The 71,373-nt window shown below is 39.5% G+C and overlaps 3 protein-coding genes across 3 annotated transcripts in view; all 3 read right to left on the bottom strand.

Moving 5' to 3' along the window:
- Window positions 1-381, bottom strand: part of LOC107544524 (myosin-4) — a 24,207-nt gene extending 23,826 nt beyond the window's left edge. The window contains exons 1-2 of the mRNA XM_016222422.2: window positions 178-381; window positions 1-90 (exon numbers count right to left, since the gene is read on the bottom strand). The exon at window positions 1-90 is cut by the window's left edge and continues 54 nt beyond it. Coding sequence (XP_016077908.2) covers window positions 1-90; window positions 178-381 — 294 coding nt within the window. The remainder of the gene's footprint in view (window positions 91-177) is intronic.
- Window positions 382-14,646: 14,265 nt separating this feature from the next.
- Window positions 14,647-39,527, bottom strand: LOC107544521 (myosin-1). The gene is made up of 38 exons (XM_016222417.2): window positions 39,324-39,527; window positions 39,087-39,230; window positions 38,818-38,974; window positions 37,710-37,737; window positions 36,825-36,936; window positions 36,641-36,733; window positions 36,443-36,506; window positions 35,683-35,781; window positions 35,488-35,591; window positions 35,197-35,335; window positions 34,873-34,991; window positions 34,633-34,782; window positions 32,604-32,774; window positions 31,509-31,821; window positions 31,336-31,412; window positions 30,009-30,096; window positions 29,809-29,926; window positions 28,847-28,970; window positions 28,622-28,758; window positions 28,268-28,523; window positions 25,928-26,170; window positions 25,662-25,838; window positions 24,739-24,884; window positions 24,568-24,658; window positions 24,095-24,484; window positions 23,283-23,409; window positions 21,633-21,751; window positions 21,299-21,495; window positions 19,876-20,059; window positions 19,213-19,378; window positions 19,000-19,124; window positions 18,308-18,616; window positions 18,018-18,221; window positions 17,568-17,693; window positions 17,307-17,477; window positions 16,931-17,035; window positions 16,713-16,808; window positions 14,647-14,799 (listed from the first exon to the last, which is right to left on the bottom strand). The coding sequence occupies exons 1-38, from the start codon at window positions 39,525-39,527 to the stop codon at window positions 14,647-14,649; spliced, it is 5,826 nt and encodes a 1,941-aa protein (XP_016077903.1).
- A 4,591-nt stretch (window positions 39,528-44,118) lies between these two features.
- Window positions 44,119-68,656, bottom strand: LOC107544522 (myosin-2). Its single transcript, XM_016222419.2, has 38 exons — window positions 68,459-68,656; window positions 68,227-68,370; window positions 65,372-65,528; window positions 64,222-64,249; window positions 64,027-64,138; window positions 63,843-63,935; window positions 63,645-63,708; window positions 62,885-62,983; window positions 62,690-62,793; window positions 62,399-62,537; window positions 62,075-62,193; window positions 61,837-61,986; window positions 60,288-60,458; window positions 59,853-60,162; window positions 59,169-59,245; window positions 58,238-58,325; window positions 58,032-58,149; window positions 56,816-56,939; window positions 56,591-56,727; window positions 54,947-55,202; window positions 52,792-53,034; window positions 52,475-52,651; window positions 52,252-52,397; window positions 52,078-52,168; window positions 51,605-51,994; window positions 50,824-50,950; window positions 50,026-50,144; window positions 49,688-49,884; window positions 48,774-48,957; window positions 48,531-48,696; window positions 48,304-48,428; window positions 47,836-48,144; window positions 47,546-47,749; window positions 46,888-47,013; window positions 46,627-46,797; window positions 46,443-46,547; window positions 46,226-46,321; window positions 44,119-44,271 (listed from the first exon to the last, which is right to left on the bottom strand). The coding sequence occupies exons 1-38, from the start codon at window positions 68,642-68,644 to the stop codon at window positions 44,119-44,121; spliced, it is 5,805 nt and encodes a 1,934-aa protein (XP_016077905.2). The 5' UTR covers window positions 68,645-68,656.
- Between the last annotated feature and the right edge of the window lie 2,717 nt (window positions 68,657-71,373).

Genomic DNA, 71,373 nt, shown 5'->3' with positions numbered 1-71,373 from the left:
ATGCAGGTGAGTCATCATGGCCATGTCCTCAATCTTGTCATATTTGGGAGGGTTCATAGAGAAGACTTGATCATCCTTAACTGTGACAGTCTGTTAAGAAAAGAAGGAGCCAGTGTGTATCAACTGAGTAGTAGAAAAGGATCATTTATGCCTCTCCCTCTTTTCTTTTTAACTCACAGCTCCAGCTTCAGTCTTAGCTGTCACTTTCCCCGCTTCCCTGCTCTGCACTGTTGCTTTCACATAGGCCTCCTTAGGATCCACCACAAAGACAGAATTCTTGGCATCAAAGGGCTTGTTCTGGGCTTCAATTCGCTCCTTTTCAGGTTTTCGGAGATAAGGAGCAGCCTCCCCAAAAATTGCCATCTCAGCGTCGGAACTCATGGCTGCGGGTTATTGATGGCAGCACAGCACAGCACCAGGAGTACCTAGAGGGAAGAAGCAGAGTTGGACTATGACCCAGGGTGTGAGTGGGCATTGTCCTGTCACTCTCAACGTTTGGTTAGTGGGCTTCACTGGCCATGCTTATTTCCTCACTCTTGCTTTTAGGGATCACTCCTGTGTACTATGTAAAGGTTCTGAAAGATTATATCATTGATTTGAAAGTCTTATACTGGTAGCTTAATTTTTGTGACATTTTTAGCCTCCATTTTATCTTATGTATCAATTGAGAAATGTGGAGGAATTGACATTTAATCAGCAACATTTGTAATGCCCCAAGTGTGTTCAGAATCTTTTCCTGCTTGCTTTTCTTTTCTTTCCTTTTTCCACACTCCCCCATTTTTTGACATTGTGATGACACAAAGAAATAGAAAATAACTGTTAAGAGTGGCTTTACAATATAAATGAACTTATTTAAAAACACTCAATTATTTAAGCATATTTTCTTGCCTCAAATTATTAAAGTTGCATGTATAAACTGTGTAAAAAGATATTAAAGTTGGATGTATGAAAGGTACATTTGTTCTTTGAGGACATAGCCCAGGTCGAAAGCACCTAATAAACACAAATAAAGACCTAGTTAGCTCACAATTATTAGGCAATTAAAGGGGAAAGTAAGTACAACAAAAGCTGAAAATCCAACAAATGATTTTATCCTAAGTCAAAATTATATTTTATTCTTAAATTGTGTAAAAGTCAGAAATAGTGTCTAAACAAAGGATAACTAAAAATTTCTTGGAGAAAGACATCTGAAGTTGTAATAAAATGTTTGTAGCGATTGTATACTTTTAGCCTATACTTCTCATTGTTTTTAGCTGGATTTTAGCATACAGATTCTTTTTATCTGATTCTTATTATTTTAGGTCTCTTTCTCTCAGTCCCTCCTCTTATTTAAAAAATACCAATCCTCTAAGTATCTCTTCTGAAATAGATAGCCAGTATAAAGGGTCAAGCCAAAATAAACTTAAATTTTTCCCACTGACAAATTAATTGTGAGAAAATAGATCCTCTGCCCTGATGGCAAGGACAGGATGAGTGACCAGAGTTAAAGAAGGTCACCTTTGTGGAGCAGAAGAGGGACTGGTTTGTGGAAAGGAGTGCCTTGGTTGTCAACAACAAGAATAGCATCAACCTTTTGTAAGCTTTCCAGAAGGAGTCTTGATCAAAACTTCCCTCAACTTGCAATGTTAGATATGGAATTTGCTACAAACTATATCTCTAAAATCAATGTAGTTCATACTTGTGAAAGTTTCTTGATGAGGCAGTGAAATTTAGATATTATCAGGGGACAAATACTGGAACAGTTAATGTTAGGGTTTTTTTCTTCGAAGAAGAAATGTCGCTCTGTCACATTATTTTTTTTTGTTTCTGTGTTTGTTTTTACACCAGACAATTTTGAGTTAACTACCATGTAGAGATGACTATATACAGTGTATCCACAAAACACAGAAAGGATGTTACCCACCCTATCTCATGCCTGAAATCAGTCATTTCCCAGTCTGTGGGTCACAAGCCCCCAAGGATCCTCAGGCTTGTTGCAACAAGTCCTTGAATTCACCTGCACGGTGATAATTGCCTCAAGTCCAACAAGCAACATTCCCACACAGACAGTGTTTTCTGTTCTTTTCTAAATGAATATAGCTGCTGTATTAAATATAGACTCATAAGATAATTATTGAATATATAGTAGGTTTTCATCATTATGTATATTCCTAACATGATTCAAAAAGTACAGATCCCAACACATAGAGTTGGGGGAGGTCCATTAAATGTTTCTGGTTCAGTGGGAGGAGACCTTGGAAACCACTGACTTAGATCATAGATGGCAAGAGCTGGAGGGACCTTAGCAGTCACCTAGAACCCAGCCTCCTCATTTTACTGATGAGGGAACAGGCTCAGAAAGATGAAGGGTCATTCAGTGACACAGAGGTGTAAATGGTGGTGCTTGGACATGAGTCCTGTTCTCCTAAGTCCACATTAGGACTTACTAGTGCTAATTCCATGGCAACACCCTATTCAGGATACATAAATACCAACAGGGTGGACCAGGCAACTAGAGTCAGTGAAAAGCCTGGACTGGTACCTAGAAATTTGGACTTTCAGATCAACCCATTGTTCGTTGATATTACCATTCTATCTCTCTGATAAATCCTTACAGTTCAAGCTGTAGTAGTAATTCCCATTACATGTTACATGTGATCGTTGCATCTTTCAGAAGTTCTAACAACATGTAAAAGAGAAGAGTCATTGAAATTGTGTGGTTAAATGGTCTGAACAGTCACAATTTTATGAGAAGCCATTTTTAAAGAGCAGGTGCTCCTTGTGCCCTCTTCCCAGTACTAAGAACTAAGATGTAAATGGTAGCTCTCAGAACGCAGCCTAGAGATCCCTTGTTCTTTAGGGAGTAATAATAAGTTAGTCTTACCTCTCGTGTTACCAGATGGAGAAGGTGGCAGGCTCGAAGCAGACAACTACTGTTGAAAGAAAAACAAGAGAATGGGGATTCTATTACTTTTTCCATTTAATCACAAAATACTCTCAATTACTGTGCACAATGAATGTAATCTTTAGGAATGTCGGAAAGAAAAACTAAAATTTGGGAAACAATAGCCATCTCCCTTAAGTGAACAATAATAACCAGGAATGTAAAACCAGCCAAGTGCTCTTCCACATACACATACCTTAAAGAATTTTGAGGAGGGACAGGACAGAGGCATCTCGGTTCCACTTTTATAGAGGCTGTTCTGCAAACACAGCAGCCACCTCAGCTGTCCTAGCTGGGAACCTACTTGGCAAAATCTTTTTTTTGGCAATCTCTTTGCACAATATTCACTGACTGTAGCTGTGAATAGATATAATTAGAAATATTTGTTGTCACCCATAAATAATTTGACAGAGGATGATCTAGGGTTTTTTTTTAATAGGCATTTGATAGGGGTCGGGGATTCAAGGCTTCTGAGGCTGTTTCTCCAGCTTTGCTGGCACATCATTCATCACAGAATTCAAAGCCAGGTTCCCACTTACTGTCCTGCGCATAAAATTAGTCTGGCAGAATGAGCCTGATGTGAGGAGTTTAGGACTGATTGATTTGTTAGCACTTAGAGCTATTGAGAAGCTGGGATGAATTTTAGATCTGATGCTATGACTGGAAGCAGTGAGTGGTGGATATTAAAGCACAATTCCTAGTGCAGGTCCAGATCTTAGAAACACGAGTGATAGATTCTTTTGAAGTCTGAAAGTCTAAACATGAAGGAGAAACTGAATTCTTCGATTAGGGTGGGGATGGAGCCATAAGGGAGCTAAATAGATATAAACACTTCTGTTCCTTTTCTGGAGGACTTGCCATGGATATCTCCAGCTCCTATGCTTTCACTGAGGGGACAACAGAGTGCCGATGGATGTTCCATGAATGTTTCCACTGCGTAATGGAAGGAGACACAAACATGCATTCCTACCTAGTTCACGGGCAAATCCTCATGACTAGCTGTAGCTCTGATGAGGTGGGTACTACATATCTTTATTTAAGGTGGGAGGAGAGATGTGGTATCCACAATGCTTACTGTGCATTGAGAAGATGAGTGGACCATCACATATGAGCATACTTGTAAATTGGTGGGTTTTCCACATACACAGCTGTTGCTGAGTATGACAGGAAATCTGTCTGCTTTCAGTGTGTCCCTAAGATCTGGTGTTATATTTTCAACTGTCATCTGCTAGTTTAAATTACTGATGAATGCGATCACAGAATTTCTCTTTAACACATAACAGATTGAATCTTTTCTACTTATTTCTTTTGATACAATACTGTGGAATAGTTTGTCAGACTTTTTTTTTTTTAAATCTCCATGGAAATGATTCACAGAAATCTAGTGACTTACCCAACGTATTAGGCTTTGAACCAGAAAGAAGAAACACTTTCTGATTTTTCTGTAATTTAAGATTTTAATGACTCACTTATTTTTACTTCCTTTGCAAGTTAATATATAAATTATAGACATAAATGTTATCAAACACATGTACTACTTTTGGAACTGAAAGATAAAATAAGAAACTGAATGAGACCAAGATGCATAGGCTGAGTTATTACAGCTCTGGCTAATGGGGATGCCGCCCAATCGCAGGCAGAATGATCATTCAGGTCTTCAGTGGTATAAAACAAGACAGTGATACAGTAGTTGAGACTGATGTTGACCACCAGGAATGGCTCAGAGAACCCTGCAGAGCTTGGGTAAGGGAGAAGAGAACCAACACTGAATGAGGGAGGAGACATTTCTCTTACACTTGCTTTTCTAACAACTGCCTAAATTGGAAACAGGAAATTAACATGAAGACTTCTTGTATTTGTGTGGTTCTTTATGAGTAGGTATGGGTGGGAAGGGGAGTGATTTTGGATACCATATTTAAGCAGTCTGGATAAAAGCTTCTCTCTAGCATTTCTCCCCCATTATCCTCAAGATTTGGAAATATTGAATTCTTATGTGTTCTTTATCAATTAAAAACATAAATCTGGTGAAAACCTAATATTCACTTCACCTTATAGAATTGTATGAATTAAATTAGATTACATAAGTAATTTTTCATATAGTTTACCTATATAAGTAATATATGTATGATAGATTATTTTACTATATGGTAAATGGAAATTATACCTAATTTATATATAACCTAATTTAATTTATATACACACACAAACACACATATGTAAAATGCTTAGAATAGTGTCCACCAGGGGCTGCTGAAGCAGACATTTCTTAATTAGAGGTAGAGGTCACAATGGCATGCTGATATTTCTCCCAAATATACCCAGGGAGTCAAAGTGGGTAGTAAAGGGCTGAGGACAGATCGTGGTTAGGAAATGTCAAAGAACAAGATTATTTTTGTTGTTGTTATATTTTTCTTACATAAATTGTGTTAAAAAAATACAGTTGGGAACTAAGTTATAGAAATGCTTTATGTGGTGTCCAGCATGACAATACGACTTTTCAGTAGTTTTATTGAGGTCATACTGTCATGCTGGACACCTTATTTGTCGTCTTTTAAATTTCTCTGGGATTCCATTGAGTCATCACTACTAAAAAGAAGCTGTATATTTATTTTTAAGTCAACTGCTTGCTACACTTTCTAGTTCTCATTCTAACATGTGGGTATAGTCATTCACTCATTTGCCTACTCAACACATATATCTTGAATGTCCACTATGTGTTGGCCCTGTCCTAGCACTGGGTGTTGCTACAAAAATTGGCAAAGCCCATAACTTCATGAAAATGTTAATGAATGGGGGTGGACATAATAAAAAGTCAATATGCAGTTTAGTGGTAAGTGCTAAAAACAAAAATAAAGCAGAGTAAAGGGGAAATGGAGTATTGTATCAAGTGGGTGATCCAGGAAGGCTTCTACAATGTGATGACATTTGGGTGGATGTTTAAAGGAACTGAAAAAGCAAGCAGTATGAACTTCTAGAAAAAGAGTATTTCAGACAAAACAGAAGTGCGAAGCCCATGAGGCAGGAGTACACCTGTTCAAGGAGCAGCAAGGAAAATGGGAGCAAAATGGGCAAGGGGGAGAGTGGCAAGAGGTGAGACAGGGAGGGTCAGATAATATAGGATCTTGTGGGGACTTTGGCTTTTAATCTGATTGAGATAAACCAGGGAAGAAATTTAGGAAGTAGAACAATGTAATCTGACTGAAGATTTAAAAGAACCACTCAGGTTTCTATATTGAATGTAGATTATAGGCAACAAGAGGAGGCCAAGGGGAGGCAGCAGGCCATTGCCACTGTAGATGGAATATAATGGTGGTTTAGACCAAGTTCCAGTTATAGTAGCTGCATAACAAATTGCCCCAAACATAAGGACTTAAAACAACCTTTTTATTACACTCACGAATTCTATGGTTCAGGAAGTTGGAATGTGGAAGGGACACAGCAGCCTCTGTTCTACAATATCTGGAGCCTCTGAGAATCCCAAGCTTGGGAGTGATTCTACAGCTAGGGCCAGGTATTATGTCTCAGAATAAAGGTTAGAGGGAAAAAAAGGGTTGTTGAGAAGAGTAGCTAATAAAAGAAGTGGTATTTGGAGGTAGACTTGGGGCCAAGGGAAGCTTTGTTAAAAGACAGGAGAGACCAAGCATATTTGTGTTGATGAGAAGGGACCTATAGAGTTAGACAAACTGATGACGTAGGAGAGGGAAAAAGAATAATTGTGGAACACAGGCAAGAGGGGCTGGAGTTCAGAGGCCAGGTGGAAGGGTTGGACTCTGATGGAAGCAGGGGCACCTCATATCAGGCAAGACGACAGAGAACGAGGGCAGGATGCAGTCACCCTCTTAAAGGACCAAAGCACAAAATTTTCGAGTGTAGCCACTCACTTTGGGATCTAGCAGAGGGAGGGCAGAGTGGACTCTTGCTGTGTGAGGAGAATCCAGGGTTGGGGCCCTGGGGATAAAGCTTGGATTCCTGTGCTTAGTCATTCCCCTATACTGCAGCAGAAATCTTTCTCAGGCAGACCTTTACCGTCCAGGCAGCTTTTGCTTGGGGAGGGGAGCAATTACCCCACTCTGTTGGAAAACCTATTATCCCACCCTGTGGAGTTTATGTCTTGCTGCAATTTATAGCCTGAGGCTCATTAAGAGACTAACAATCAACCTGCCGGCAAAGGTGGATCTCTGCATGCTTTGAGTCTTTGCCTGATCTGCTTCTGGACCCAGAGCTGGGAAAAGCAGACCTTGGTGTGCATCTTGGTCCTTCCCAAATGCACCCAACCCCAGGAAAGGGATCACAAGGTATGGATCACTGAGACCTCCAAACTGGGTACTCATGGCCAATCACAAACAGTGTATGATATTGACCTGCACCAAAGACCATCCAAAAAGACTGGGAGTCCTAGCAGATCTACCTAATACATAAAAATAAACCCAAACAAGTGTCAAAATGGGGAGACAGAAAAACAAAAACAAAAGAAACCCCAAAATGAAAGAAGAGAATTCTCCAGAAGAAGAAAGAAATGAAATGGAGATAAGCAATCTATCAGATAGATTCAGAATAATGATTTTAGGGATGCTAAACAGCATGAGAAAAGATATGGAAGCTATGAAGGAAATTAAGAATGACATAGCAGAAATAAAGAATACATTGGAAGGATAAACAGCAGATTACAGGAAGCTGAGGATCAGATCAAATTAGAAGACAGGGTGAAAAAAAAACACAATCAGATTAAAGATGGTGGTGGACTGAGTGGAAGCTGTACTGACACTCTCCTAGGACCAAACAGGAACTACAATTAAAATATAGAAAAACCATCCTGAATAATCAACTGCAACTGAAGATGAGTTGGAGAACACCCTCATAACCAAGGAGGAAAAGTGGAGACAGCATAGAGACTTGTAGGAAGTGCAGAGGTGTGGGAGGGCTGGCTGGGCTCCAACAGGCAGCTGCTGAAGGTCCAGAGGGATATCTGTGGGGGGTTCCCACTGAGGACTCTGGGGCCTAAACCCCATGCTGGGCTTCCTAGCCCAGAGCACCAGGACTGAGAAAGGCACCCACATAACATCTGGAAGTGAAAAGCAGCCAGGTTCCTATCTGCCAGGCAGAGACTGCTGGAAATGCAGGCACCCTCTTAAAGAGCCATCCCACAGTTTTATGTGTAGCCAGTCACCTTGGGTTCCAGCAGAGGGAGGGCAGAGTGTACTGGAGCTGTGTGAGGGGAATCTAGGGTTATGGGCTCTAGAGATAGAGTTCAAAAAGGCACCCCTCTGGATTCCTGTGCCGAGTCATTCACACATACTGCGGGGGACATCTTTCACAGGCAGACATTGACCTTCTGAGCAGCTTTTCCCTGATGTGGAAGCAATTGCCCCACCCTGCTGGAAAACCTCTCACCTTACCCTGTGGAGTTTTTACAGCCTGAAGCTCATTAAGAGACAGATAGCAATCAGCCACCTCACCCTGTGGAGTTTCTACAGTCTGAGGCTCATTAGGAGAATTAGATTAATCAGCCTGCAGGCAAAAGCAGGCCTCAGAATGCTTTGAGTCTTTGCCTGATCTGCTTCTGGACCTAGGGCTTGGAAAAGCAGAGTTTTGTGTGCATCTTGGTCCTGTTCAAACGTACCCAGCCCCAACAGAGGGGAACTCAGGCCATGGGTTATTGATAGTTCCAAACAAAGTACTCAAAGCCAGTCACAAAGAGTGTCTGACACTGGCCTGCACCAAATGTCAGAAAAGACTGAGAATCCTAGCAGGCCTACCTAATACACAGAAACAAACCCAAATAGGCAGCAAAAATGGGGAGACAAAAAAATAAGCCCAAATGAAAAAAGAGAAGCCTCCAGAAAAAGAGCTAAATGAAATAGAGATAAGCAATCTATCAGAGACAGAGTTCAGAATAATGATTGTAAAGGATACTCAACAGCATAAAAAAAGATATGGAAACTATGAAAAATGATCAGTCAAAATGAAGAATGACTTAGCAGAAATAAAGAATACATTGGAAGGAATAAATAGCAGAGTAGAGGAAGCTGAGGATCAGACCAATGAATTAGAAGACCAGGTAGAAAAAAATCACTCAATCAGAGATCCAAAAAGAAAAAACAATTAAAAAACAGGAGAACAGTCTAAGGGAGCTGTGGGACAACATGAAACGTAACAATATTCACATTATAGTAGTGCCAGAAGAGGTCGAACATAAGCAGGGGTTGGAGAACCTTTTTGAAGAAATAATGAAAAAAAAATTCCCTAATCTGGTGAAGGAAAAAGTCACACCAATTCAAGAGGCACAGAGAGTCCCAAGCAAGAAGAACCCAAAGAGGCCCATGCCCAGACACATCATAATTACAAGGCCAAGAATTCAAGACAAAGAGAATCTTAAAGGCAGTAAGAGAAAAGCAATCTGTCCCTTACAAAGGAGCTCCCATAAGGCTTTCAGCTTATTTCTCATCAGAAACTCTAGAGGCCAAAAGGGAATGGCATGAAGTATTTAAGGTAATGCAAAACAAGGATCTGAAACCAAGACTACTCTATCCAGCAAGGCTACCATTCAAAACAGATGGTGAAATAAAGAGCTTCCCAGACAAAAAAAACAGCTAAAGGAGAGTTTATCACCACCAAACCAGCATTGCAGGAAATGTTAAAGGGACTGCTGTAATAAGAAGAAAATAGAGAGAGAAATATAGGCATAAAGTGGCAATAAATAAGGACCTATCAGTAATAACTTTATGGACTTTAAGGAAGAGATCAACAGCCATACAGTCATAGTCATGGACTTTAACACCCCATTGACTTCACTGGATAGATCTTCCAGACAAAAAGTCAACACAGAAACAGTGACTCTAAATGGCACACTAGATCAAATGGATTTAATTGACATTTACAGAACATTTCACCCCAAAGCTGCAGAATATACATTCCTCTCAAGTGCACATGGGTCATTCTCAAAGATAAACCACATGTAAGGAAACAGAACAAGTCTCTACAAGTTCAAGAAGATTGAAATCATATCAAGTATCTCAGATCACAGTGGCATGAAATCAGAAATCAACTACAGTAAAAACACTCAAAAACATTCAAACACATGGAGGCTAAATAGCATGTTATTAAACAATGAATGGGTTACCAATAAGATCAAGAAATAAATCAAAAACTCCCTGGAAACAAATGAACACACAACAACCCCAAATCTATGAGACACAGCGAAAGCAGTCTTAAGAGGGAAGTTCATAGCACTACAGGCCTACCTCATAAAGCAGGAAAAATTTTTAGTAGACTATCTAACCCTACAACTTAAAGAATTAGAAAGCTCCCCTGTGAAGCTGTCTGGACCAGGACTTTTGTTTGCTGGGAGTTTTTTTTATTGCTGCTTCAATTTCACCAGTTGTTATTAGTCTCTTCAGGTTTTCTGATTCTTCCTGATTCAGTTTTACATGATCTCACTCATATGTGGAATCTAGTAAACAAAACAGACTGAGGAACAAAATAGATCCAGAGACACAGAAGCATGGAACAGGCTGAGGAATCTCAGTGGGAAGGTGGGGGTGGGGGAGTGGGTGGGGAGAGATTAATCAGAACTTATATGCATTATGCATAACCCATGGACACAGACAATAGTGTGGAAAAGGCCTGGGGGGTTGCAGATGTGGCGTGGAGGGGATCAGTGGGGGAGAAAGAGGCCATCTGTAATAGTTTCAATAATAAAGATAAATATTTTTTAAAAAGAACCTTTTCAAGTGAGTGATTTTAATACTAGACCATGAAAGATAGACTTGGATAAGGAAGAAAATGATAATATAAGGGGACATATCAGAACAATGAAAAAGTGGTATGGGCCAATAAATAGACAGTCTTGGTGGCGTCAAAGAATTTCAAGGATGGAATATCTGGAGTAGGTGAGCTGGTAGAAGAGATATTGGATAGAGATCGAATGGAATAAATCTCTCTTGGTTGTGGTGTGTAATGCTTTTTATATACTGTCGGATTCAGTTTTCTAATATTTTGTTGGGGATTTTTGCATCTATGTTCATGATATATATTGGTCTGTAGTTTTTCTGTCTTGTAATGTCTTTATCTGGTTTTGTTATTAGGGTCATGCTGGTCTCACAGAATGAGTTAGAAAATGTTCCCTTTGTTTTTATTTTCTTGAAGATATTGTGGTGAATTGGTATCATTTCTCCTAAATGCTTGATAGAATTCACTAATAAAAGCATGTGGCCTGGTGTTTCTTTTTGGAAAGCTTATTAATTATTGATTAAATTTCTTTAATAGATACATGCCTTTCAGATTATCTCTTTCTCCTTGAATGCTTTGGTAATTTGTTCAGAGACTGAACGGGATGCTTGAAATTGCAATTTTTTGTGAAGGTACAGATATTGAAAATGACAAAGTCAGTGATGACTATATGATTTATAACTCTAAAATTTGAACTTCCTTTGAGTAACAGGAGAAATAAGACAGATGCAGTAACTGAAGAGGAGAGATAAGGCAGGGTGCCTTAACTGACTAAGAGACATAAGACAGGATGGAATAACCAAACAGAAGAGATAAAACAGATACAGTAACTGGAGAGGTAGAGATAAGAAAGGATGCAATAAATGAGAGGGAGGGAGGGAGAAAGAAAATGAGAGAGAACAAGCTGTAATAACTGAAGAGGAAAGATAAGGCAGGATGGAATACCTGAAAAGGAGAGATAAGAAAGGATGTGGGTTCGATCCTAGGTCAGGGTGGTCAGGGTGCATGTGGGAGGCAACCAATCAGTGTTTCTCATATTGATGTTTCTCTCTCTCCCTCACCCTTTTTCTCTCTCTAAAATCAATAAAAACTGTACTCAGGTGAAGATTTAAAGAAAAAATTTTTAAAAAGACCAGATGCATAATATGCAATTGGGAGGTCAATTTAATTAAGGATTGAGAATTGTTCATTTGATTTAAAAACGAAGTCACAAGATCATAGTGAAATCCATTTAGGTAGAGTGGGGAGAGCAAAAGCCAGATTGCAGTGAGTAGGTGGGGGATGAGGAAATGGAGACAGTATATCCACAACTCTTGAGAAATTTTGTTATAAAGGAAAGTATGGAAATTAGACAATAACTAGAGAAAAAATAATAGGATCAAAGGAGAGCTTACAAAAGGGTCCAGTAGAGTGGGAGAGATTGGAATAAAAGTGAAAGAAAAGGGTGGTCCATTTTATAAATATTCTAAGAAAGAGGGAAGGGATGAGATTCAGAGCCAGGCATTCGAGGTTGCCCTCAGTTGGAGGAGAGATCTCCACAGTGGAAGGAAGAAGATGCTTGGCAGTAGAAATGTAAGGCCATTTTCATCCAGTGGCATCTACTTTTTCTTTTAAGCAGGATGTAAGATTATTTTCTAGAATCAAAGGGACAAATGGAAATTTGAGGAAAGTGGGGAAGATTTCAAAAAAGAAAGAGTGACTGAGCAAGTTGACAATGTTAACTCCAGCACTGAAGGCCCAGTGCAATTAGTGGTTGGGAATTTATAGTGGTACCATTTTCTCTGAAGTGTCGAGTAGAAAATTATCAGATTCATTCAGGTGTATTTTTACACTCAGTATAATAGAGGGATAGGAGAAAGCAAGGAATTTTACAGTGCTGTCAAGAGAGTAGACAAAAAGAAAGATGATGAATTTTTGCTCAGAAGGGAGAGAAATAAAGGTAAAACGGGGGCTGATGAAAATGAGAAAAGTAAAAGGCCAGATTAGTGGAAATGTTAGGAAAAGTCCAACAAGCAAGCTGGAAATCAGGAAGGAGATGCTTAGTTTGGTGACTGAAGATTGGGCATTTTCTGGAGTGAGGCTGTGGAAGAGGCAGGTGGAAGAGAAGGCAGTGGAGGGTGGGAGTCAATGTTTTGGATGAATGATTCATGTGGACATTGAAGTCTCCCAGAAATGTGATAAGAACTGTGAAGAGAGAAGAGGTGCTAAAATCTTGAATGAATGAAAAGTCAGTTGATGATAGTGAGAGGTATGTGGAATAGCCGAATAGCATGAATCTCGAAGAAGGAAGAGCTTCCTACCTCAACATAAGCAGCAATGGGGACCGAAGGTGAGGGGTGACTGTGTCTAGCTCAGGACTAAGGAGTTCTTAAAGCATGAGAGATAGCAGTTGCCTCTTAAGAGAGTTTCCAGGGAAGCTTTGTTTTCAGGGTGGGACAGATTTCAATTTAAGCCAAGCAATGGGGGGGAATGTTCCAAGGGACATAAGAAATCTCATGTTTTTCCAGGATGGTTCAGTGTTAGGTGAGGGCACAACTAAGATTGGCTACTGTTATCCGACTCTGCCTTCTTTTCCTGCCTGTTTGCTTAGCATTGTCTGTTTCTCTATCCATTCCCTCATTAAGTGAATAATGAGATGAAACGGCAGTGTGGAATTGGACTGAAGGTGGTAACTTTTAGCAGAAAATTGGATGATATATTAAGGACTGTTAGCTGTTTTATAAATTACTTTAAAGTCAGCTCAAGATGTAGTGTTAGAGTAATCAATCCAATGATCAATACAAAATAGGTGAAGGTGCATCACAATCCAGAGGGAAACTTCCCAGGAGCTAAAGTCCAGATGTGTGCAGCTGAATAATTTAACCCACTGGGTAACAAAATTAAAACATTTCATTTTATATTGTTTCTCTTAAACAGGTTGTATATTGTCCTTGTAAGATCTTTGTTATAGTCCTAATGAACAAGATATTTGCTTGCTCCCTGTCTGCTAAAATATGAGATAAATAGAAGGCCCCTGCTACCCTCAGCATATGTAAATCTGTAGTAGTAATACTACAGATTATACCTTATAATTATACATGTAATGTAGATTATACATTATAATCATGATGATAATTGTCACAGCACCTTAGAAAGGCACAACGTAGCAACCTAAAGATAAAATAATGAGAGTAGGAAACTGACTTTTAAAAAATATTAATTGGCCTTCTTTTGCTATCAGAAGTTCTGTGAGGAAGCCTTATAAAAGAAGCAGCAGTTTTCAAAAAGAATGAATACTTAAAATATGTTCATTCTTAACTCCTGTTTACATTCTGTTGTAACAATAAGGGAGGAGGCTCAGTAAAACAAACATCTTAACATCTGTAGGTAACAAAACACTAAAAATCTTATATTTAAAAAGGACCAGAAAATCTATAGAACATATTTCCCCCTCAAGGGATCCTAATGCCAACTTAATAGTTCATATCATTATGGGGGAGTTTGCATTTTAAATGTTTTAAAGTGTCTAATCTAAATTTTTTACTTTCTCTTTTATTTTATGTTGGTAATTAGTGTTTTATTGTATTTTTACTCAGCTTTGGGATCAAGACTGTTAACTTCATTAACAGAAATCAGAGTTCTGATAACTAGCTGACCTCACCTTTGCCAGGTGAAGTTTAACAAATACTCTGTGTTCTGTATGCCTAAGGTCTGTCTGCCTTGAGGTTTCACCTGCTCCCAACGGGCATGTATGGGTTAGAGCTCACACTAACCAGGATGGACTTGGCGACTCCTGTCACCTTTTACTTTTGGTGACTAAATCCTCCTCCATTAGATACAAGCAAAATGTTTCTTTATTTGATGCATAAAAAGGAAAATTTGACATGGGGGGGGAAAGAGACACAAGTTCTTTGCAAATAAATTTTTTATTTGCAAAAACTGTAAGTACAAAACAGAGTGACAAAGATTTTCACATTTTGTGCATGTCTTTGGTCACTTTTCAGCGCTAGAATGAATTACTCTTCACTTATGATTTTCGTGTGAACCTCGCGGCTCTTCACCCGCAGCTTGTTGACCTGGGACTCGGCGATGTCAGCCCGTTCCTCGGCCTCCTCCAGCTCGTGCTGGAGCTTGCGGAACTTGGAGAGGTTGACGTTGGATTGTTCCTCCTGAGAATGAATGAAAATGTATTCAGGAGTGAATAGAGTTCAGAATTTCTAGTTTGTTAAGTCAGTGGGTCTTGAATTTCCTTTTACTTAAAAACGATTCACTCTGGCAAACCTTTTCAAAAACCTAGAGAAATGCTCTTGAACTTTTTTTTTGGTATTATCAGCTCTCATGCATCTTGAACTCATGGATAATAAGGAGGGACAGGTGACATTCGACTCCAAGATGTTCTCAAAGTTCTCCTTTTAGAACTTGTGAACATCTTAGAACTACTCCTAAAATGCCAGCTTTCTGGCCTCTTCTTTTTTCAGAACCCTGAGAATGGAACCAGACCTTTAAAAATGCATGGCCGGCCGGTGTGGCTCAGTGGTTGAACATCGACCTATGATCTAGGAGATTGCGGTTCAATTCCTGGTCAGGGCACATGCCTGGGTTTCAGGCTGGGTCCCCAGTGTGGGGCTTGCAGGAGGCAGCCAATCAATGAGTCTCTCATCATTGATGTTTCTCTCTCTCTCTCCCCCTCTCCCTTCCTCTCTCTGAAATCAATAAAGAGACATATATTTAAAAAATGCAGATATACAATCTATATTATACCAAACCAGTAGACTTGAGTATAAATTATTGCCATTTAAGGCCTTTTCGAAATTAAACAAGAAGTTAATCATTTCCTAAAATAGCCTGAGTGGTCTCTGATAATGTTCAGATATATAGCAGTAAATTTGAGAAGCCCAGTCCTGGTTTAGTCTCTAGTAATCATTCTTTTTTAAAAGGCTTATGAAGAACCATCCAAATTATGGCATTCAAATTTAGAACATTAATAAAACTTAAATAAATAATAGAGTTTGAAAAAAAATCCTCAGATCTTCCTCTTACAGATAAAGTAGGAGTTAGAGAAAGGTTTACTAGTCTCTCTCTCTCCCTCTGACCTTAGAGGTTTAGAGGTCAGGGGGGAAAAACCTATATATAAACAGAAGAACTCATTTATGACATGTAGGCCTGTATAGCCATACTTTTATACTTAGGAAATTGATGTTACTTGATCATTATTTCCAGTGAATCACAGGCTGGGGAAATGAGATCAAGTGGAATGCTAAGAATTCATGGTTTGAACATAACTGAGACCTTCTGAGCTCCAGACTTAATATTTAACTGCTTACTTGACACCTTCATTTGTGTGTGTAATGGTATTTCAAGCCATGTTTCCAATACAGAACTCCTGTTTTCTTGTTGTCCTGCAAATCTGTTCTTCCCTTATTTTTCATTTTAGTAAGTAATGTGCCATCCGCCTGGTTACTCAAACCATAACTTAACAAATTATCTTTGATTTCCTTTCACTTACCTCCCAAGTGCAACCTATTAGCATATCTTGTAGTTTCTACCTCTAAAATATCTCCACTTCTCTCTGTATGCTCCACTGCTATCTTAATCCAAGCCATGGGACCACCTGAAAAGCCTCCTAAAATGTTTTGCTGTACCTCCCTATGTTACTCGACAGTCATTCTCCACATAGCCAGAATACTCTTTTAAAACAATACAAACCAGGGCATGACTGACTCAATGTAAAATTATCCTGTGGCTTCCCAGTGTCCCATTGTGCTTAGGAAAAAAGCCAGACTTTTTATCATGGCCTAGAAGACCCTGTGATCCTCCTCCTGCCTAGTTCTTCAGCTCCATCTCTACGGAACCAGACTCTTTTTACTCAAAAGCTTTGCATTTGCTCTTCCCCATCCCTAGAACATTTTTCCCTGGCTCATCCGGTGGTTGGTTTCTTCTCATTCTTTAGACCTTCACTGAACCATTTCCCTTTAACCTTTCCTCATTTTACCCTGTTTTCTTTCGTCCCTTTAACCAAATTAGCTTGGACTTATCTGAGAGCTGGAGGCTTCCCAATCATCCCAAGGGATTCTGAACTCACCGCTTCCTCAGCTTGTCTCTTGTAAGCTTTCACCTTTGCTTGCAGTTTATCCACCAGATCCTGGAGCCTTAGTACATTCTTGCGGTCTTCCTCAGTCTGAAATTATATTTTAAAGAGTGAGCTTCTTGGAAGTACAAATACCATTATATTTTGTTGTATATTTGGTTTTCGATCCTGTGTAAACTGGGGTGAAAACCTCGACAGGCCACTTTTCTTACTTGGTAAGAGAGTTCCTTTACTCTTCTTTCATGTTTGCGTAGACTCTTAACAGTTTCAACATTGCGCTTCTGTTCACTTTCAACTTCTGCTTCAAGTTCACGTACCTGCAAGAAGATGGGCATTTTAAAGACATTTATTATGATGCATTCACTTAATGGATTCCTACTCTTCAAATGGCCTATAGTACTTCTTTTATTGTGCTTTATATGTAGTTTTTGATGCCCAAGTCTAATCTCCCCCCTTATAAGCTCTTGGCAGCAAGGAATATCTCTCATTTATCTCCTGTATGCCACATACCATCTAGTAGAGCTAGATACTGAAAAATCATTAGTTGGATTGGAATGAGATGGGAAACATGCTGATAAGAAGACTCACCCTGGCCTCCAGTTTCTGGATCTGCTTCTTCCCACCCTTCAGGGCCAGCTGCTCAGCCTCATCCAGGCGGTGCTGCAGGTCCTTCACTGTCTGCTCCAGGTTCTTCTTCATCCGCTCCAGGTGGGCGCTGGTGTCCTGCTCCTTCTTCAGTTCCTCGGCCATCATGGCCGCCTGGTTAGGAATAAGACATAATCAGTTGAGGGAGCTGAGCTTGCTCATCAAGATTCAAGTTTGCCCACCACTGCGTTGCCCTCTGCTCACATCAGTGATGGCCTTCTTGGCCTTTTCTTCTGCATTGCGAGCTTCCTGGACAATGTCCTCCATTTCTCCCTGGATTTGGGAAATGTCTGTCTCCAGCTTCTTCTTGGTGTTGATCAGGCTGGTGTTCTAGTTAAAACATCACATTTAGAAATATTAAGTACATGAGAGCAAAATGAAGATGCCCGCTATTCTAATGAAATCACAAACTAGTTAATTATATTAACTAATTAGTGTTCCTCCTTGTTACATAAAATATCTGATATTTTATGTAACTCTGGATATCAAAGTTAAGATAAAGAAAAATATTGTTCTTAATCCAAATATATGAAGAGTTTTAAACTTTATCCTCCATGAAACATTATTAATAAATTTTTAGATCTAAAGATATGAGCAAGAATTTGATTTTCCTTCTTCTGTATTTTTTACTCTTCTCTTAGTCTGTATACTCACCTGGGTGTGCAGGAGCTGAACACGCTCACTGGCATCCAGCAGCTCCTGTTCTGCGATTTTCCTGCTCCTCTCAGTCTGCTCCAGAGTGGCCCTCAGCTCCTCAATCTCGGCCTGCAGCAGGTTGGCTCTGCGCTCAACCATGGCCAGCTGCTCCTTCAGGTCCTCCTGGCCCCGGAGAGCATCATCCAGATGTAGCTGGGTGTCCTGTGGAATGAATACCAGTGAGACATCTTGTGCTCAGGGTTTCAGACACCCAAACTGCCCTGGGGCCATCTCTTGACCCCACTTACCTTGAGAATGCCTTGGGTGTTCCTGTAGTTCCTCAGGGCCTCAGCAGCCATGCGGTTGGCATGGTTCAGCTGGATTTCCATTTCATTAAGATCTCCCTCCATCTTCTTCTTGATCCTGATGGCATCATTCCTGCTCCTGATCTCAGCATCCAGCGTGCTCTGCATGGACTCCACGACTCTAATGTGGTTTCTCTTCAGCTGGTCAATTTCCTCATCCTTTTCAGCAATTTTCCTGTCAATTTCAGACTTGACTTGGTTCAGCTCCAGCTGGATGCGCAGGATCTTCCCCTCTTCATGTTCAAGAGATGCCTAATGACAGCAAGGGTGACATTAGCAGGAATGGTAGTGTGTAGTCTTCTAGAAATAAGAATGAGTTCCTACTTTTGTGCTGCCATAACACATCTTTTTTCCATTGTTATAGAAATTTATACAATGTTCTGTCATTGGTTTTATATACTTCTATCTCTCCAGCTAGATAGTGCCCTTGAGAGCAAGGCCTTTAACTTCATCTTTGTTTTCTCAGTGTCTACATAGTTCCTGACATACAATTATGTTAGTTTTATGTACGGTCAATTCTCCATCCCCATACTCAGAGTAAAAATTATTTTCCTTTTCTCTTGATTTACTAATTCAACCCTAATCGACCCTAATCTCTCTCAGAACTGATTTAGAGTGTACAATAATATGTCTACCTCTGCCTCCTCTAAAGCAGCCTGAAGTTCAGACTTTTCTTGCTCGATTTGCTTCTTTATTTTCTCCAGTTCATGGATGCGTTTCCCTCCTTCTGCAATCTGCTCTGTGAGATCAGAAATCTCCTCTGTGGATGAACAAAAATATAAAGATTTGTTCAGTGAGGGAAACTGTCTTTTAACTCTGTTGCTAAAGGAAAGGTAGAGTATACTCACGTTGCAAATTCTTATTTTCCCTCTTCAATGTTTCCAGTTGGTCTAAGGATTCCTCATAGGCATTCTTAATCTTGAACAGCTCTGTGCTGAGGGAGCGGGACTCCTTCTGGGAAGCTTCAAGTTCAGCATGAGTTTCTTCATACTTCTGTTTCCATTCTGCCAGGACCTGAGGGGCAAGGAATAGTCAAGAAATTTAGTGGAGAAAGTTTGATGTAATGTAACCATTTATTCTAGCAACTCTCAGAGTTGAGATGATCTGGGACTGAAAAATTATTATGAATGAGAACAGTAGAAACTACAAGAACCTCCTACACACACACACACACACACACACACACACACACACACACACCTCATTAGCAGGAGAATGAGAACAGTAGAAACTACAAGAACCTCCTACACACACACACACACACACCTCATTAGCAGGAGAATGAGAACAGTAGAAACTACAAGAACCTCCTACACACACACACACACACACACACACACACACACACACACACACACACACACACACACACACACACACACACCCCCCCCCCTCATTAGCAGGAGCTACTGAGAACAGCCCTCAGATGGTTTGAGTAAGGCACACTGATGCTAGCAGGCTATTTTTATTCTTATGTTGGACTCTGAAGCAGAAACTTCTGCAGAAATTACCTTGTCAAAGTTCCTCTGCTTCTTGTCCAGGGCTGCACAGGCAGCGTTAGATCGCTCCACATCAAGCATGAGGTCCTCCACTTCATTCTGGAGCCGCTGCTTGGTCTTCTCAAGGGAGGCGCACTTGGCGTTCACGGCTTCTACATGTTCCTCAGCATCCTGCAGACGCTGGGCCAGCTTCTTCCTGAGAAGTGAAATAGGGAGAATATAAGTAAATGGTCATAACCCGAACTGGGTCTTCAGACAGGGTACAAGAGAGTGATTTCCACAACAGACTTTTAATATCATGCTTTTCAAATTTGCTTTGGAGGTCCAGTTCTGTATTAACTCATTCTCACTCTCTTACAACCAAATACTGAAAACAACCCAAGTTTCAATATCACTGTACTTCCTAGTCTGGCTTTAAGCAATCCATGATCAGCCCAAACCAACATTTTACCCTTCAAGGTAGCTGATTTACTCCTCCCTTATAGAGTATTAATATCTACCTTGAATTACTGTTAGGTCTTTTCTCCACTGAATTTTGACCTCCAGAGGGTGAAGTCTATATTTTGCTAATCTTTGTATTCTTATAGGCTGTCATACATACTACTACTCAGATATTAATTGAATTCACATAAAATACACTTTTATCTAATCATATACCCTATTTTCCTAGTATTTCATAAATCCTCTAATAAAAAACTTTCCCAAATCAATATAAATTTTGCTTTGAGAGCTCTACTCAGAACCTCTTCCAAAGCATCCACCAAAGCATTATAATTCCAATGATATGGATGTACATTAGCCGTAGACTAAATGAAGAGATCTCTCCTTAAACTTTCTGTTGAATAGGTAGGTCCCTTTTGTCCTGATTCTCCCTCTTACTGTTCAGTCTTAAACATTGAGTTGCATTGTATATCTAGTCCTTTATGAAACAATTTTCTTTCTTATTACAGAACTTTGTCTACTTTTTATTGTCTTTAATAATACATTTATTCCCTCCTCCCTTTTTTCAATATAGCCATATTTTCACATCTCAAAAGGAGGAGCTATGCTTTAAAGCCTAATTATTTTTCTCTCACCTAACACCTTGGAGCAATGTTTTTGTTAGTCGATGAGAGAGAGGAAAGGCACAAGAGAGTACAATTAATTCTTATTCTGTCTACACCTGTACAGAGACAATGATGTCAAAAGTCCCCTTTTAAAAAACAACCATTCAGCTTCCTCTTGCCTTATGTTCTTTCTCTTTCTACCCTCTAGCTTAATTTCTTTATTTAGACAACTTAGAGTATTTGTTTTTCTTTTTTAGTTTTATGTTCATGCATGTTTTCCCTTCATTTTTTATTTGTTTTGGGAGCAGTGGACATTCGCCCATTTAATAGAGGTAGCGGGTGCACTCTGTTAACAGAGATACTTCATTTTAACTCAGTCTAGAACATACTTGGCCTCCTCCAGCTCCTCCGTGCGCTGGATGGCGTCCGTCTCGTATTTGGTTCTCCACTGGGCAACCTCGCTGTTGGCCTTGGACATTGCCCTCTGCAGCTCCGCCTTGGCTTCCTGCTCCTCCTCATACTGTTCCCGAAGCAGGTCACAGTCGTGGCGGGAGGACTGCAGGGCGTGGGCCAGAGCACTTTTGGCCTGAGAACATAGAGATTGGCAATTTAATTTTAGATATTTAAAGTGATACTTAGTACCTAAGTTCCTACAGATCACCAGAAGACTGACTGTAGAAGAGAAAACAGGTAATGACTAGAAGAACAGGAAGTAGGGCTTACCTTTATCTCCTCTTCAAGTTGCCTTTTTAGTTCCTCAATCTGTTGTGTGAATGCTTGTTTGCCCCTTGAGAGCTGAGAAACTAAGGAGTCCTTTTCATCCAGCTGGCGTGAAAATTCACCTATAAAGACCAAGATCCAGGAAATTCAGCTTTACTTTGGAAATTAAAGCTCTGAATTAAAACTAGAGCTGGGAAAGGGAGCTGAGTCAAAACCTGATGGAGAGCATGGATTACAACAAACCACCGACATCCACTTCAACCCTGACAAAAAAATCTATGTAAAAGTGAGAAATATGAAAAACGCCCAGGCAGATTATACGTGCCAGTGAACAACACAATGATTTCGGGAAGCAGTTAAGATTATTTGGCCACCATAGAAATTGTTAAGAAACATGTGAAAAGATAAGTAAGTCAAACCAACAAAACATTCCAGTGCCTTTCGTCTAAGGCACTAGTGTTACACTATTTTACTTGCCATTGAAAGGTGATTGAAACAAAGAATTCTGTATAAAACAGGAGACTTTGAATGGGTCCCTCTGTAAGTAGTAGTGACGTTCAAAAGGAAATTGTGGAATCATTTTTATATTAAGAAATGGTCAAGTATTCTTCCACTCCCAGAAGGAGATGATTTATGGGATAACTAATCAGTTCCTAAACAAAATGGCATTTAAATTTATCTCCAACTTTTTAAGCACCATAATTCAGAAAATTATTTTAAATATAGAGGAAAAACTTTTCAACACTATTACTGAACTGGTTACCTGGAAACTTATCTCTAACATTTAGTAAGAGTCACAACGTGCATTTTTTTATACCACTAAATTACTAGCAGTAAACATGCTTTGAGGAAAAGAAAAAGTGCAAAGAGCATTTTTATTCTTTTGGAATTCAGTTTTTCTCTTTCTTAAGTGTACTTACCATCTGTACAAGAATAAAAACCTCATCACTTTGAGCTTTGTTCTTGAAAGAACATTTGAACGAATATGAAAGAGTAAAGTGGTTCCAACACTTGATCTGCCTATTGCTTTATAGCCCAGATGACTTATACAACAGTTTCCATCGTGCTGCTTCTCCCTAAGGCATGTGGAACTGTGGTAGAAAGGTGGATAAATTGATATGGGGAGGAATGAATGCAGACACTCTGAATGCTCTGAACCTCACTTGAATGCTGCAGGGTGAGTTGTGGTCTTGAATATTTCCCTACTTCACTGTGGGAGCTACTAGCAATTGGAAGGACTTCAGGAAAAAGACTGCAGTAAGCTTCTTGAACAAGTCATTTCATCACTACACAATTTGTCATCTTTAAAATGGGGATGACATTATACAAACTAATGAGGATAGTAAAGTAATAACTTGTGGGAAGCATTTTGAAAATGAAAATATTGTGAGAATACAATTTTTATTTGATAATTTTTTATTAGAGTAAAATCTGCTTTAAAATGTTAAAAAACAAAAAGCTTGAACCTCTTTATTATAAAAAAAGAAATAAAAACAAATAAAAATAAAAACAAAAACAAGAAAGCTGTTCAGTCCAATGGTCATTGTGTTCATATGAGTGAGCACCTCCCAGGAAGATAATATATGATCTCAAGTAAGTCAGTGCAGAGGTTTTTTTAACAAATTGAGCATTCAAAGTACATTCAAAGCTCACCTGATTCCGTCTGCAGGCGAGCTCTCTGAGCTGTCAGGTCATTGATCAGCCGCTGCTGCTCTTCTTCCTTTGTCTTAATTTCACTCAGTTGATCTTCTAGAGTGCGGCACATCTTTTCAAGATTTCCCTGTATTCAATAAGTGGTAGAAGACATCTCAAGAGAGTATTTGGACTATATAAATTGTTATAAATCCCAAGCATTCCATAGAATCTTCAGTACTCATTTATTTTGCAAATGAACTATTTTCACAAAAAAATAACTGAGGTCTTAGACTGTGATGGAAAGAGTAACAAGATACATAGTCTATTTGTAAATTTTTCTTTATTCAACTGGCTTATTGGTAATAGGATAATTATATTTGATTCAGCTCATGAGATTTTTTTTTGAGAAGCAAATTATATATTTGTGCTTAAAAGAAAAAAAGCCTAATCAAGGTGAGGTGTTTTAAAATCTCAAAATGTATAGTTGAATTGTATTTTTTATTTGAAAGAGCTTAAGTTTTCAGTTTTCACTATCATGTCCTTTGGATATGGTTCTTCTCCCATAAAGAGTGAACACTTGGCCCCATTACACCCAGTTCCCCCTCCCTCTGACCAGTCTCTTGCCAGTTACTAATGATTCATGAAAGGCTCATTCACACCTGTCTTACAGAAACCTCTTTAAGACATTATTTCTATTTTTCTTGTCAGTTCATTTTGTTCATTAGATTCCACATATGAGTGAAATCATCTGGTACTTGTCTTTCTCTGATTGGCTTATTTCACCATCATAATGCTCTCCAGGTCCACCCATGCTTACACCATGGCCGTACCTTGGCTTTGGAGACAGTCTCCATATTACTAGCGAGGTCATCGATCTCCATCTTCATCTCACTCTTCTCCTTCTCCAGCTTCTGCTTGACCCTCTGCAGGTTGTCTATCTGCTCCCCAAGTTCAGCCACACTGTCTGCGTGCTTCTTCCTCAGCGTGGCCGCCGTGGCTTCATGCTGCAGGGTGGCCTCCTCCAGGTCCCTGCGCATTTTCTGGAACTCAGCCTCCCTCTTCTTGTTCATCTCAATCTGGGCTGAAGTTGCCCCACCAGCTTCTTCCAGACGCTCGCTGATCTCCTCCAGCTCCCGGGAGAGGTCCGAGCGCTGCTTCTCTGCTTTGGCCCGAGAGGCCCGCTCTGCCTCGATTTCCTCCTCCAGCTCCTCAATGCGAGCCTGGGAATGATGAAAAACACAAACTTAGCTTGTGTTAGTAATTTTGTCATGTTGAGTTCCACTGATGGAAACCAGATACTTACCTGTAACTCCTTGATCTTCTTCTGCAGCTGCATCCCAAGGGCCTGTTCGTCTTCAATCTTGCTTTGCAGATTGCTCATTTCAAACTCTTTTCTATTAGAAAGTACTTTATGTAAGTCACAGACATATTAATAATAATTTTTCACATGAAACTTTTTGTCTTTGCTGCTTACTTTTTAAGCTTTTCATCAAGTTGCTGTTTGTCATTTTCGACATCCATTGTGGATTCTTGGGCCAATTTTAGGTCTCCCTCCAGTTTCCTCTTTGCTCTTTCTAGATCCATCCGGATTTTCTTTTCTTGTTCCAAAGATCCTTCAAGCTAAAAGTTAATCCATGAATACAGTTTCTGGCATGTTACCACTTTTTGTCCCAGCTTGAACTTGTAAACATTTAATTCATATGTAATCAAATTATTTTGATTTTTCTTTGAATTAGACAAATTTGTCCCATCTATTGCATTTTAATTGCTATTTATCCAGTCCAAGAATTCATCATTTACAAAGTGAAATTCCCCTCATTACCACATTTTTACCGTAAACTACTAGGGAGACCTCTTGTCTTCTCTATCTTCCCACTGTAATTCATTGTGTTCAGTGCTGTACCACATGGGATGAACACCATAGCAATATTTCCAAACCATGACCTTTCCCAAGTTCTCCCTTACTCAGACATTTACCATGGATTCTCCATTCAATATCAGAACATGTTTAAAGTTAAATTTATCTTCCACATTTGCTATTCGGAATCCTCTTTGTCCGTGTGAGAGAAAACCTTATGGATCATTATTGCGTCTTTGCTCTTGCTACACCTCCTGTTTAGAGAACCCTCTCTCTTCTATATCTTCCCATAGCTTCTCTTCTTTCAAGCCCAGATAAAGACTCACTTTATACAGTTTTTCCTTCCTTCTTTCCCCCTAAACTGTTACAACTAATGTTCTTTATTGATTAATTTTTTTTGTTACTTATGTGTCTATCTTAGTTCTTATATCAGGGATAATAATGGAAGCTCTTGGAAGTACTAATTATAGTGTAAGAATGCAAACTCATGCTCAGTTACAAAAATAAAAAAAAATATTTTTACATGGTGTTAGGCTTACATCATCCACTTGCTGTTCAAGCTTGATTTTAGCTTTGGTCAGGGTGTTGACTTTGTCTTCTTCTGCCTGCAGGTCATCCAGGGTCTGCTGGTGGGCCTCTTGGAGGGCCTTCTTCTCCTTGGTCAGCTTGGCAATGGTTTCGTCCAGACCTGCCATCTCTTCTGTGAGGTTTTTCACCTAGAAGGCCAAGGAAGAGATTTCTCTACTCTGAAGCAGCTTATTGGATGGTAGAACCTCTATAGAGTGTAGCAGAATATGATTCACACCTTGTTCTCTGTGGCGTGCTTTTCCTTCTCAACCTTGGCCAGTGTCAGCTCGAGGTCGTCAATGTCTTTCTTGAGCTCTGAACATTCATCCTCCAGCTTCCTCTTCTTGGCCGTCAGCTCGGCATTGATCTCCTCCTCATCCTCAGCTCTCTCTGTCACCTCCTTGATTTTGGCCTCCAGCTGGATTTTGGTTTTGATCAGCTGGTCACACCTTTCCTCTGCATCAGCCAAGCTATCTGCTTCCTGAGAAGGAACAGTAGACACTTTTATATTTTAGTTATCTGGATATTTTCAGATTATATTAATACTTTGAAACTAAAAATTAAATTGTGTTTTAAAGCCTTAGGTTAATTTTTACTAGCTTTCCATTATTTAGGAAATATTTATTGAATACTTATGACACTGAAGATAAAGAAATTTAAGTCATGGTTCCTCTTGAAATTATGACACGATTATATTTCTAATGATGGGGTTCAGGGCACACCACCTCAAAATATGGCACTTTGGCATGCTGAAAATCTTAAGCTGAAGGAGTCTGAGAAAGTGGCAGAAGGAGGAAGATCACTCTGACTTCATCCCCTTACCCTTCTTTTCTGAAACAGGCCATAAAACTCCCATGTGAGTAGGAAAGGAGACATTTTCATCACCAGAGATGGGGAATTGGGGGCCAGCAAGGCTGTATAAACAAACCTTATAAAACTAACCCTTATCTTTCTAGTTACTTCTTCACCATTAGCTACCCTTAGCACAAACCCCTGTGTTTTGTCAATTCTTTACAAATTTATTGTTTCTTTGTCTGAAAGATATCAGGGCTTCCTGTTTCTGTGACTTCTTTCAGGTCTTCTTGTGAAGGCTCCCTTGCATGTGTAAAAACTGAATAAACTTTGTATGCTTTTCTCCTGTTAATCTTTTTCAGTTTAATTCTCAGACCCAGCCAGGGACCCTAAAGGTTGAGGAAGACATTTTTCTCCCCTGTGTGATAACCTGTATTTAAAGTGTTGGTATATAATTTTAGATCAGTCAGTTTTATTTAATATTTATTTTCAGAAAAGTTTAGTGTATGAAAAACAAACAAAATTGTTGGGTATCTGTTAGGTTTCTAGGAGGGAGGGTAATATCAGAAAAGTGACTTAAAGGAAAAACGTGTCTACAGTGACAGAGTAGCTAAGAACTAAAGGGAGCACCTGGAAGAACTAAGGGGAACTGAGCATGTTAAAAGTTGGTGCTTAGAGAAGTAGCAAGCATGTTTCTCGTGGGAAGAGACAAGAGTTGGACTATAACCTTTATGAGAGCAAGGACCATGTTCCTTGCTTTAGAGTCATATACCTTGTGTTTGGAACTTCATCAAATATTTACTAAATGGATAGTTGATGGAATAATGTCGAAAAGAGGTCATTCTATACTCAAAGGAGAAGAGTGTGCTTGGATACAGCACAAATACCCCCTACAATTATCCCTTGATATTTGAAGGTATGATGAACCTCTCCTCAATTTGGAAAACCCTGGTATATGTAAACTACAAGGAAGGTCACAGTGCCAACTGTGGCATTTACAGTTCAGCTTCCTTTAAAATTTTTAGTTATGTGTCCAATACATATAAGTCCAACGTAGATTCCCTTCTGAATTCAGGAAACTAGAGGATAACCTTTAATATTCCTGTTGTTAATTTCAGTGGTAGCAACTGAAATTCTCATGTTATTTGAGTCACAAAAATGGGCTAGACTGTTTGATCAAATATTTCTAACTAAGCTTCTGAATATTTATTGGGATATCAGAACAAGAACATCAACCCTACCTGTCATTCTTTGCATAAAAAATTGATACTATTTATATAAAGTATTGTCGTTATCTTTGCAGTGATAATAGTACCTATTCTTTCAGGTACTAGGGAGTTTCTAAAGATAGAATTCAGATTGAAGTTGCCAGGGTGCCATAGACATAAAAGTGCAGAATATTGGTTTGAAGTTGATGCATTCTCATCACAAAGTTTCCTCCCACTTCACTGTCAATATTGTTCTTTTTTCACTGCTCCTTGTTGCATTTTCAGTAGGGAGAATCTTAGGGAGCAAAAATCACCTTATTTTCTGCCCATATTCTGCTAGGAGAAACAATAGGGGGAAAGGAAAAACATTTTTGTTTTTCCCTTCTCAACAGCAAAGAATCCTACCAAGTTTTTTTTCGGTTATATTGTACATGAAATTTTATAGAACATTCTAAGTAGTCGTGAATTAGGAAAGATTGATAATAAGTTGCTTGGTAAGGTGGATCTAGACTTTCCCCTAGCAGTGGCTTCAATAAAAGTTTACCATCAGGTTAGAAGAAATGGGTTCTGACACTCACAGATTGAACCCGGAGTTGTAGTTCATTTTTCTCTTGCATCAGAGCAACCATTTTTTCTTCCAACTCTTTTCTTTTGGCTTCAGCCTTTGCAAGGTTTTCTTTGGTCTTCTCAAACTCTTCCTTCATGTTGGCCATCTCCTTCTCTGTCTCCGCACTCTTGAGGAGGGGCTTGATCTTGAAATACAGCTTCATCCAGGGCCAGTGCTTCACATTCATGAAGGCACGGACATTGTACTGGATGCAGAAGATGGACTCTCTGTGATAGGAACAGGAGTTTTCAAAGTCAAGTTATAACAGGAATCAGAATTAAAAGGCTTAGGCTGATGGGGTTTAGTAAAGTATCCCTATTAATACCTTCTCTCTACCATCTTCTGGTACTCCACTCTTGCCAAGAACCCTCTGCACCTGGCCTGGGTTCGGGTAATCAACTGGGCCAGCTTGTCATCTCGCATCTCCTCTAGGAGCCCCAGAAGACCAGCTTTGAAAAAGACCTGTGCATGGGCAGAGTTGTAGGTCAGAAACTTTACATCAAATTCAAAGGGATGGAAATAGCAGCAGGTAGACTTTAGAGACTATTACCTTGGTGTGACCAAATTTATACTGAGTGTGGTCAATGTCAATGGACCCAAGGAGCTTCTCAGAAGCCTTCTTGCTATCAATGAATTGTCCTTCAGGGATGGCACTTGCATTTAATACCTTGTATCTGTTTAACAAATAAATGATACAGCTATTGTCATGAACAAGAACTCTTCCTGCTTTACTATAGAAGCAACATAATTGTTGGGTAGTTTAACAAACATAAACAAGAAATCATATCTACCTTTTTATTTTCCATATATTCAAGGGGTGTCAAACTTTTGGTATGTCAATACAGTCAGTTAAATTTGTTTCTCTTCAATTTATATATATCTTTAAATTTATCTTTATTGTTGAAAGTATTATAAATGTCCCCTTTTTTTCCCCCCATTACCCCCTCCATCCCGCTCCTGCCCACTCCCTAGGCCTTCAGCACACTGTTGTCTGTGTCCATGGGTTATACATATATGCATACAAGTTCTCTGGTTAATCTCTTCCCACCCCCCTGCATTCCATCTGAGGTTTGTCAGTCTGTTGCATGCTTCCATGTCTCTGGACCTATTTTGCTTGTCAGTTTATTTTGTTTATTAAATTCCACATATAAGTGAGATTATGTGATACTTGTCTTTCTCTGCCTGGCTTATTTCACTTGGCATAATACTCTCCATGTCCCTCCGTGCTGACTCAAAGGGTAGGAGATCCTTCTTTTTTATAGCCACATAATATTCCATTGTGTAAATGTACCACAGCTCTTTTATCCACTCATCTACTGATAGACACTTGGGCTGTTTCCAGATTTTAGCTATTGTAAATAACACTGCTATGAACATAGGGGTGCACATATTCCTTGTGATTGGTGTTTCGGGATTCTTAGGATATACTCCCAGAAGCTGGATCACTAATGATTCTTTCACTGAAAAATTAAGAGAAATATCTTAAAATAATTTGTGGTGAAAAAGCCTGACCTTTGTTTGAAGTCTGCATAAATGATTCTGCTTGGGAATCCCTTCCTGCAGATGCGGATGCCTTCCAACACACCATTACACCTCAGCTGGTGCAGGACAAGTTCATGCTCCATTGCCCCTAAAAGGAAAGATACACATGCCTCACTTCATGGTCTAGTGCAAACACACTGGAGCTTGTCTGGATATCAGACCTGTCTTACCAGGAGTTTTGGTTTCATTAGGGATGATGCATCGCACAAAGTGGGGGTGTGTGCTCCTCAGGTTAGTCATCAGCTTATTCAAATTCTCCTATGAGACCATATGAATATTTGGTTTAAAAAGTATACTATTTTCATACATTCATATGTACAAACATAATCATTGTGATCCATGGCATTCATTTAATTCTTTTTAAATTTTTAATTATTTTTAAAATTTTATTTTTCAATTACAGTTTATATCAATTTTATTTTGTATTTGTTTCAGGTGTACAACATAACGATTAGACAAGCATATACTTTTCGAAGTGTTCCCTCCAATATTTCCAGTACCCATCCAGATTAGAATTTGCAAAGACTTAGCTCTGGAATTTCCACATTCCAAAAACGGTCTTTTATTTCCTATTTTTGTGCATTATATATATATATATATATTTTTTTTTTTCAACTAGATGTAGAAGTGGTTGTTCATTGCTGTTGAATGTGATAGCATATGTTGTAAATTTAATATGATCTCCTAAACATATTGAAATACTCCACCCACACTCTTTTGCCTCGATATTTGGTCAGTGTCTTTCTCCAAATCTCCATTTCTCTCTTTACCCGGCTTTCAGTTGTATCTGCTTCCCTGTCACATGCATGTTCCTTATCACATTAAAGAGCTGTGTCCTCCTCCCGGTTCCATAGGAAGGGCCTCTTAATGCCTTGTCCTGGGATTTGGCAGAAAACTGACAGCCACGTTACCAAGTGTGAGATGTTTTCCAAGGAAATCCTGGTTTTTCGGAATAACTAGAGCTTCAGTTTTTGCAGATTGGATTGTCAAAAGAAAAGTAAATTTTCCTTGAAGGGCTGTTTCTTATCACATCTGGTTCTTACTTTTTTAGCTCAGCTCCCAATTCCTACCACACTAGGCTATCCTCAGCTTTTGAAATCTGCTCATTTCAGTTCCATGCCAATATACACCTAAAGCACCTGCATCATTTGGAGGCTCCCAAAGTCTCAAGCAAATCTCATGTTTTGTTTAATCCTACCCCAATAGAAACTTTTGATTGTCAAATGACCTCCTTTCCTGGCCCCCAAGTTTAATTTTACCATCTGATACTGATTTCTGCTATTCACTCTCATCCCTCCTGAGGCCTGTGTCTCCTATATTATACTGAGTATCTTCCAAACTACTGTAAACCTCCCTGAGACGCAGTTCTACCACTACCTGCTGGCTTATCTCGAGTCACATCTAGTTCTTGAATCCTTGCAACAATACTTCCCTTTCCCTGCACAATAAAGTAAAATTTAATTTCCTGAATCTAATTAGAGAAAATGAAGTTTGTACCCTGAAGAGAGCAGACACAGTCTGGAAGGAAGAACCCTTCTTCTTGGCAGCTTTCTTTCCACTAGCAGCGCTGGCCTCTAAGGGGAACAGAGAAAACACAAGTAATCATAGTACAGGCTTTCTCAGTTTATGTTTTATAGATTCAGTAAAAAATTAATTCTGTTAAAAAGTACCTGCTTCAGCAGCTGCTGCTGCCCCAGAGAAGAGGTAAGCTAGAGTTTTCAGTGAAGACTTCTGGTACAGCCCGACCACGGTCTCGTTCAGGGGGTCCTTGTTCTTGTCAAGCCAGCCGGTAATGTTGTAGTCCACGGTGCCCGCATAGTGCACCAGCGAGAAGTGGGCCTCAGCCTTGCCTTTGGCAGGCTTGGGCTTCTGGAAGTTGTTGGACTTGCCCAGGTGCTGTTCATACAGCTTGTTCTTGAAGGAGGTGTCTGTGGCCTTGGGGAACATGCACTCCTCTTCCAGGATGGAGAAGATGCCCATGGGCTAGAAAGAGCATAACAGGCAACACCTCAGTATTTAATACTAGTATATTCCAATGACTCCGTTGTCTGCAGGAGTCAAAGCTAGCCAACTTCTTTGGTGCTGTTGCTCTGGTACTAGGAACACTGGATTGTAAGTGTTGTGAGAACAAGGCTCTTGGTCTGTTTGGTTCAACAATAGACAGTGCTAGACATACAGTATGTGCTTAATTAATATTTGTTGAACAAAAGTACATGGAATGAATTACGTGTATATAAATGTGACTCACTTTTAGCAGTAGGTTTACAAAAAATGTAGTTATGCACATAGACATAAAGTAATATGAGTAATATTTTAAACAATTGTATCTGGATTTCTCAGTAGCCACCTCCTTCCAACATGACCAGTGCTCAAAACACTATGGAAATTCTTTTTAAGTTAATGTTATCTGTTGTTTTCACAGTGACATTGAACCTCACTGTTCCATGGTCCCTCCCCCATGGGTCCTTGGATACTCCAGGAAGGTAGGAAGTGCCACAGTCCCTGCTGGGTCCCCATCACATTCTTAGGAATAACTGAGCCCTGGGATCTTAACCACCCATGCACCTCTCTAGGTGTCTGAACAGATTCTGGTGATTTCCAAACACTTAGCCTTTATGCACAAGAGGAGTCAACTGTCCGAGGGCTCACAGCCTCGGGGAGTGGGGTTGGGGCAGCAACATATTAACAGGCAAGAGTTAGAACAAAGAGGTGATGGTCCCAACTACAGAGGAGCTGTCCCTGGGGAGTAGCATTTATTTCTCTACCTTCTCGATGAGCTCGATGCAGGCAGCCAGGTCCATCCCGAAGTCAATGAACTCCCACTCGATGCCTTCCTTCTTGTACTCCTCCTGCTCCAGCACGAACATGTGGTGGTTGAAGAACTGTTGCAGTTTCTCGTTGGTGAAGTTGATGCACAGCTGCTCCAGGCTATTGAACTAAATAAGTAGAAAATACAAATTAACATTAATTATATAATAAAAACTTCTATTTGATAGAGGCTTTTCTTAATTGGCTAGCCCAGTTGCCCTCTTAGGGTGGTATGGCTTTGTCTTGCTTGTAGCAAGCCTTTCTCTCCGTCCTGTCTTTTTTGCTGCTGTGGGCTAGGAAGTGTTACCACCCTTGTTGGAAGTATCTCTTAAAAAGGAATAAACAGGGTCTGAATGATGCTTCTCTATGCAATAAAACAGTTATTTGATTTTCACAATCTATTTTTGTTAGAGATTTCTTAGTAACTTAACTCTTTATGATTATGTTGTAAAACTAGCTACGGTTGATATATCTGAGTCACTTTGGTCTGTATATTGTTAATAAGAATAAAAATTCAATAGCTAACATTTATTGAACATTTACTATATGCTAGACACTGTGCTAAGTTCTTATATAAATTATTGCACTTAATCCTCACAGCCACCTTTTTAGGGTAGTACTATTTCCCCATTTCATAGGTGAGGAAATACTGTTAGAGAGGTTATGTAACCTGATCAAGATCCTGCTAGTCAGGGGCATGGCAGGGGATCCAAAGCTTTGATTCCAGAGCCAGCATTTGTACCCAGTGTTAGAACTTGAGGAAATCTGCTCTGCTTTACTATTCAGAACACCTAGATCTAAAAACAGTTGTGAATGCTCTTGTCTTAGAACTGTCACCATACACAGAAGTCAAAGAGGTTCTACCACACAGATGAACTTTGCAAACATTATGCTAAGTGAAAGAAGAAGTCATAAAGGACGATGTGTTATATGGTCCCATTTCTATGAAATGTCCGGAATAGTCAAATCCATAGAGACAGAAAGAAGATTAGTGTGGTGATCAAGGGCTGGGGGAGCGGGAAGTAAGGAATGACTTAACAGGATAGGGCTTCTTGTTGGGGTGTTGAAAATCTTCTAAAATTGATTGTTGTGATGTTTGCACATATCTGTAAATATACTAAAAACTGTTGAGTTAAATGGATAAATTTAATAAACCTGCTGTTAAAAAACTCAAAGACATTTTAAGTATGCACCATTGCACTGTTGTTAGTTTTCTTATTTGAAAAAGTATGAATTGCTCTTGTTCCTGCTTGGTGCCAGATTATTCCTTTTTCTCTTGTGGTCTTAGGAATTTCTGGAAATTCTCCTGTCCCTAAAACTCAGAAAGATTCCTCTAGTGTCTGTCAGTCAGGGAAAAATTGTAGAAATGTGACTTGTGGATCAGACACATCTGAGATACTGCTATTGGGCAGAAGACTTCACTTTGGTACCCTCGTTTCCTAAACTATGTGCGAGATATTCTTTCTTAGGCAGATGAATTTGAGTTTCTTTACAATGCCATATCCATTCTCTACACCTGGATATTCCAGGGAAGATAGGAGCCTTGAAATCTTTCTTTGAATTTGTCATTGTCTTCCCCACTGCCATCTTTGTGGCCCTCATTGACTTCTTTATCAGTTACTGAAGACTGTGTGCTTGGGGTTATGCTTAAGGATTTAAATACAGAAATCTTGTAACTGGCATAATGATCTCATAAGTAAGTGTGTTATTTGCAGTGCTAGGTGATTTACCTATAGGTCTTAGTTGAATTTGCCCTGTGATTGGTCAGATGCCATTCCCATTATCCAAGTTTACATAGGTAGGAATTCACAGAGGTGAAGTTTGGGTCCAGATCTATTTTATTCCAAGTTCATGAACTTTTATGGACTTTTAGTCTTTCATGTCTATTTAGTTTTTAGTATAGCTATTTTTCATAGGTCTTTTCCAATATTGATTGTAGCACTATGATTTGTAAACTTCCCTGCTACAAAGTTTCTGTTGACTCACATCAAAGATCTCAAAGCCAGCGATGTCCAAGACCCCAATGAAGTACTGCCTGGGCTGCTTGGTGTCCAGCTGCTGGTTGATGCGGGTGACCATCCACAGGAACATCTTCTCATAGACGGCTTTGGCCAGAGCACCCACTGAATTGTACACCTTCATGGGCAGAGCAATAACTTTTGGTGTTATTAAAGACATATTGTGAAGGCTTAGGATGTGTGTCATTTACTAAGATCATAGGCTTACCTGCTGTACAGTCTGGCCTTTGGTGACATACTCATTGCCGACCTTGACCCTGGGGTAGCAGAGGGCTTTGAGCAGGTCAGCAGAGTTCAGACCCTGGAGATAGGCTGCCTTGTCAGCAACTGTGGAGACACATTCAGGTACCCAGCGTGACCTACTGTGCACCCCACAATTCACAGAGTAGTTTGTGAATCACTATAGAAAGTCTGTGTATGGGGTGACTTTCTATATGTCCATCAGAAGCTCAGTTGTAAAGGAGACATGAGTTTGGAATGGGCTTTTTGCCTAGACTCTCCTATTAAACCCAGATGGAGCTTCACTTGGTACCTTCAGTGCCATCTGGCTCAGCTTGCTCCTCACGCTGCTTTTGCTTGAATTTCATGTTCCCATAATGCATTACTGCCCCCGTGAGCTTATAGATGGACACTCTCTCATCAGCAGTGAAGCCCAGGATGTCAATGGCACTCTGCCGGGAGAAATGAGAGGACAAAGATGAGGGCAGAAGACACTAACTTACTTAGCAGAATTAATGCTGTATCCTTAACCACACAGCTACAGCAGGTTGCTCTTGTCATTCCCATGCATAATGGATTTTTAAAAACTGCATGTGCCACTTACATCTGTGGCCATCAACTCTTCTTGGTCATCAATGCTGGGGACTGTGATCTCCCCTTGACTGACGAAGGCATAGTCATATGGGTTTGTGGTGATCAGGAGCATTTCTGGGTACACAGAATTCAGGGGATACATTTTACATTAGAAGATGTCAATAAAATGATGAACTCCTAGCTTATAAATTTAAGTCTTTCTTACCAATTAGGTCTGGCTTCTTGTTAGACATGATCTGATAAAAAATGTGGTAACTTCTTTCTGCCTTTAGCTGGAAAGTAACTCTAGACTTCTCCAGAAGATCTGCAGTGGAAAGGAGACATCAGATTAGGGGGTAACTTGTCAAGTTCCTGGAGTGATTTTGGTACTTAGGGTCATTAGCTAAATGTTATTGGTCCCTTGAGATTTCAGCTGAATATTCCCATGAGGTACCACATATTACATCTCTACAATGGCAGCTGCTCTTACCATCTCTAGAAAGAAACTAAAGCATGCTGGCCCAAGGCATATTCATTTCTCATAGAAGTTCCTTGACATATGAAATATAATTGAATCTTGATAACTCCTCCCTCCCCAGGGTTTCTTCTCACTTTATAATGAAGGGAATACTAAAAGTGAAATTTATCAAGGCTCAGTCTTGGAAGTAATCACACATATTCAACCCATAGGCAACTCATTACCCCTCATGTTAGTTTTTTCTTAGAAAAATTGGAAACTAATTCTGAGGCTGGAATAATTCAGACAAGCCCAACAGCTCCTGGCAGTTCCTACAGAATTATTAGCTCATGACTGACATGGGTAAAACACACTGTGGACTCTGGGTAAGATTGGCATTAACTGTGGGCACGTTTGGCAGCAGACTGTGTTTCACAGGCTGCAGGCTCAGCAGGAGCTGCAAGCAAGATGTTCCTCCAAACCATCATTTGTCATTCTTGGATTCTATTTAGGAGGTCCTGTTACTCACATGTTTCAATATCAGCAGAAGCCAGTTTCCCTGTGGTACCAAAGTGGATCCTGATGAATTTACCCTTGCAAATAAAACAGATGATGTTATGTACAAAGCTTGGAGCACACAAGAAAGATGAGACTGAAATGATAGTTCAGAGATGGCTACTCTGGCACTTAAGGGCAGAGAAGACCCCTCTGTGACCAAGAGACTTACAAAGCGAGAAGAGTTGTCATTCCTCACGGTCTTGGCATTGCCAAAGGCCTCCAGTAGGGGGTTGGCACTGATGATTTGATCTTCCAGAGTCCCCTGCAAAGGCAAGAGTGGTGCTCACATCTGAGGCCCCAGACTTCCTGAGAGTCCTGGCAGTCTTGACTCTCACTCCTGCTATCGGACTCACCTGCATTTTGCCGGAAGTTTCCTCCTTCTTTTTCTCCCCGGTAACTGCAATTGTTGCAAAGTACTGGATGACACGCTTGGTGTTCACAGTCTTCCCTGCACCAGATTCTCCGCTGCCAAATGGTGACCAAACATACGTGAGAAATTAAGTCATATGAAAATACTTCCACCATCAGCATTTACTACCTGTGCATCTAGTTTTACATGTCTTTATCAGAGTCTCTTAGACCTTTTTCTTCAACCCGCATATAGCTCATATTATTTCTGTTGCTTATCACTGACAAAATAATAGAAAAATTCATTCATTCATTATTCATGTAACATATTTCTTCAGTGCTTAAAATATGCCACACTCTCTTCTAGGTGTTGAGGCCTAGGCATGAGCGATCCAAAAATAGCCATTCAACAGCTAGGTAGGAAATTAAACAATTGGTAAAAAAAACTATGAAACAATGTAAGTGTTCTTCAATGTCCTTAGACCAAAGGCATGGCTCAAGTTAGGTCTTTGAAGGAATAGACATTCCTCAAGTAGGCCTTAAAAATGAACCACTGGTAACATTCCCAAACTGCTTAACCTTCAGAAGGCTGTACATTGCTCACTGTGCTGTACTGGGTTTAGACCATATCCAGAGAAGGGGTTTTATATCTCCTCTCCCAAGTAAGTCCTGTGGAACTTTCAAGACTGGACTAGAATGATGTAAGTTGCAGCATTGTTATTTTATATTCTGATGCAATCCAGAACCCTACAATAAAGTGAAAACAATATCTAGCTTTAGGCTGATTATGCTATTGCGTTAGTATGTAGGCATTAACTAATTTCTTTTTTTGGTTTTTATTTTACCAGTGAGAATGAAATAGTAATAAGACTCAGAATATCAATACATACGTGATTAAGATAGACTGATTCTCCCGATCTGGAAGAAAAACAGTGGACAATCAGCATATATACCACTTACACAAACAAAACTTTGCATAGAGAAACACTTAAGACATTGTGTATAAGTGTCATATCCGATGGAGTTTTTCAATTTATTACTGTAAAGTTATATATGGTATTATTTTTAAGCCTCTTAAGTTGGGGAAGAGAAAAATAAAATGTTATCATATCTTAAATTCCTTAAGCCCCCACAGGAAGTGTGTCCTTCTGGTTTAAAATAAAGAGCAGTACTTTCCAAAGGCAGACACATTCCCTAGTTGCCACTTGTAGGTTTCAGTGTCATGCTGAGTGCTGGTAATGCATGTAACTGAAAAATTAACAATATGCTAAGGGTTTGGACTGTAGTTTAATAGGTTAAAATATTAATAGTTCTAAAAGTATTAATCAAGCCAAGGTTGAGATTTACTTTTTAATTGGACACACACACACCCCCCCCACCTCTGTCTCGTGGCCCAGACATAACCTAACTTTGCTCAGTCTTCCCAAAAGTATGACATTGGTTCAGAGAAAGAGCAGGTGAAAGAGAGTGCTTCAATCAGAGTAAAATCATTTTAAAGGGGGAAAATAACAATTTCTGTTTCTATGTATATAGCCCCTAAATACCACTTGATTCAAAGAGAGGGTATCATATCTGAAATGAGCTCTTTTTGAGATAAAAGTACTTCTAAAAGTATCTAATTCATAATCAATGAGAAATTTAGGCACTAAAATGATTGAATACATTTTTTATTTCTATTCAGACAGTATGACTCAGTTATTAATCTTACTCTTGTTACTTAAATATATAAAATAAATCATATCTTTTCAAGCAGGGAAACTAAACAAACTGATACAGATGGAGCAGTTGCTGCATGCCCTGGTAAAATCATGGAGGTGGAATCAGGAGAATTGAATTTTAGTCCCCATTTTGACAGTATGTACCTTCGCTATGTTTTTGTTACCTCTTCTGTACAACTAGTGGGTTGGATTAGATTATTTCTAAAGGTCCTTTTAGTTTTAACATTTTGTTGTTATAGCTAGTAAACTAATTCATATGAGTACCAGTTGAGCCACTCACCAGTCAGCATGAACTGATAGGCGTTGTCAGAGATGGAGAAGATGTGGGGCGGGGCCTCCTGGCGCTTTTTGCCTCTGTACGCAGTCACCACCTCTGCATTATACACTGGCAGCCACTTGTAGGGGTTGACAGTGACACAGAACAGGCCCGAGTAGGTCTGCACCAAAAAGAAAAAAATATATATATAATTATTTTATGGGGACCTTAATTACTATTTTTCAAAAATATTAACTACCTGTATGAGCAGAAGGCCATGAAAATGAACTCACGTAGATCATCCAGGCTGCATAACGCTCTTTGAGGTTGTACAGCACAGCAGGCTCATGCAGGTGAGTCATCATGGCCATGTCCTCAATCTTGTCATATTTGGGAGGGTTCATGGGGTAGACTTGGTCATCTTTCACTGTTACAGTCTGCAAAATAAGAGAGGCCAGATAAAAAAATGGTGTCAGCTCAACTAAGCCAAAATTCAGCCCAGTTTACCCATCTCCAGATGTTTTACTCACAGCTCCAGCTTCAGTCTTGGCTGTCACCTTCCCCCCTTCCCTGCTCTGCACTGTTGCTTTCACAAAGGACTCCTTAGGATCCACCACAAACACTGATGATTTGGCATCAAAAGGCTTGTTCTGGGCTTCAATTCGCTCCTTTTCAGACTTTCGGAGGTAAGGAGCAGCCTCCCCAAAAATAGCCATCTCAGAGTCGGAACTCATGGTTGCAGGTTATTGATGGCAGCCCAGTTGAAGACTCTGGCAGAAGAAGAAAAGAGTATAGAAATTCAAAAACTGGACCATTAGATTCACATTTAAAATAAAACATCACATGATTTTCTAACCACTTTGCTGTACATCTGAAACTAATACAGAATAATATTGAATGTAAACTGTAATCGAAACAAAAAAATTAAAACAAAGAGAAAGAAAACATTTTTAATTCACTGACCCTTTGAGCTCTTAGCATTGCATTAGTATGACCACCTCCCTGGTTTGGCTAGGGGTGAAATGTCAGTGTCCGTGTTCTGTGCCAGTGCTGACAGACACTTAATCATGCCTTTGGAAAGATACTATTGTAATCTGGCTCACCTACTCTATGATATTGAAGTTGCTTTCTGAGTTTCATTAGTTATGTATATTAACTTTTTTAGCTGCTTATTATTTACTGGCTTATACAGAACACAAAGCTAAGATGATGGCAGGGCATTCCCCATCTCTTTCACATATTGCTCTTATCTTCCAGTTGGGTTACAGGTACCTTGCAGGCAGGGAGCACTTTTCCCTTTATGGCACTCTTCACACCTTTAGAACACATGCTGTATACAGCAAATAGCTCAAAGCTGACTTTGTGAGTAAAAAGAACTAGAAATATGTTGCTAAAAAAATTCTAGGAACTATTTTGTATGTGGTGAAAATCTTTTCATTCTATATTTGGATTTTCAAAGACTACTTACCTAACAAAGGAAAGCAAAAATGTTAGGGCTTTGTTTTGCATCATTTTGTTAAAATGCATTCTATTATTCATCAGTTTCTCTTGTTCCTGTACCATTGTTTTGACAAACTCAACTTTTTCACCTCTTTAGTATTTCTTAAGATAAAATGTTATTACCTATATTTCTTGCTTTATTACTGATACAAAAATTTTTCTTTCAAGATTCATCTCTTACCACTTTAACATTCATTAGTCCTGTCAATAATGGTCATAGGTAACCTATTTCATAATAATAAAGAATATTTTACAGGAAAACTTAAAACACTTGGGCAGACTTTTCCACATTTTCCCATTCTAACTACATGATTAGAGTGACACAATTAAAACACTTTGTCTCGCTGAAAATGTTCATCATCATTTTCCATATTATATTTTTTTAATTTCCATTTTACAGACTGTGAAACAACATGCAGATTTAAGCCACTTTCCAAGGCAAGGATTCAATCCATTCAGGCAATGTCTCTAGGATTTTTATATTACATAGTGCTGAGTAAAAGCTGTAGTATAGTAAATTTACATTTTCTCTCTAAATTAATAACACTGAATTGTTGTATTGCATGTTATAATTCAGTTATTTAAAAGACAAACTACAATGTTGGAAATAGAAAAAATTATGTATAAAACTCCTAAAGACTCTGGAGAAGCATTTTCATATGTGATAAAGGACATAAATGCGTAAGAAACCAGTTTCTAATGTCCCCCTCAGAATTTTTCAAGGGAAGCATTATCAGCCATGAAATTGAGATATTTTTATTTTATAACCCTGAGCACTCTCCAAACCACTGCAGATTTCTTGCAGCCTTTGAGGAATGAGAAAAAGGCAATATCTTACCTTAGAACTGCAGCCTTGAAGTGGTCAGAACTGCAAGGAAAAGAACAAATTTCTTCTGAATTCTAACAATTCCCAATAATAGCATGCATAATTCTTAACTGAGAACCAGGAAATGACTGGGAACACTCAAACATCTAATTAAAATTGCTGCGGAGTAAGTTGGTGCCTCACTGGAAGGGCTGCCAGGGGCACTGGGAGCCAGCATGTGTGGCATGCATGAGGGCAGCCAGACATCCCTTCGGACAGAGCCCTGTCCTCACACACACTTACCTTGAGGCTTTCTGAGGAAAGACAAGTCATACTCATTCCAAGGGTACTTTTATAGGATCAAATATGGAAAACACGTAGCCTCCTCCTCTTTCATAAAACATATTTGGCAAAACATGTTTTTGGCAATGAAGGTCTCCAAGCACAACTCCATATTAAAGATGTTTGGATATAATTAGAAATATTTTCTCTCACATTGGGTTAAGTATATGAATCAATCTCCTATAAATAATTTGAGTTGTTGGCAATCTGAAAGCAATCTGCCTTTGGAGTAATGTAAGGTGTTGTTTCGGAGACAGCTCTGGTCTGGAATCCCTGCACTTTTTGCCTGCTGCTCTTCTGTTTCACTGAGTCAACCATGTGAAGTCTTATCAGCTGCCTGCACAATTGCAGATACTACCTTAGGGAAGGACGTTTCTGCTTTTTACTAAAGAATTGCGAAAAGATCGTTAGTTCCTCCCAAGAATGCATGCTTTTTTTTCTCTCTCCAATTTATTGTTTTTTTCAAGAATGCTTGGAAATTTCATTTTAAAACTTGCTTCATGAAGAGCAGCCAGAGATAGCCTCTATTGTTTTCCTAGTCAGTCGCCTTGGATTTATTGTCACATCATACCACTCCCACTTCAGACTTGCTCCAAAACTGGATTGCCTCTCGAGCTGAGATGTCCTGCTTCTCGAGTTTGTTTGGGGTTTTTTTGTTTGTTTGTTTGTTTTTGTTTTTAATGCAAGTTGCTTGTGAAACATTGTTTCCTCTATAAAACTTAACATAGGAAAATATTAGAAAAAAGAGCTTTTCTGTGTTTAAAAATACAGCAACTATGACTTCTCTACCATCAGCTACCCATGGTATATATTTCACATTTTGCTTACAAACAATATCTAAACATTGTTTTCTATTCTAATTTTTAATTTAAAAATATTTGTGTTATTGTCTCTGGGGCTTTGCATCTCTGTCAGCATTCTGTCTGGAATTGACACCAGGTTTGCTTAACATAGCCTGCTTTATGATCATTCCTGTATTATTGTGCTTATATTTCAATCAATTTAATAGACATAGGTTGCCTTATGAAAACAGATGCCTGGAGACACTGGTTGTAATGGTCACATGATAGTATTAGTTAGAGACCATCTAATCCATGTCACTCATCTTCTTAATAATGCAACTGAAATCCAAAGAATAGAAGAGAATTTTCACAAATCCCACAATAATCTAGATCCTGGCCACCTGATTGCAATCCAGTGTCCTTGCTGGTAACACTCTCCTACCTGGAGTAGATTAAAGCCATCAGAAAGGGTTTGAAAGGAGATGTTCTTCTGAGAGAGGCATCCCTAACCAACTCTTAATCCTCTTTGTTATCACAGGTACATCATTTTATTTTATTACACATTCGTTTTTCTTTCTCGGGCATTTGGAAAATGTGGGCAGTGATTCTCAGGAGAACATTTTAGTAATGTTCTCAATAGGATTTGATGGGAATTGTAAGAGCCTTTTGACCTGCCCTGGATAGATTTTTTAAAAGTCGAAAGTAAGACATCACTTTTGACCGTTATTGCCAAGTTAGGAGGCACGGAAGCATCACAGGTAATGTGGGAACAAGTGAAAGAGAGGCCAAGGGAGTGAGAAGGGCAGTCCCACACCCTTCCTCAGGCCAGAGCTACCTGCTAAACTCCTGCACGTCCAACCTGAGTTATTGTCTCAGTGCTGTTTCACCCAGTGTGCCCTCGCTTTCTTTCCAGATGAAGGCTACCCTTCAGCTTTCCCTTTACGCTGTCCAAGAAGGTTATATTTTTGGCTGTGGATCTTAACTGAAACTAGGTTAAAAATCAGTCCTGTAGGAAAACTCAGTAATTAAGAGTGCTCCTGCTGTCTGTTTCTTGCTCTGAACTCATACTCATCATTATGTGTGTTGAATATATATTTAAATAATCTATTTTGAGATTCTTATTTTATAGATTATACAGGAGGCCACAAAGTCTTGGAACATTGGCTAATAAATAGCTTATTGATATTATATTACAATATATGAATACTATTCTCTTTGTATCCAAACTTTATAGCCACCCTGTAACTTTCATAGGGAGGTCCCATTTCACTCTTTCATGTCATACCCCTTATCTAATGCACATACAGTGAATATATAGTATAATGGTATTAATGATGAAAACCTTCATGTGCTAATAGTAATACTTTGGATTTGTATTCTTGATAACAGTTATTAAGCAAGGAGAGTTAATGGTATATTTTAGTCTGAATCCCCTATGTGAGAATATAGCTAGCGCCTTTCTTTGCATAGACCTGAAAATTAGGTTCATATGAGGAGAAGCAGAAGCTTTCTAAAACCCTACTATATCCCAGTATGAGGGAAAGGTTAAAAAGAAATACAAATAACTTCCAGATTTCTGTTAATCAGAACTGGCTTCTCTAATAAGCCACAACTTTATCTTCTTAAAGTATTGCTATAGACCTAAAATAAAAGTGAATCCATAACTACTTCTTAGTGGTAGGTTGAATGTAATTGTTTGATAATCTTGTGATTATTCAAGCTTTGACATCGATTTAGGAGAGAGAGAAAAGACCAGTCTAAGGATATTATTTGCAAAGTACCCTATGCTTTTATTTCCTTTGCAATAGGGTGGAATAGACAGTAATTACAGATAGACATGACCAAAGACTTCACATTTTGTGCTCTCTTCAGTCATTCCATAGCATCGGGGCACGATCACTCTTCATTTATGATTTTTGTGTGAACCTCACGGCTCTTCACCCGCAGCTTGTTAACCTGGGACTCCGCGATGTCAGCCCGTTCCTCGGCTTCCTCCAGCTCATGCTGGAGCTTGCGGAATTTCGATAGATTTGTATTGGATTGTTCCTCCTGAGAATAAAATGGAATTATAAGAAACCCACACTGTGCATCTTTCTAGACTCTCCAGGCCTAAGGGGAAAACAGACTTGGCATCTACAGAGAAGTTAAAATACTCAACAGGAAACTTATCTTGGATTCTGCTTGTTATTGAAATGAACTTTATGACTTACTTGGAACTTGGTGTCTCACAAATAGTCACATCCATATTTTTGCAACCAAAACATATTAAAAGATACATACCACAAGTATAGCAACAAAAAGTGTAAGAGCAGAGAAGAAGGCAAGAATCTTAAAGTCATGTTTGTTAATGCTTGCTATAAGACGACTGTTTGCTTGAGTTAGATATTCTTAATCATATTAAGAATGAATATCTTTCTTATTTAAAAATATTTTTTAGAGAGAGAGAGGAAGGGGGAGAGAGAGGGAGAGAGAGAGATAGGAAGGAAGAGAGAGAGAGAAACATCTATGTGAGAGCGAACATCTATCAGCTGTCTCCTGCACACCCCCTATTGGGGGATCAAGCTTGCAAGCTGGGCATGTGCCTTGACTAGGAATCAAACCAGCAATCTTTTGGTGCTTGGGATGATGCCCAACCAACTGAACCACTTTGGCTAGAGCAAGGATGAATTTCTTAACAGTTTCTTTAACTTGAAAAAATGTTGAATTTTATAATATATCATTTGTCACATTTTAATACAATCACTTTTTTTCTCCTTTTTTGGATGTAATGATTCTATTGACAGATTCCTAATATTAAGTAGTTCTTCCATTGTAGGAATTGAGCCTATTTAATCACTGATGGACAATCCCATGAATAAATATGGGTTTTAGCAGCTTAGTAATTTATTTTTACTATAATTATACTCATCAGTAAAACTGCCTTTAGTCCTCCCCCCCCCCCCCCCCCCATGGACAAGGTTTGGTATGAGGGTTATGTGAACTTCTTCAAATAATTTCAGAATCTTTTCACTTTTTCCCGTGCTCTGCAACAGCTATCATAGCTTGGGGGTTACCTGTTTCTTGAAGTTTTGAAAGACCTATCTGGAGCTGAGCTCATTTTCAGAAGTAATTCTGAAATAACTTATTCAGCCAACTTACTAATTTATGCTCTGCTATCAAAATCACCAATTTCTTCTAGATTTCAATTTTGTTGACAGGTTTACATTTTACATTTTAAAAATGTAAACCTACTTGTATGGCTTGTCTACTTTCTCATTTCTAATGTTGAGAATTTTTATTTTCTTTCTCTTTTTCCTCGATTAAGCTAGACATAAGTGTATTTATTTTATTACTATTATTTTATTAACTCCCTAGAAACTATCAGCTATTACTGAAATTAGCAAGTTAAAATATAGTGCACTCATTCATCAGTTTCTACCTTTATCTCTAAGGATACTTCTTACTTTCATTATTAATATTTATAATTTATTTATTGGAATTTCAGTTTATTCATTTATATTTATTTTTATTCATAACAAAAGCATATAAAGCACCAAATTGACCTCTGAGGATAGCTTTGACTATATTCTATAAGTTTGTAAAAATAGCATCTTCCTTGAAATTTTATATATAATTGATAATTATTCAGTAAGTATGTTTTTTATTTCCAATTTAACCCAAAAATATTTAGGAATGTTAGCTTCTTAATATTTAAGCACTTGGGAATTTGTGTATATATTTCTCATCACTTTACAATTTTATCATGCTGTGGCTAGAAAATGTGGCATTAGTTCTGCTTTGAAATGTTTGAGGTTTCTTTGTGGATTGAAAATTTACTTTTAAAATCAAGCTATTAATGTTATAAATAATAAGCAATAAGTATAAAAGGGCACAAAAGTTTTTAAGAAGTGCTTTCTCTATAAAGCAGGTAGCTTATTTACTACAAGAAGTAGTAAATCTAATTATTTATTAGCTGTTCTTCACAGGGGACTTGTCTCTTCCCTTCTGTCTTAAAGATACTTACAGCCTCCTCGGCTTGTCTCTTGTAAGATTTCACCTTTGCCTGAAGTTTATCTACCAAGTCCTGAAGCCTGAGAATATTTTTCCGATCTTCTTCTGTCTGAAAGATTATAAAAACCATAGAGCTTTATTTCTAAAGTACATGACCCATGTTATCATTGCATATGAGTGTTTCACATATATATGGAGGAGAGCTTAGCTGATAAAAATTATTGTTGTACCTGGTAAGTGAGTTCCTTCACTCTCCTCTCATGTTTGCGCAGACCTTTGACAGCTTCAACATTACGCTTTTGCTCACTCTCAACCTCCCCTTCAAGCTCACGCACCTGCAAATTAATAGGCTCTTAAGAACTTTGATCTACTGAGGCATTGGGAGCAAATGGAAATAGATATTGAGATACCCACTCTGGCCTCCAGTTTCTGGATCTGCTTCTTCCCACCCTTCAGGGCCAGCTGCTCAGCCTCATCCAGGCGGTGCTGCAGGTCCTTCACCGTCTGCTCCAGGTTCTTCTTCATCCGCTCCAGGTGGGCGCTGGTGTCCTGCTCCTTCTTCAGCTCCTCGGCCATCATGGCCGCCTGGTTAGGAATAAGACGTAATCAGTTGAGGGAGCTGAGCTAGCTCATCAAGATTCAAGTTTGCCCACCACTGCATTGCCCCCTTCTCACATCAGTGATGGCCTTCTTGGCTTTGTCTTCAGCATTGCGGGCTTCCTGGACAATGTCTTCCATCTCTGCTTGTATTTGGGTAATGTCTGTCTCCAACTTCTTCTTGGTGTTGATCAGGCTGGTGTTCTGTTTAAAAATAAGTTATAAATTTTTTTATCATGTTATCTCTTAGTGGTAGCTAATTTAAAAAAAAAAATTCAGAGAAAAATTTACAAGTCAAATAACCTTTAATATTGTTTTGTTATGTAGTACAATTAAATAAAATAGAAATGTTATAGAATATTCAGCATCTTCATAGTTCATAATTAGGCCAAATATTTTTATAATTTTATAATTTTATAACTGCTACTTACCACTGAGACCATTCACAGGCATAAAATTATAACTAGTACTGAAACATTTCATTTCTCTACACTAAAACTGTCAATATTGATAACAGGACAATAAAGATGTTAACACAAAATAACATGGGTAGCCTTAGAATATTATAGGAAGTAAATCAATAACTTATGCAAAACAAGAGAGCAAAAGATTTCTCAATCATACAGTGAAAATTTGGTAGAAGTATAAAACCTGGTAGTCAACTATAAATTTAAGCTTATATTTTCTGGGACATATAGGCATTTATTAAAGGCGAGTTCTTTGTGCTGAATCCCACCTGGGTGTGAAGAAGCTGGACACGCTCACTGGCATCCAGCAGCTCCTGTTCTGCGATTTTCCTGCTCCTCTCAGTCTGCTCCAGAGTGGCCCTCAGCTCCTCAATCTCGGCCTGCAGCAGGTTGGCTCTGCGCTCAACCATGGCCAGCTGCTCCTTCAGGTCCTCCTGGCCCCGGAGAGCATCATCCAGATGTAGCTGGGTGTCCTGTGGAATGAATACCAGTGAGACATCTTGTGCTCAGGGTTTCAGACACCCAAACTGCCCTGGGGCCATCTCTTGACCCCGCTTACCTTGAGAATGCCTTGGGTGTTCCTGTAGTTCCTCAGGGCCTCAGCAGCCATGCGGTTGGCATGGTTCAGCTGGATTTCCATTTCATTAAGATCTCCCTCCATCTTCTTCTTGATCCTGATGGCATCATTCCTGCTCCTGATCTCAGCATCCAGCATGCTCTGCATGGACTCCACGACTCTAATGTGGTTTCTCTTCAGCTGGTCAATTTCCTCATCCTTTTCAGCAATTTTCCTGTCAATTTCAGACTTGACTTGGTTCAGCTCCAGCTGGATGCGCAGGATCTTCCCCTCTTCATGTTCAAGAGATGCCTAATGACAGCAAGGGTGACATTGGGGGGAATGGAAACATGTAGAAGTTTTTCTACACACCTTCTTTCATAAATTTTGCGTTTTATCTTTTTATTGAATCTGTGTGAATGGGCCTAATTCTTTTCTGAATTTGTTTATAATGTACAATTTGACCTGTACCTCTGCTTCCTCTAAAGCAGCCTGAAGTTCAGACTTTTCTTGCTCAATTTGCTTCTTTATTTTCTCCAGTTCATGGATGCGTTTCCCTCCTTCTGCAATCTGCTCCGTGAGGTCAGAAATCTCCTCTGTTGTTTGGGTAAAAGACAGGTAGAGATTTGATCAGACAGAGGAGATAAGAGAAAGGCTTCTTCAAGGCATGGATATTATTGAAAGGGGAAGGGACTCACGCTGCAAGTTTTTGTTCTCCCGTTTCAAAGTTTCTAGCTGATCCAAGGATTCCTCATAGGCATTCTTCATCTTGAACAGCTCAGTGCCAAGAGAGCGGGCCTCCTTCTGGGAGGCCTCGAGCTCAGCATGGGTTTCCTCATACTTCTGTTTCCATTCTGCCAGGATCTGAAAAACCAAGAGTGGTTACCTGCTGTAAAGGATGGACCAAAATAGTGGATAGCAGAGGCTGCTGCAGAAATTACCTTGTCAAAGTTCCTCTGCTTCTTGTCCAGGGCTGCACAGGCAGCATTGGTTCGCTCCACATCAAGCATGAGGTCCTCCACTTCATTCTGGAGCCGCTGCTTGGTCTTCTCAAGGGAGGCGCACTTGGCGTTCACGGCTTCTACATGTTCCTCAGCATCCTGCAGACGCTGGGCCAGCTTCTTCCTTGAAGATTATACATATTTGTGGAGAGAAATGAACCAAAACAAGAATTATGAACTGTTGTCACACTGAAAGGTATTAGAAACTTCATATTAAAAATAATCGTATTAAAAATATCATTTATTCATTTGACAAATATTGACGAGCTCCTGTTATGAACCAGACACTGGGTACACAGCAGTGAACAGGACAGAAAAGGTCCTTGTCTCATGAAGCTTTCAAACAAGTGAAACAGAGAAACTATAAGCAAGTGCGAAAATGTATAATAACATATTGCTGATATAAGTGCAATGAAGAAAAATAAAACAGTAAATGGTGAGCAACTGTTCTAGATAGTTAGGGAGGGGCCCTCTGAGAAGGTAACATTTGAGTCAAGATCTAAAAGAAGTCAGTGTGAACTGGTGGGAGATCTGGGGTAGAGTATGCCTGGCAGAGGGACCAGCAAGTGTAACACCCGGCAGCACCAATGAGCTGGTGTGCTTGACCCACAGCAGTAAGGCCTAATTATCTGTATAATTATGTGGTGTTCTTCATTTCCTTAACTAGATTTAGGCAAAGAGGGCAGAGATCACCTTTGCTTTATTCATGTCTTCTCAGAGGGCTCAGTAGTGCCTGGCAAATAGGAGCTAATTAATGAACATTTGTGGGCCAATTTATGGACTCTTCAGAGGTTGTATCTTTCTGATTCAATATTCAAAGTTTTCCACACATTCTGTCATATCTGCCCACATACTTGGCCTCCTCCAGCTCCTCTGTGCGCTGGATGGCGTCCGTCTCGTATTTGGTTCTCCACTGGGCAACCTCGGTGTTGGCCTTGGACAGTGCCCTCTGCATTTCAGCCTTGGATTCCTGCTCCTCCTCATACTGTTCCCGCAGCAGGTCACAGTCGTGGCGGGCTGACTGCAGGGCGTGGGCCAGGGCGTTCTTGGCCTGTGGAAATAGTTACATCTTCATTTTACTGCATATTTAAATGTTTAATTATTAAGCTTCACAATCTTTAAAAAGCTGATGTAATGGACTCCAATTAGGATCAGATCATGGGGAAAAAATGAGTCTTATAATACTAGTTACCTTTATCTCTTCTTCAAGTTGCCTCTTTAATTCTTCAATCTGTTGAGTAAATGCTTGTTTGCCCCTTGATAACTGAGACACCAATGCTTCTTTTTCATCTAGCTGACGTGAAAATTCACCTGATAGGCAAATGAAATAACACCATTTTTTTTAAAGTGAAGAAAAATTTTGCAGGCCTATATTAGAAATTTTAACTTTTAACTCCCCCCTCCCAATTGAGTGCTCAGATGATTGAATTATTTATCGACATCTACATGCTTAATGTTAATTTTCTGAGTTTTATGATGAAACTTACATATTAATCTGAACAAATAAATACAACTTAAATTTTTTGTTTCCTCCATAATTTATTCTTTCAAGGTTACATGATACTGTGTAAAAGCTGGTGATAACATTCAGAGAAGGGAGCTAAAGTGCTTAATTCTACATAGTCCCATTTTATAAGACATGTTAGAAACTGGGTTATCCATTGCCCTACTCAGGAATTTGGTTCACTGTGATATAGATAAAAAGAAGCTTGGTCTAAAACAGAAGCCCTGGACCCATGTTGAAGTGATTCCTAACCCCAAACATCTTCTCAGTGTGGCCAGATACTCAAGGCCTTACTGGAGCAGTCCTATTGAAGCCTTCATCTCCAATGTTGTCCTCAAGAGACCTTGCAAGTAGATTGAGAGTCTGAGCTGTTCAGTGATTCACCCATATTCTCAGTTACTTTTATTAGGCTTTCACAGCACCAAATCAGTTGTTTTTAACTACATCATCTCCACTCTTAGGCAGCATAGAAGAGGAGGGAGTTACCAGATTCTGTCTGCAAGCGGCCCCTCTGGGTGGTCAGGTCATTGATCAGCCGCTGATGCTCTTCTTCTTTCGATTTCAGTTCACTCACTTGGTCCTCTAGAGTGCGGCACATTTTCTCTAGGTTTCCCTTGTGAGAAAAAGCAAAAAGGGTAAATGAAGACATTTTAACATAATCTTGTTCTAGCTACAATTTCTTCTAAAACAGAAAAATATTTATTTTTACAAATGAAATAAATCAAATTCTCTTATATGCAAAATGATATAGATGGAATTTTTTCTTTATATTTTATGATTGCTGTCCTAGGTTGAAAATATACATCGGGATTTTTAAAAAGCTAATCGTGAAGCTCTGTACAATATATTTTTTTAAATTAACGATTATGGTCTAAATTTAAGGTTCTGTAAGAATTTTATGGTGTATTTTCTAAAAACATGTTCACAAATATTTCACTGCCTTTATGTTGAGTGACACTTTGCTTATTGGATAATTGAGACTGTTAGAGATCTGTATTCTTCAGTTGGAGACCTGGAGAACACAGATGGCCTATGTTCAAAGTTGGTGCTTTTATTTATTAATGGTATGATGGGGCCAATGTGCTTAAGTTCTTTGACTTCAGTTTCTTCATATGTTCAGTAGAAATAATACAAATACTGTCTTTCTTACTAAACTCTTAGATTACTGTAGAGAACAAATGACATAATGTGTGTAAAGTGCCTGTGCATTTATGATGTGTACATAAAGGATTGTTGTTGTTAAACAATTTCCCATACTCTGTAGTACCTTGGCTTTAGAGACTATTTCTACATTACTAGCGAGGTCGTCGATCTCCATCTTCATCTCACTCTTCTCCTTCTCCAGCTTCTGCTTGACCCTCTGCAGGTTGTCTATCTGCTCCCCAAGTTCAGCCACACTGTCTGCGTGCTTCTTCCTCAGCGTGGCCGCCGTGGCTTCGTGCTGCAGGGTGGCCTCCTCCAGGTCCCTGCGCATTTTCTGGAACTCAGCCTCCCTCTTCTTGTTCATCTCAATCTGGGCTGAAGTTGCCCCACCAGCTTCTTCCAGACGCTCGCTGATCTCCTCCAGCTCCCGGGAGAGGTCCGAGCGCTGCTTCTCTGCTTTGGCCCGAGAGGCCCGCTCTGCCTCGATTTCCTCCTCCAGCTCCTCAATGCGAGCCTGGGAATGATGAAAAACACAAACTTAGCTTGTGTTAGTAATTTTGTCATGTTGAGTTCCACTGATGGAAACCAGATACTTACCTGTAACTCCTTGATCTTCTTCTGCAGCTGCATCCCAAGGGCCTGTTCGTCTTCAATCTTGCTTTGCAGATTGCTCATTTCAAACTCTTTCCTTTTTGAAAAATAGCAAAATATAACAATTGAGTCCATATCCACTACTGGAAGCAATTTCATAAGTAATTATTTTATACTTACTTTTTTAACTTTTCATCAAGTTGTTGTTTTTCATTTTCAATGTCCATTATGGATTCTTGGGCCAACTTGAGGTCACCTTCAAGTTTCCTCTTAGCCCTTTCTAGGTCCATGCGAAGTTTCTTTTCTTGCTCCAAGGACCCTTCAAGCTAAACATAAATAATGTTGAGTCAAAAGGCTTGCTTAGCCTTAAAAAAAAAAAAAAGACTTTCTTGATAATCCTCACATCATCCACTTGCTGCTCTAGCTTGATTTTAGCTTTGGTCAGTGTGTTGACTTTGTCTTCTTCTGCCTGCAGGTCATCCAGGGTCTGCTGGTGGGCCTCTTGGAGGGCCTTCTTCTCCTTGGTCAGCTTGGCGATGGTTTCGTCCAGACCTGCCATCTCTTCTGTGAGGTTTTTCACCTTAGGAAGTAAAAATACTTTGCATTACATGCTGTATTTTGGTGAATTCAGTTTTATGTTTGTATTCTATTATAATAATAAAAACATAAGCTTTTCTTATATATATATTTCATACCTTTTCTTATATATATATTTCATACCTTGTTCTCTGTGGCGTGCTTTTCCTTCTCAACCTTGGCCAGTGTCAGCTCGAGGTCGTCAATGTCTTTCTTGAGCTCTGAACATTCATCCTCCAGCTTCCTCTTCTTGGCCGTCAGCTCGGCATTGATCTCTTCCTCATCCTCAGCTCTCTCTGTCACCTCCTTGATTTTGGCTTCAAGCTGGATTTTGGTTTTGATCAGCTGGTCACATCTTTCCTCTGCATCAGCCAAGCTTTCAGCTTCCTTGATTTGGTAACAAAATAAAAATTGGGAAGAAAGAGTGAAGCATTTCCAATTATAACAGTGTAAATTTCTGCTGCTCTTTGAGTTTAAACTTTTATGAACCATCTGCTGTGTGCAATGCAGGATATTCTGCATTGTCGAAAAAAACAAAATGTATTAGATATTGTCTTGGTTCTTTAGCACAGTATACACTTGTCCCTTGGTAACCACGGGTAATTGGTTCTAAGTCCCCCTCACAGGTATCAAAATCCACAGATGCTCAGGTCCCTTATATAAAATGGCATAATATTTTCATATAACCTATGAACATCCTCCCATATACTTCTGTAGATTACTTGTAATACCTAATACAATGTAAATGCTATATAAGTAGTTGTTATACTATATTTTTTAGGAAATAATGACAAAAAAGTCTGTACATGTTTAGTACAGACACAACCATCATGGGCCTATCTATATAGTAAGTCAGCAATAACGTAAAATTTTTTCTAATATTTTCAATTTACAGTTGGTTAAATTTGTAGATGGGAACCCATGGATTTGAAGGGCCAACTGTATTCTACAATAGATTAGAAAACCTGTCCCCTAAAAGCTACATTAATTCAGAAAGCAATTAGTGACATAAGATTCAGAGAAGTTATATCAGAGATGGTTTTGTGAATGAAATGGCATTTGAGTTGGGCCTTGACAGATAAGTAGGATTTGGTTTTTGGAAATCAATTTATTGGGGGAAAGAGTAGGAAGAGAGAAGGCATTCCATCAGGAGAAATTCAGGATGCAGCTGCTACTAAACTATTTCTCTCTATGATACTGTAGGATGATCCTGATCATGCTCTAAATTCAAGTTGAGGCAGAAAGTAATCAAGAAATTCCTGGCAACATGCTATGTTTCCAATTAAGAAGGTTGGGGGTATACAGGAAACGAGAGAGAAATTGATACGTTCATTTATCAGTGAGTCTCCATATCAGCCTTTGAATACATAAAGGAATAAAGTGTGCAGCATACAGCCATGGGGTGGAGATAATGGTGTAGGACAGATTCTAAGTTATTCTCTAGGGACAACAGAAAAAATTCAGGAAATATTTGAAGAGTGTGGGGGCAGAAAAAAAATACCCATCTGTAATCTAGAAGAAGGAGTTGTTATGCCTCGAAATCTGACAAAAGAGAACAATCTTAACAGGAAAAATACATGATTTTGTGATGAGTAAATTATGCCAGACCAATTCCGTTCAAACCAAATGAAAGGCAGTCTTAAAAATTACACATCAGAGTTGATGGAAGGAGCTCTAAAAGGACTGGTTCAGGAGTGAGCAGTGAACAGGCTGGAGGGAGGAGGAGCCGGTTGGGAGGCAGGCAGAGCGGCGCGTGCTGCGGGAACCTGCGTGTGACGGGGTGGGCGCTGCCTGTGGAGCTGGATGAAGGGATGGAAGGTCTGAGTCTGGGGTCAATAATGAGCAGCAAGTCAGTAAAACTTGGCGGAGCAGACCGCTGTTTGTCAGCTGGCTGCATTGGGACGCAAGATCCATGGACATTTAGAAGTTGAAGGAAGTTTCAGAGAAAAAAATCACTCTCTCCATGCTGTCCTCCCCTTAATATTCTATTTGGGATAGTTTTATATTAAAATCACTTTCAAGAACTGTCTTCAAAGGAAAATAGGTAATAAATCCTGTAATTTGATGAAAATGTAAAATGGAAGACAACATTCTACCTCAGTACTATCTCATTGCTCTGATGCTGGTTTGTGGGTGCTTATCGGGCAATGAAGGAATATTTGGACTTTATTAGTACAATCGGAATGCTTTCACTTTCCCCCTACAGTGTGTCTCCCACAGTGACTACCCAACTTAATGTCACTAGTGACCAGACACCTGCATCTTGATTAGCATTGTCTAGGATAATACCACTACTTACAGACTGAACTTGGAGCTGCAGGTCATTTTTCTCTTTCAGGAGTGACACCATTTTTTCTTCAAGTTCCTTCCTTTTTGCCTCTGACTTGGCAAGTTCTTCCTTGGTCTTCTCAAACTCTTCCTTCATGGTGGCCATCTCCTTCTCGGTCTCCGCACTCTTGAGGAGGGGCTTGATCTTGAAGAAGAGCTTCATCCAGGGCCAGTGCTTGACGTTCATGAAGGAGCGGACATTGTACTGGATGCAGAAGAGGGCTTCCCTGAAATGGCACAGAAATACCAGTGTGGGCCGATGCAAGTTGGATATTGTGTGGATGATGAAATTAGATGAGATCTTGGCAGTGAGAGTTGGAGGTGCTGCCCCCACTATTTTCTCAACTTCTTTCAAAAGCATAGATGAAAAAAATTGGTTTTGTGGTGATGGTCAAGGACTTGCTAATCACTTATTTCTCTAATTTAGTGCTCCTCAAACTCTGCTGTACACAAGAATCATCTGAAGGGCTTATTAAAATATTGGTTCCTGGACCTTATCCCCAGAGATTCGGGTTCAGAAGATCTGAAGTGAAGCCTAAAAATTTGCATATTTATCAAGTTTAAGACTCTGATGATGCAGGTCCAACACCCTCTGAGGGGTATGGCTCTGTGAGAACACAAATAAGAGCAATGAAGAAGAACTAGCCCCTGAGGGATGTGAGACACGAGATAAAGGGACTCATTAAAAACATAGAATTTCTTTGAAAGTCTCTGGTTTTATATTTTGATATTGTATGAATTTTCCATTCTACTCTATAATATCATCACATTTGTTTTAATCTAAATTATTTTTAAAAATTAATTACCCTCATATTTAGGGAATTAACTGCCCAAATATATATCTGGTGGGTCATGACCACTCTTATTATTTTTAATGAAATAGAATACACTAGAAAATATTAGCATAACTACAGGTGATAGAAATAACATTTGTGTAATGTAAATTATTTATATATTTACACATCCATACATATATGGATGGATGTGCAGATGACAAATAGAAAATGCATTTCTCACTATGGGTCCCATTCACATGCATCCTGCACTTTGAGACACCTAACTCTTTAGTCTTGGATCTCCGTCCTTGCGTCATTATTAGATCACTAGAAAGCTATGTATCTTGGTGACGTTGTAGTAGCTTACTGAAAGAAAATTTTCACAGATAAATGCCCTTAATATTTGAAATAATGATAGTTTGATAATAGAAATGATCAGATGGAAGAAGTTGTTTCTGTGTCTTCCTGTATAAAACCACTGTTGAAAATACTGTCTGCTATGCAGTTCAATGTATCTTATTTAATCATCCACCCAATAAATTCGTATTAGGACCAAGTGCTAGGGCAAATTTTGTTTCTGCTTACTCACCAGTATATTTTCTCTTGTTAGATAAGAACACACACTTTATGCTTCTCTCTATATATTTATATTTTTATTCAAACACTCAGAATGTGTTCCATAGTGATGATCTCTACCTAAGTATCTCTCCACTTCAGTGCAGGACTCATATTGATTCCTTATTACTTTGGTGGCCTTATTACCTCTGAGTCTTAACTATAAGCTACCTCAAACATGTTTCTGAAGAAGGAAGATGTGAATAAACAGTATGTTTATATACCTTCTCTCCACCATCTTCTGGTACTCCACTCTTGCCAAGTACCCTCTGCACCTGGCCTGGGTTCGGGTAATCAGCTGGGCCAGCTTGTCATCTCGCATCTCCTCTAGGAGCCCCAGAAGACCAGCTTTGAAAAAGACCTGTGCATGGGCAGAGTTGTAGGTCAGAAACTTTACATCAAATTCAAAGGGATGGAAATAGCAGCAGGTAGACTTTAGAGACTATTACCTTGGTGTGACCAAATTTATACTGAGTGTGGTCAATCTCGATGGATGCAAGGAGCTTCTCAGAAGCCTTCTTGCTATCAATGAATTGTCCTTCAGGGATGGCACTTGCATTTAGTACCTTGTATCTGTTAAAGTACATACAGTTTTTTAAAACTTAGTTTACGGATAGCAGCTAAGCATTAAATGATCCATTAAAAATCAGAGTTTTAAAAAAATTATTATATTTTGTTCACAGGAAGGACATTGTATATATGGATAGTCAGTCTGTGATTGACTATTTTTATTCCATTTTACCATCCTGCATAGTTGTAACTTTCTGCCTCATTAGACCTTGTTCTCAGGAAAGGATGCTATTATCTTGTTCACATTAAGGAGTAGATGACTAATAAAACATAGTATATTATTCTCACTAGATGCATTTGCTTTTTAGGATCCTGAGTCCAAGAAAGCAAATTTTAATGAGGAATTTGGTAGAAAGTACTCTTTAGGTATGAAGAACTGTTCTAATTGCCTAAAATCAAACATAGGAATGCTTTAGGTCTTGGACACTGGGGTTCTCTGTCAATTTCTCCAGACCCAGACTTAGGAGAGACCAACTCCCTATAGGTGTACCCAGCCGCTTGTCCACTTTGCCACTTATTTGATGCTCAAGATGGACTTATCTAGGGAGGAGAAAAAGGAGCTGTTATTGTGACATGCTTCTGTGACACGCTGGAATACTAGTGTGTGAGAGAAAAAGACAAAGATGCAAAAGAAGTGGCAGAAAAGCACTTACCGATAGCTATACATGCATGGGCAAGTTCACTACTCAGCCACTGAACAACCATGTGCCTTTGGGTAAATAATTTAATTTCTTTCAGCCTCAGTTGATTTGTCTATAAAATGAGGTATTAGTAGTTCTTGCCTCTACTGAGTTTTTGTAAGGATTAAATGAGATAATCCAAATACATTAAGCACTCAAAAGGGGTAGTATTCATAATTATCAAAATTAATGTATACATTTATGAGCTAACCCAGAAGCTTTGTAAGTTCAATGAAAAGTCCGCAGAGTACTTAATATGTGACCTATCTATTTTTTAAAGGTGTTTTGAGACTTATAATTTTTTACTTTTTGTAGAAAATTAAAATAAATAGAAGCATATTTTCACGATTTTTTTTCTTGCATTAAATATACTTGTACTAAACTTTAAGATATACCATAATTAGGAGAGTCTGACCTCTGTTTGAAGTCTGCATAAATGATTCTGCTTGGGAATCCCTTCCTGCAGATGCGGATGCCTTCCAGCACACCATTACACCTCAGCTGGTGCAGGACAAGTTCATGTTCCATGGCCCCTAAAAATACATATGTATTTCATCAAAGAGTTTGGTAAAAAGGAGCTATGGTCGTCATGCATTGTGTCTTCATTCTATAACTTCTTACCGGGAGTTTTTGTTTCATTGGGGATGATACACCGCACAAAATGAGGATGGGTACTTCTGAGGTTGGTCATCAGCTTGTTCAAATTCTCCTGTAGTCAGGAAAAAAAAGTCCTGTTATCTCAGACTTGAGGCATGGTTCTGAGCATTTGGGTGATGTCTATAAAATCAGTGTCTATGGTTGAGTTGAGTATGGAGCGTTTTCACTTAAGGTAACACCTTGATATGCTTCTCCTGAGATGCAGTTTCTGCTGCAGTACTTCCTTCTCCACTTGAGTGTGTGGGAGTTACACACATAAAGCAGCCTGACACATGATTCTCTTTATTGTGAACAAGTACCACCTTTCTTCTACCCTCTGGACACCCGTACATATTTACAAGGCCCCTTGCCTTTCCGTGCTAGATGGTCACACTTTCTTCTAAACTCCATGGTTTTCCAAATAAGAAAATAGAAGCCTGCATCACATTTGGACATTATAAATATGGTTCCCCCTTTCCAACTATATCAACGTTTAGGGCATAAATATTGCCTATAAAGGAAACAATTCCACCAGTTATAATTGAGAATTGACTGGATTAAGAACAAGGATACCATAGTAGGGTGCTCATAGGCTAGCTGTTAGATTTTCGTTGGTCTTACTGATTATTTTGTCTCTCTGAGTACATGCCATTGCTTATTTTTATGACTCAACTACATTATGAATGGCAGAGTATAAAGTTTTATAAAATTTCCTATAAAATATTATTTATTATTTGGCTTAACATGAAAGATGAGCCAAAGATTCTGAGTAATTTAAAACTTTTCACACCAAAGCTAGATTAACAGACGTCACTAGTTAATGTCAGCCCTTTCCTAAATGACTTGTGAAAAGACCTTGTGATTTTAAAAACAAATCCCTAAAGTAACCGGGGAGTGTCAAGGACAACTTCCTTACCCTGAAAAGGGCGGACACCGTCTGGAAAGAAGAGCCCTTCTTCTTACCACCTTTCTTGCCACCACCACCACTTGCCTCTGGAGAAAGAATAAGAAAAGTTGTCATTCAAACACAGTTCTGAATCAACAGGGCTATTTCTTGCCTATTTGCTGATTTCTGTGCCGAAGTGAACATTATTTGATACCACTGGCCTCTCTGTTTGATCCTGAGTGAATCTTGTGTGCCAACTGAGTGCATCCATTTCTCTGCGATTTGTTTCTCCACCAGGAAATGAAGTGAAGGGCATTCATCTCAATATTAGGACATTTGGGGACACTACAGTTTCAAAAATCATCAATAGAAACTAGAATTCAGAGGCAGAAGTTTGCCATTATACTGCCTTAAATATTCCCAGATACTCAATATCCAGCAGACATGGAGGGAGAAGCAGGAGAGAATCATGGAAGCTAACGTTTTTTCTCTTTGAGATCCTGGCAGTTCCTCTCTGGCCCTTTGCAGTAGGTTTCTGTCAGTGCTGGAAGGAGCTACAGATGTATAATTACAATGCAGCCCACTTACTCAAAACCTGGAGACACAATGGGTTTGGCTCAGCAATCCTTCTGCCAGGGCTATGAGATCACCAGCCTTAATCTAGCACCACATTTTGTAATACGCAGAGAAAGTGTTAGATATTTTGAGTACTACCTGCTTCAGCAGTTTGAGCCCCAGAGAAGAGAAAAGCTAGAGTTTTCAGTGAAGACTTCTGGTACAGCCCGACCACGGTCTCGTTCAAGGGGTCCTTGTTCTTGTCAAGCCAGCCGGTAATGTTGTAGTCCACGGTGCCCGCGTAGTGGACCAGAGAAAAGTGGGCTTCAACCTTGCCTTTGACAACCTTGGGCTTCTGGAAGTTGGCAGACTTTCCAAGATGCTGTTCATACAGCTTGTTCTTGAAGGAGGTGTCTGTGGCCTTGGGGAACATGCACTCCTCTTCCAGGATGGAGAAGATGCCCATAGGCTAGAAGCAGACCACACACAAAGTTCTAATTCTACTTAAACATTTTTCTCTGTGCATAAATTAAAACAAGATGCAATGAATAATTTAGTTGCCACAAAACATGGTTTCTGAAATGTAAATCAGACCTTCTCAATGAGCTCAATGCAGGCAGCCAGGTCCATCCCGAAGTCAATGAACTCCCACTCGATGCCTTCCTTCTTGTACTCCTCCTGCTCCAGCACGAACATGTGGTGGTTGAAGAACTGTTGCAGTTTCTCGTTGGTGAAGTTGATGCACAGCTGCTCCAGGCTGTTGAACTAAATAAATAGATGTGTTTAGTTTTCTCTTCAGCAAATTGAGCATTCTTAACTATAGGACTTTTTAATTTAAAAATATATGTCAAATAGCCTTTAGATATCAAAATCATTGGCAGCCTGTGAAACCTAGTGTTTTCTCTGCTGCTCTTTATGCACAACCCTAAATAATTGTTAATCCACTCTTCCTACACTTGCTTAAGTTTACTCAGGATTTCTCTGAGTTCTGACTTAATCATTTCATGTTTATTCCCATTAACTTATGCATTTTCTGTTGACTTATTTAAAAACTAATTTGTGACTCATTAGCAGCTGTCAGGGAAGAGTTTCTGCTATATGGAAGTCTCCTGGTCAGCACTACAAGAGACTGCCACCCACGTTCTCCTTCAATTTGAAATTAAAGAAAAATCAAAATACAAAATATGTACAGTATGTTAGCACACACTTGTATTTTTTTTTAATGCCAAAACATTAACATTGCCTAGATATAAATAGTGGAATTAATGTGGAATCCTTTTTCTAGATTTTCCATATTTTCTGCAAGGCCCAAGTTCTACTTTTACAATTTGAAAGAAAAAGATGAACTTCTTCAAAACTATAAGCAAGAAAGATGTATTTCATATTCAAATATGAATTTTTATCCCATGATACTACATTAATGAGAATTAAGAGTTAATGGCATCTCACTTATATGTGGAATCTAAAGAACTTAATAAACTGATGAACAGAATAGATTCAATGACATGGAAGCATGGATCAGACTGACGAATCTCAGAGAGGGGAAGAGATTAACCAAAGAATTTATATGCATATATGCTTAACCCAAGGACACAAACAATGGTGTGGTGAGGGACTGGGGAGGAGGGCGGGAGGGGTGGAAGGGGACAATGGGGAGAAAAAAGAACATCTGTAATATTTTGAACAATAAAAAAATATAATAAAATATTTAAAAAATAAAAAGTTAATGGCATTGAGTTTATTAATGCTGACTCTAAATTACTAACCTTACCTCAGCTCTTATTATCTGCCTAAGTATTTCTGAATTTCTGTGCGTTGCACAGGTTTACTTTGATATTTTTATGTTAAGTTCATTTTGCATTGTGGGATTTGTAGAGTTATACCAGCCACTACACCAGCCTGATTTCTAATTCCCTTTGGATCATGTAGTGAGTTAGAGAGTTCTCATCGAGTGCATTAATTCTTATAGAAGTAAAATTGCCACTGTAATAAGTGATAAGGAGCTGCCCAATCACACTGTTTTAAGTCTTAGCGTAATTTTTTTAGAATATTAAGAAAAGGTCATAATATTCAAAAATTTCTTCCGATTGATATTTCCATTGGCTTAAGATAAAATCCCATAACCAACCAGCTTCCAACTCACATCAAAGATCTCAAAGCCAGCAATGTCCAAGACTCCAATGAAGTACTGTCTGGGCTGCTTGGTGTCCAGCTGCTGGTTGATGCGGGTGACCATCCACAAGAACATTTTCTCATAGACGGCTTTGGCCAGAGCACCCACTGCGTTAGTCACCTTGAGAGACAAAGATATATCTCTTGAGGTTATTACAAGACTGTAAAATTCTTCCATCCCTGGCAGTGAATTTGAATTATGCACCTACCTGCTCTACAGTCTGGCCTTTGGTGACATACTCATTGCCGACCTTGACCCTGGGGTAGCAGAGGGCTTTGAGCAGGTCAGCAGAGTTCAGACCCTGGAGATAGGCTGCCTTGTCAGCAACTGTGGAGACACATTCAGGTACCCAGCGTGACCTACTGTGCACCCCACAATTCACAGAGTAGTTTGTGAATCACTATAGAAAGTCTGTGTATGGGGTGACTTTCTATATGTCCATCAGAAGCTCAGTTGTAAAGGAGACATGAGTTTGGAATGGGCTTTTTGCCTAGACTCTCCTATTAAACCCAGATGGAGCTTCACTTGGTACCTTCAGTGCCGTCTGGCTCAGCTTGCTCCTCACGCTGCTTTTGCTTGAATTTCATGTTCCCATAATGCATTACTGCCCCCGTGAGCTTATAGATGGACACTCTCTCATCAGCAGTGAAGCCCAGGATGTCAATGGCACTCTGCCGGGAGAAATGAGAGGACAAAGATGAGGGCAGAAGACACTAACTTATTTAGCAGAATTAATGCTGTATCCTTAACCACACAGCTACAGCAGGTTGCTCTTGTCATTCCCATGCATGATGGATTTTTAAAAACTGCATGTGCCACTTACATCTGTGGCCATCAACTCTTCTTGGTCATCAATGCTGGGGACTGTGATCTCCCCTTGACTGACGAAGGCATAGTCATATGGGTTTGTGGTGATCAGGAGCATTTCTGGGTACACAGAATTCAGGGGATACATTTTACATTAGAAGATGTCAATAAAATGATGAACTCCTAGCTTATAAATTTAAGTCTTTCTTACCAATTAGGTCTGGCTTCTTGTTAGACATGATCTGATAAAAAATGTGGTAACTTCTTTCTGCCTTTAGCTGGAAAGTAACTCTAGACTTCTCCAGAAGATCTGCAGTGGAAAGGAGACATCAGATTAGGGGGTAACTTGTCAAGTTCCTGGAGTGATTTTGGTACTTAGGGTCATTAGCTAAATGTTATTGGTCCCTTGAGATTTCAGCTGAATATTCCCATGAGGTACCACATATTACATCTCTACAATGGCAGCTGCTCTTACCATCTCTAGAAAGAAACTAAAGCATGCTGGCCCAAGGCATATTCATTTCTCATAGAAGTTCCTTGACATATGAAATATAATTGAATCTTGATAACTCCTCCCTCCCCAGGGTTTCTTCTCACTTTATAATGAAGGGAATACTAAAAGTGAAATTTATCAAGGCTCAGTCTTGGAAGTAATCACACATATTCAACCCATAGGCAACTCATTACCCCTCATGTTAGTTTTTTCTTAGAAAAATTGGAAACTAATTCTGAGGCTGGAATAATTCAGACAAGCCCAACAGCTCCTGGCAGTTCCTACAGAATTATTAGCTCATGACTGACATGGGTAAAACACACTGTGGACTCTGGGTAAGATTGGCATTAACTGTGGGCACGTTTGGCAGCAGACTGTGTTTCACAGGCTGCAGGCTCAGCAGGAGCTGCAAGCAAGATGTTCCTCCAAACCATCATTTGTCATTCTTGGATTCTATTTAGGAGGTCCTGTTACTCACATGTTTCAATATCAGCAGAAGCCAGTTTCCCTGTGGTACTAAAGTGGATCCTGATGAATTTACCCTTGCAAATAAAACAGATGATGTTATGTACAAAGCTTGGAGCACACAAGAAAGATGAGACTGAAATGATAGTTCAGAGATGGCTACTCTGGCACTTAAGGGCAGAGAAGACCCCTCTGTGACCAAGAGACTTACAAAGCGAGAAGAGTTGTCATTCCTCACGGTCTTGGCATTGCCAAAGGCCTCCAGTAGGGGGTTGGCACTGATGATTTGATCTTCCAGGGTCCCCTGCAAAGGCAAGAGCGGTGCTCACATCTGAGGCCCCAGACTTCCTGAGAGCTCTGGCAGTCTTGACTCTCACTCCCACTATCGGACTCACCTGCATTTTGCCAGAAGTTTCCTCCTTCTTTTTCTCCCCGGTAACTGCAATTGTTGCAAAGTACTGGATGACACGCTTGGTGTTCACAGTCTTCCCTGCACCGGATTCTCCACTGTCAAACAGCAACTAAGTCAAAAGGGTTCCCAAAGCTGGCAGCTATAGCAGCCATGAAAAGAAATTATAAAGTCTACTTACGTGATCAGGATTGACTGATTCTCTCGGTCTACAAAAAGGAAATGATAGACATTTAATACTGTTTTCTTTTATATTTGTAACTGAGATGAGATTGAAAATATAGTAAATATAGTAAAGTTAAATGGAATGAGCTTAATATTGTTTTTCAGCAATCTCTAGAGCTTGATGGACTCTAGGTCTATTACTTTTCTCAGTCTCTTCTCTCCTGCACCCTAGGCTTCCCCCCCCAATTTAGTGTACATGCAACCATTTAAACAGAACACTGCACGGAAGCACCTGCCTTTTTTTAATGCTCTACGATTAAGTGGATATCAAAAGTGGTCTTGGGTCTTCAGTTGGATTTAGATGACATGTTAGTGACTTATTTATTGTAGGTACAAGAAGTAATGTAAGTAACATTGGCGATCATTTTAGCGTGTGAACAGGAGTAAATATAGTAAAGGTGGTAGCTTTGGAAGTAACCATGGCTTTAGTAATTTTTTTTTTTTTTAGGGAAAGGTAACAGTTTGTTTTGATGTTTTACTCTACCTGAAGAGGAATTCACTAAACTCTCTCCCCAAGGTGCATAGTACCTTAGATTGGTCTAGCTGAGACAATGTTCTAGGAGGAAGATTCATGGTGTAACTTTTTATACCAGAAACACCAGGAAATCTGGAGTATGTTCCAGTTGGTTCTGGGGGAAGGGCAGTAGCATTTGTACCCCATCCTTAATGTAAAGAGACTCTTCATTAGTCATATTGGATATGAGGATACAACCACAGAGGCACATTTTACTCTAGTTTTTCGGCTCTCAGTAATAGAAACACAGTTTGTATGTGTGATTGTGTGTGTGTGCATGTGTGTGATATACATATATGTAGATATGTTCATATTTTTATTCAAACTCATTTAGTTTCTGAATTGTTCAAAAGTAAATTAACTATGGCCAACCCCTGTTTATTTTCAAAAGTTTAAGAGATGATTAGCAATTTCATAGTAGTAGGGATTGCAAGTGGTCTTTTGCTCTCTCTCCTTCCTGGAGCATCTCCCTCACAAACACATCAGCCTCAACTGAAGGGGACCATCTCAAAGAGTGCATTGAGATGGTTAGAGCTTCTTCCTCCCACAGGGTGTGCTCTAAAAAGATGCACATATAAAGCATTCAGCTCACCAGTCAGCATGAACTGATAGGCGTTGTCAGAGATGGAGAAGATGTGGGGCGGGGCTTCCTGACGCTTTTTGCCTCGGTAGGCAGTCACCACCTCGGGGTTGTACACCGGCAGCCACTTGTAGGGGTTGACGGTGACACAGAAGAGGCCCGAGTAAGTCTGTGCAAAGGAATAAGAAAGAATGACTACTCAAAGACCTTTTCCATTTGTACAATTCACTTATTAAATGAATTTTAACTAAAAGGAGCGCTTAAGTAACACGCTGATGCCTTTCTTCTTTAAGGGTTCAGGGTGAAAGCTAGTTGGAAGGCCCAGTAACAGGATAGCAAAGTTTTTGAGGGAAGAGACCACAATTCCAACTTATTCCTGTTGGAATTTGTCAGTGATTTTCACATAGCAGAAGCTCCAAAAAATTTTTTATGTGTAATATAAAATATTTTTAGTTTTTATAACATTAAGATAGTTCAAATTTATAAAAACATAAATTTAGACACAACCTAAACACCCAATAGTACAGGAATGGTTAGGTGGACTATGGTAAATCTTTTTTTTTTTTTTTTTGGTAAATCTTAAGACAATATGATACAGGCATTTAAAAACAGTAAATAATTTGCAAAATACTATTACATTATAAAGAAACAGAACACCAAATGATGTATATACATTGTGATTACAGTAGGATGGTTTTCAAATTTTTGACAACTGACCTAGGACAGGCACTCACCAGCAAAAAATGGATGCTGACTGAACACCAGGTTTGTTTGTGTAAGTATTGTCCAGCTGAACATCAGCACTGGCTAAACTATACCAGGTATCAGTGTAACATAATAACCGTCAACTAGGAAATATGTACTGAGTGTGTATTGTGTGCCAGGCGTCTGCGAGCACTAGGAATGGAACATAAATGAGACGATGTTCCTTGAGGAACTCACAGTCTGTGTAGGAGACAGACCTATAAATGAATGATGGGAGAAAACATGGTCAGTGTTGCAGGGGCAGAAACTATAGGACAGAAAGTGCAACTCTTCCTGGGGGAGTTGGAAAGGTTTCCTCAAGGCATCCAATGCAGACAGATTGAGAATGGGTAGATACAAATTGCTGTCATTTTGGAGGAATGAAAATCAGTGAAATTTGGTCTTTAAAAACATTATGGCCCTAGTCGGTTTGGCTCAGTGGTTAGAGCATCGGCCTGCAGACTGAAAGGTCCTGGGTTCAATGTCGGCCAAGGGCATATACCATGGTTGCAGGCTTGATCCCCAGCCCCGGTCAGGAGGCAAGCAATCGATGTGTTTCTCGAACATCAGTTTCTCTCTCTCTCTTTCTCTTTCTCCCTTCCACTCTCTCTGAAAAGCAATGGGAAAAAACCCATTATGTTTTAAGGGAGAGATTGACAGCAATACAGTCATAGTTGGAGACTTGAACACCCACTGCCTTCACTGGATAGATCATCCAGACAAAAAACCAACAAGGAAAACAGTGACTCTAAATCACACCCTAGAGCAGATGGATTTAATTGACATTTACAGAACATTTCACTCCAAAGCTGCAGAATATACATTCCTCTCAAGTGCAAATGGGACATTTGCAAAGATAGACCACATGTAAGGACACAAAACCAGTCTCTACAAGTTCAAGAAGATTGAAATCATATCAAACATCTTCTTGGATCACAATGGCATGAAATCAGAAATCAACTACAGTAAAAACACTCAAAAACATTCAAACACATGGAGGCTAAATAGCATGTTATTAAACAATGAATGGGTTACCAATAAGATCAACAAAGAAATCAAAAACTCCCTGTGAACAAATGAAAATGAACACGCAACAGCCCAAAATCTATGGGACACAGCAAAAGCAGTCCCGAGAGGGAAGCTCATAGCACTTACAAGCCTAAATAAAAATAAATATTTTTTTAATCCTCAACCTGAGGATATTTTTTCCATTGCTTTTCAGAGAGAGTAGAAGGGGGGGAAAGAGAGAGGGAGAGAGAAAGAGAGAGAGAGACATCAATGTGAGAGACACATCGATTGGTTGCCTTCTGCACGTGCCCTGACAGGGCCAGGGATTCAGCCTGCAACCGAGGTACGTGCCCTTGGCCAGAGTCGAACCCAGGACCCTTCAGTCTGCTAGCCGACTATCCACTGAGCCAAACTGGCTAGGGAAAGAAAAAATTTTAATAAACTCTCTAACTCTACAACATAAAGAATTAGAGAACAACAAGGAAAGCCCAGAGTAAGTAGAAGGAAGAAAATAATAAAAGATCAGAGCAGAAATATATGACATAGAGACTAAAAACACAATACAAAAGATCAGTGAAACCAAGAGCTGGTTCCTTGAAAAGACAAACAAGATTGATGAACTGTTAGGTAAACTCATCAAGAAACAGAGAGGACCCAGATAAATAAAATGAAAAATAAGGAGGTGAAATAACAACTCATCCAACAGAAATACAAAGGATTGTAAGAAAGTACTATGAAACAACAAATAAAAACATTATGTTTAAGTGCTGCAACATAAATTTGTCTTTTCTCCCTGGATGCTTCTGCTGCTGGAATAAGGGTGTGGGGTTGAAATGTAGGCATGTGGTTGAGACATGAGCACTAGCTGCTCTGAGGTTTGTTCAAGGGAATCTGTGGCTAACTCAGTATGTGGACAGTGGCCTTGCCCAGCTTGGGATGAGAAGACAGGCTGAAGTGCCAGCTGTTGGGTTGTGCCTTCCAATGCAGTAGTGATCCTTTTAACTAGTTACACTACTAGCGAAAGCAAAATGTGTCCCTACCTGTGACCCATCTAGACTACAGTGGAAGCAAGGGGCTGGTGGGTTCAGTGATGACCACTTGGGAGGGGCACTCACATAGATCATCCAGGCTGCATAACGCTCTTTGAGGTTGTACAGCACAGCGGGCTCATGCAGGTGAGTCATCATGGCCATGTCCTCGATCTTGTCATATTTGGGCGGGTTCATGGGGTAGATTTGGTCTTCTTTCACTGTCAGAGTCTGGTAAACAGAAAAGATAGCTGTTTATGTCCACTGAGTGACCAAACAAAAAAAACAATTAAACGCTGGTTCCTGGGACTTGACTCACCGCTCCCGCTTCAGTCTTCACGGTCACTTTCCCTGCTTCTCTGCTCTGGATAGTCCCTTTGACAAAGGACTCCTTGGGCTCCGCCACAAACACAGATGTCTTGGCATCGAAGGGCCTATTCTGGGCCTCAATTCGCTCCTTTTCAGACTTTCGGAGGTAAGGAGCAGCCTCCCCAAAAGCAGCCATTTCCTGGTCTGCGGAACTCATGGCTGCAGAACTCTGAGTTCCTAGAGGAGGAGATGAGACATTTCACACTGGAGATTCTGGACTGTCATGTACATCAGTAAATCTCTATACTGAGAATATTTCAAGGGCCTTGTTGGAAATTCCACCAAGCATGTCCACAGAACACTGTGCTGCAGCTATTCAAACACACACAATCACAAGGACTCGAATGCATCAGGGTCCGTCCCTGTGTACCCAACACTGAACCTGGGGCTCTACTTCCATTATCTCCTTTTACTCCTTGAGACTGGCACCTAGTCAGGGAGCTCAGTTGTGGCCTCAGCAGCTGCACTTGGTCTCTTTGAGCCTCAGTGTCTCCATCTTTAGAACAGGGATTAAATGTCTGCCTTTCTTAATTCACAGCCCCTGAGATATAGTGGAGACACTTAAAAAGGTTAAAACAATGGCTGAGAAAGCAATTCGAAATAGATCAGGCTCCCACTTAGATATAAAGTGTCATTTATTGTAACGTACTACATTCCATTTCTTGCCAGATGGTGTGAGAGGACTTGATTTCCTCCTTTAGGTGCTCATCCACAAGGGCTTACGTTCAGTGGATTTGGGGGGATTGTAAGCTTGTTTACCTTTTCTAAAATTGGGCGCTTAGTAGAATCTAACGTGATTCTGTGCATATTGAATCTAATTAATCCTTTGGCCCAGGTAAACTAGCTGGGGATAAAAGCCATAGCCACTCATCCTCCTCATCCTCCGTCGAAGGGCTCCCTTTGCTTTCCCAAACCCCTCCCAGAGGATGCAGGCTCGGGCTGCTCCTTTCTGTGTCATCTGCAGGTTGCCAGTGCTGTCAGTAGGATAAAAGATTTGGCAAAGCATGTTCCTGTAGTCATTACCTGATCAGATGACTTGAACTCATTTTAATCAGCTGTCCACTAGCCTCTCTCTTTAAACTGCCCAGCAGCAGGGCAGTTTAATACCTTTCCTGTATAGGTAACAACATTTCTCAGTGTTTTCATTTCATACATCACTCAGCACTGGGTAAGGAAGCAGTTTCCAGCCTTTTTCATCTCATGGCACATAAACTAATTACTAGAATTCTGCGGCACACCAAAAAATAGATATATATTCTTTTGCTGATCTGGCAAAAAAGTGTGTATAATTTTGATTCATTCACACTGGACAGCAATTGTTGTGCTGCCTGTTGTCATTTTTTTACTTGATAATCTCAGGGAGAAGAGGTCAGTGCCCCTGACTAAATAGTCAGGTATTGCATGTTTTAAATTCTTGCAGCACACCAATTGAAAATCTCTTAGGTAAGGTAATATTTTTAAAAAGATTTTAAAGAAGCTTAAAATAAGCATTTTCTTAGGTACTTCCTTTCTTATTTCTTAGATACATGTTTACTAAGTGAATCCTAATAGCAGGATACATTTTTCTCAAATTTGAGATTTTTAGCAAGGGAATCTTAGTGCAGACTTTTTTCAAATAGAAACATGGAGAAACAAAGTATTCTAATAGCAACTATCACCCCACTAATGCTTGAGTTTTCAATGAGGATGTGTGCATTGTTCTAAAGAGCAAGTCCTTCCTCTTTCTAGCAACCTTTCCTGAAGTAGAGTTGTTAAGGTATTTACTGAGATAAGCACTTTTCAAAGGTTGCTAAGGGACACAAATCCATCCCTCAGGCTCCCTTCTCCTCCAGGAACTGGTTAGTCTAAATCTTACCTTGTTAGCCAGTGAGAAGATGTAGCCTAGAAACAGACAGTTCTGTAAAAGAAAAAGGAAAAGCACTCTATTAGCTCACCAAAGCCAAAACAAAACAAAATCCCATCTGTGGCACTATTTGCTATTGTACACACAAGGCAACAAGAGCCCTGGCTGGAAAACGTGCAGTAGCAGAAGGAGCAGTACCAGACCTGGCAGCTGCAGCAACACAGGCAGTGTGGCCAGTGTCCTCCTTGAAAGTCCTGTCTTGGTCCCACTTACCTTGGAGCTTTTTAAAGCAGGCAGAGTCAGCCTCATTCCAAGGGCTCTTTTATATGGATAGCTATGAAAACAATGCAGCTGCGTGTTCTTAAGTCAAAAGAAATCGTTTGGCAAAAAAGTCTTGGCACTCTTGCGTCCCCACATAATTCTCATTCATATTAAGAATGGCTGGATATAATTAGAAATATTTTTCTTATTGAGTATGTGAATAAATCTCCTATGGATAATTTGAGAAGATGATTTGAATGGAAGGTTCAGGCTGGTGGATAAAGACAGTGACTGGGCAGCCATTCGGGCTGGCTTGCACTACTCTTCATATTTGATATATTAAATGATAGAAATAAGATGCAAATATTATTTATTTTAATTTCACGAGGGTTAATTTTTACCTGCTGATTTGTCCTTTCCAACCCTGCAAAAGTAAGCTACTTGCCTTCAACAGTGGGAAGAGAAAGAAAGCCCTCTCTTTGTTCCAATATTGTTGTGGTTGGGGGACGATCCTTACTTTCTCACTGTTTTGCGTTTGCCCAGCCGGTTCTCTACATGGCATAGTTTCCTGCCCACCTGTTTGTTTGACTTGCCTACAGTAAGAAAAGCTTAATAGTTTCTAGTAGGCAAAGGTGTGTTTAGGGAGTACTTCCCAGCGTTTTCTCATATCAGCACACCTAGGAAAAAACAATGCATTAGAGTAGTGTGCTAGAGCAATGTGGAAAGGGTTTGGCTATATCTCCCTGTAAGAGGCTATACAT

This window comes from Miniopterus natalensis, chromosome 17 (genome assembly GCF_054644295.1).
Source record: "Miniopterus natalensis isolate mMinNat1 chromosome 17, mMinNat1.hap1, whole genome shotgun sequence".
Taxonomy (NCBI): Eukaryota; Metazoa; Chordata; class Mammalia; order Chiroptera; family Miniopteridae; genus Miniopterus; species Miniopterus natalensis.
Note: the sequence above shows the minus strand (reverse complement) of the source record. Positions and strands in the feature narration are given on the sequence as shown.

Excerpts from the sequence above, each read along its gene's own strand:
- LOC107544521 (XM_016222417.2), bottom strand. The coding sequence starts at position 39,527 with ATGAGTTCCGACTCTGAGATGGCTATTTTTGGGGAGGCTGCTCCTTAC. Across the intron at positions 37,738-38,817 it reads CTATCAGTTCATGCTGACTG|ATCGGGAGAATCAGTCTATC; the intron begins GTGAGTGGCTCA and ends TTTTTCTTCCAG. Across the intron at positions 21,752-23,282 it reads TCGCCTGCAGACGGAATCAG|GTGAATTTTCACGCCAGCTG; the intron begins GTGAGCTTTGAA and ends TGGTCTTTATAG.
- LOC107544522 (XM_016222419.2), bottom strand. The coding sequence starts at position 68,644 with ATGGCTGCTTTTGGGGAGGCTGCTCCTTACCTCCGAAAGTCTGAAAAG. Across the intron at positions 53,035-54,946 it reads TGCAGCTCCAAGTTCAGTCT|GAAGCTGAAAGCTTGGCTGA; the intron begins GTAAGTAGTGGT and ends TACCAAATCAAG. Across the intron at positions 52,652-52,791 it reads AGCACGCCACAGAGAACAAG|GTGAAAAACCTCACAGAAGA; the intron begins GTATGAAATATA and ends TTACTTCCTAAG.